Raw genomic sequence first — 72089 nt, 5'->3', positions numbered from 1 at the left:
GGTTGCCACTAAGCTTCTCCTTTGTCCTTCGAATGAGGTCATGATGAACACTTGCAGACCTGTTGAGCAGTGCACCTCTCCATACAACAAGCATTAATGAGGAATGTGACCTCCTGCCACTTCCTCTGCTGCTGATTGGAAGTACCAGTGCTGCTAGCCGAGGGGTAGAGGTCCACATGGTGTTTTTGTGCACACTCCATGAGGATTTCCAGCTCCTCATTGGTTAAGTGCTTCTTCCACGGTGGCCCCTTTTCCTTCACCTGTGCCTCATCAAGGGGTGGTGCCTCTTCCTGCTCTGCACGGTGTCCCCTATTGGCCTCTTGGCCCTAGTGGCACTTGTTGGTGCCAGGCCACCTGTAAGCCTCTGACCATATCCTGACCCTTGTGTAGACTCGTCTGTAGGCTGAGAAAAACCACATCCAACTCCTGGGGATGGGGCACATGTGTCCTGACCACATCCCTGTCCTCTCCCTTTGAGAGCATTCTGACTCATGGTGCAGGCAGACAGAAAAGCACTCCCCAAATAAATAACACCCCAGAACATTACGGCTCTGTATTGGACAGTGTAGATGCTGCAAGGCACCAAGGCACACCACAAAAGAAAACATGGTATGTGATGCTTAGAGGGCTCCGTAAGTCACCCAGAAAAATAAAATGCAGTACACAATGTGTTTGGTCACCGCCAACCCATAAAATGGGTATGCAATGCATAGAGGACTCGGTAAGGCACCCCACAAAAAAATAGTGTGGTACACAATGTGTGTGGTCACCCTCAACCCAAGAAATATGTTTGTGATGCTTTATCGGCACCCCCAACCAATAAAATGCAGACCACGACACAAAACGTGAAGACAACAGCTTGCGAAGTACCCCAAATGCGTGTCAATGATAGTAAATCCTCCATCTCTGTACCTTCTCATGCACAACTGGTAATGCGTATCACACCTCTTAAATCTCCCTATCACTGCTGGGTGCTGCATAGGCCTGCTGTGAGCAGTGCATAGCACTTAAATTATGCACTAAGGCCCCTTACTCTGTTATCTGCTGCCTCAGATGCGACACAGACCTTCCTCCTGCCTCCATGCCATTATGTTTGCCTCTTCTTGCCCTGGATTTCCTCCAAACCTCACCATCTGCTGCTGCCTGGTAGTGTGTGATTGCCTGCTGCCCACCAGCACTGCCTTGGAGTGCCATCTGTTCACCCATTGCCTGTTCTTCTGTGTTGGCCCTATGACCACCTCATCTGGCATTCTGGGACTTCCACCTCTCTATACCACTACCACAGCTCTGCAGCACATTGACAGGACCAAGCTATCCCACACCTGCCTTGGGGATTGGCATGTCTACTCCATCCTCCACCTCTCAATCGAGAGGATCCCCCATGGCAGTGAGGCAGAGTTCTGACAACTTCACCTCCACCAAAGTTGACATCCTAATGGATCAAGACCTGACAAATTTTGATTTCCTCTTCAGCCCAGAAATGCAGCTCTAGACACACGGATGTCATCAGATCTGGGAACGCATCCCTGCTGCCATCAACACAGAAGGGGGCGGTGTACATTCTGTGAAGACCATTAGCAAGCACTGGGAGGACCTAAAGCACTGGAGCCATGATAAGGTGAAGGCAGACCTTGAGGCAGGTGCCACTGTGGAGGTGCACCATGCCGCCTGCCATCAGAGGTCAGCCCTTCATCTCTGGGTCCTTGAGAGGTTCTACTCAGTTCTCCACAACTAGATCCTTGACTGCAACCACGTCTGGAAGCTCCGGTGAGAACCCAATGGGTGCACTGTTCTACAGTGTATCTGTGTCGTTCATGGGTATGCACGATTGAAGGTACTCCCTTCTGCACACAGCATGAGTGCTGCACTGATCTATACCAGCATGCAACCTCCTGCTAATGTTGGGTGTATGTGATGGCAGGCATCTGTTAAGTGGACAAATGTAGGTATGTGCACTGTGAGTTCTTGGTGAGTTGGTGCACTCATTTGCAAGCAATGTGTGTTGGCGACAATAAGTGCTCTGACAGGAACAGATGGCAGATTACAATGTTGAGGGCATGAGAGGGACATGTGAGCATGATACCTCTCTGCGTTGAACATTTGTATGTGAAAATTGCATCATCCACACTCAGCAGCTGAGACTGACATGTGTATGGATATCTTGTGCATTGACTTCTCAAGGATGGGAGTGTGATCTGTCAGGCCACTACATGGAGAGCCAGAGATAACAGGTAATCATGCAATTTGTTTGGGCCGTGAGCAACAGTATAGGTGCATGTACCTCAGCAATGTGTGTCTGTACGTTGTGCATGCTTACAGGTCCAACTGTCAGGGGTGCATGTTTCTGCGTGTAATTGGGTGTACAGTGGCCAAGCAAATGTGAGTCCTCTCCACCCGTTCATATGGCAATGCTGTGTGTAATCAAATCGCGACATTCTTGTGTGTTCCTGCATAGAACAGGGTGGCCTGACAGCTATGGTGTTCCCAGCAGTGCATCATGCATGCCTGGGGGAAGCCCCCAGTCCAGCTCTGCTCCTGTGCATTCAGTGTTTGCCACTCTACCAACTGACTCACTTCCCACCCTTCTACCCCTGTGTATTACCTACCAGGATCACAAGAGTGGGTGTGTGGTCTTTCCCAGGAGGCCAGGACCATGGGCATTGTGATTCTTTGTACTGCCCGGTCATCTGATGGTGGACCTTGGGAATGCATGCTAGGTCCAAAAGGCTGGCTGGCACTGGAGGTATGGATGAGCCACAATCTGGAATGCAGTCCTGGTGTGTCCATGAGGAGGCATAACTCTTGTGTCCAGACCTCCTCCTCTGTCATCTAGGGTACACAGTTTACAAGTAAGCAAAGTAGCCTTTCTCTGGCCCACTGTTGACAGTGTGTAAGGGTCCTGTCTGCCCTCCACTTGGAACTCGCTGACCAAACCAGGATGGACAAAGGCAATGCACCATGCAATGTGCCCACAGAGCTGTGCTTTCTGGGTGTGCTCTTCTGAGTGTGGGAGTACATTTGTAGCCCAGCAGGGTGCCTGGCCATCAAATGACCCTCAATGACTTGCACCGCAACAGCAGGGCAGGGTGACTGTCTGGCTCCCTGCATTCCACAGGTTAATAATGCACACTTGATTAACCTCGGTTTGGGCTGCTTGTCTGAACATAGCCGTTGAGACAGGCATTTACATGCCACCTGCATCGGAATGGTGTTTACTCAAGAGCATACCTCTTCTGGGAGTGACTGCCTTGCATGGATGTCTCCCCCTTCCAAGCAGTGCAGTGGCAGAGCAGGCCAGCAGTTCCCCATTCCTCATGTGAGAGTACAAGGATAGCTGGCTGACCAGAGGGCCTGGCCAACACACAGTGGGTGGGGGCCCATGTCAGCTATGCCCCCAGTTTCACGGGTGCCAGTGCACCCTTCCCCACAAGAGTGGTGTGTCCATGGGCAGCAGCTGCACTCTTCCAGCAAGATTGCTGGCTGGGCCCAGGCTTTTCCTCAAACCCTTCAAGCTGGGATTTTGGTGCATGCATGACCAACAGAGCCCACCATCCTGCAGCATTGGGCCATCCACTAACACTGAGGTCATATGGACAGGCCTGACGGTGTGATTCTCATCCCAGGCCAGCCACCAATGTTCCTGTCACCTGGCTATGTACTCACATCAGAGATGGCAGACTGCTACATTAGGGCATGTTAGTTGAGTGGATCATTGTTACATGTCCATATGTCCCTCAGTCACAATGGGTGATGTAGGAATTGCACAGTGCATAGTGCCATTTCTTCATCCGACAGCAGGCAGGAGGTATGAGGCACGAGGCATGTGACATTACGTGGCCATCTTCCCATCACGGCTCTGGGGTCAAAAGTCATTTTGATGAGGCTCAACCCACTAGCAGACCCCAGCACAGTGTTGGTGGATGAAGGCTACTGCCTGGATGTTGGTTTTATGGATATCACAGCCTCATAACCACACCTCCATCTGTTCCTTCGGCCTGTACATTCTGCCAGGCCCAATTGCCCATGCGGCCGTGCCAGGCCCTTCAGATGGCCTGAGTTATAGCTGGCCTGGCTGTGTCCCACATTTGTCTGCATCCGTGATCCATGGACCTCACTTTGCACATGCATTGTAGTCTGTGGTTGGTGTCTACTTGTGTGACGGACATGTGGCATGATAGCTTGTGCTGCTCCTCCATCCTTGTACTGGGCACCAGAGAAAGTGTGTGACTACAGGCCAAATGCTGTGGGAGTGGCTGAGCAAGGCCAGTAGTTGAAGGTGCAGGCTGGACACGTCCCCAGTAGGTGTCCCAGGAAGCTGCTAGTGATGCCCCATAAGGCACTTGGGGACCCCAGCCCTCTCAGTAGGGCACTGCTCTAGACTGTCAATGACATGGCCCCACTATGGAGGCCATGACTGTCAAGTTTCCCTGTTCCATGCGTTACTCCTCATGGCCATCCTGTGTGTAGCATTCCCAACGCTACATGATAATGGTGTTGGTGAGACATGGGCCTGGGTGCATTTCCAGTGGCCCTGGCTGTGAGTTGCACTTTGTTTGCTTTGGCATTTGTATTGTGCCATATCATGATTTTTTGCAATGTGTTTGTGTCGACATATACATGTGCTAGATTGAGATGTGAGTGTTTCATGACTGCAACTCATCGTTGTCCCTACACTTGTACGTCAGTATTTATGCTGATTGCATGGGGGTGTGTGTGTGGGTGTGTGTGTAGCAGTTGTTGGTTGACCTGTGCTGACTTGATGGTACTGTTCATGTTGTGAATGCCACACATTCAGTATCACTGTTGACTGATGTCAATGTTCTTTGTCCACTTTTCCAAAGTTGCTGCAGCTGGCGAAGAGAAAGATGGAAGAGGCAGTGCTGTGGAGTGGAGAAACAAGGACATGGACTCAAGAACAAGGGGCAACCCCAGTCGCTCACATTTTACACCTCCTCTTCTGAGAGGAAAGTGGTTCTGGGAGCACCACTACCATTCGGCAAGGCTGATGAGGGTAAGTCACAGTAGGGGATTGTGATGGGTACAGCAGCTGTAGGACAGGGTGCTGCCACACAGGGACCATCAAGGACAGGGGACTTTCTGGAGTCATATGGGTTGATGTTGGTGGAGGTGGAGCACTAGGCAATTGCAGCACAGCTCACAGGGTCAGGTGGGGGCATCGAGGATGGTATTCAGGCTCCACCCCTTGCCCAGAGACATGAGGATTTGCAGTCCACTGTGGAGAGTTCTGCACAACCTCCTGTCCCTGGTCTACCTGCTGTGGCAGTGACTGCCTTCCTGGATGCTTCCACCCAGACCGAGGACCTCATTTAGGCTGAGGTGGTCATCCCAGATGGTTTGTAGCCCTTGTTGACTGGTCTCGTGAGGTGGACCTCAACTGTTTGTGATGCTGTTAGAGTTTCTTATGAGGAGCTTCAGCTGCATCACAAGCAGATGAGCTGTTTCTGTCCAGCTGGTAACTGCTTTTCTCTTGGGTGGTCTCTGTGGCCTGTCCCATACAATGTCCTCCTCCTCCTCCACTTCTTCCTCTGTGCCCCAGTCCTCCAGTGGTGAACCTTCTGTGCTACATACCACCACATCGCTCTGTGTACCAGTCCCACCACCACTGCTCAATATGGTTGAGCCTTTATCCCTGCATGTGGTAGAAGTCCCAAGAACCTCACATTAGGTGGTCACTGTGCCTGCCCAGGTACCAACACAGGAACAAGCAGTGGAGGTACAGCTGGCACTTCAGGGATGTGCAGGTGCCATACACCCGAGCAAATGTGATTTGGTCGCAGGGCATACATGTGCAGGTTGTACACTGCCCGACAGCAGCAGATGCTGACTGTGAGGAGACAGATTTTTTCAGGCATTTCCACCCAGAGGAGGCGATTGACACAGGTGAGACAGGAGGAACACAGGGGAGCTCTACAGGTCATGACGACTGTGTTTGGTCACTACTGGATGCAGCTGGTTGTAGAGAGACAGCTGGTGAGGGAGGCAGTGGTGATGGTGGGTGGGGAGGTGGGCTGCCATCCTGAAGGATGCTTGCAGCTCAGCAGAGGAGTTGGAGAGGCACATAGTGGCCACCATGCAACCCCTCCAGGCAAGAACGGATGCCTGCCTACAGGCAGAAAATATAGATTGTGACTCAGCCCTGGTCAAGACCTTATTGGACATTGGAGACATGTAGCCTGCTGCTGTTGAATATAGTTACATAGGATTAGGTTTCAGTTTGGATTGTGTTTGTGTTTCTATGTGGAAAGTTTTACCCTTCCCATCCTTTTCTTGTAATTAGTTCATTTCAACACAAGTTTTGATTCTGTTATCTTCACACTTCTTGCAGTTTCGTGGCTGTGTGCACATTTACCTTTTTCATGTTCTCTCAATGCATATGTTCTGTGTCAGTCATGTGCATTGTTGCCTCACTGTGTGTGTGTCATAATGTTACTGTGATTTTTGCTGGGGGACATATGTGCATGTATTTGACATGTAGGAGTTGGGCCACCAGACAGCTGGAGGGGGCACTGGGTGATTATCAGATTCCATTACGTGTGCAGGAGCCCTGCATGTTTGGTGTCAATGTGTTGGTGTAGTGAAGTGTTTTGTTGTGTGTCTAATGGTGTACGTACGGGTATGGTTGTGCTGATATGTGAGATGTCTCATGATGGTGTTTGTGGTCTATCATGGGGGATGGATACTCACTTGTTCATGTGTATTGCCACATGTTCAACATGGTTTCATTCTGTGTTGTATCTGGTGTCATCTAATTCACCTCTACACATTCTACACCGGAGTTAGAGTTTATTGTATGTTGAGTTCCTTTCTGGTCCACTGATTTTTAGGTGTTCCTTTGGCACTTCCTTGGCAATGTGTATGTATCCACACTTCATTCAATGCTGTACCTATTTGTCATTGTGGGTGTTGAGGTAGGATGTGGCCTTACTGTGGATGAGTGGGCTAAACTCATCAGCTGTGCACTCAATTGTTGATTGCTGTGCCCCTCCCAAGGTAGTGCCACCCATCCGCCTATCTGCTCTCATATCCTCCACCTCTGCCAGTGGAATGCAGCTGTGTCCCATTATTGATTCTTCAGTCAAGCTGAACACATTATCAGTCTCTATGACTCAAACACTCTCTGAGAACCTTCAAATCACCCAAACACAAGCCTGTTCTACTTGGATCGCTAGAAGGTACTTAGCAACCCCTACCTACCTGCCTACCTATACATACACGCATTGTAAATCAGTTGTACAAATGTATGACTCCTCATAATTTGGTCCTCCGAGGTCAGTTTAAGCGAATTGAGGCCATTGCAATGGTACAAAGGCACTATACAAATACCACATTGCATTAACTTGCATTTGGTTTCTCACGTGTGTATGGTGTTGTCAAAGTGTATCTTGTGCAACAGTATGGTGTCCATTTGACATGCAGCTGCATACGGTCAACCAACAAGTCATGGGAGAAGCTACAGTCATGGATTCAACTGCAGCACTACCAGTTATTCATGTAGGAGGAGGATATGTAGCAGGTGTAACTCCATGGTGAAGACAGGCTGGTGAGTCAAGGTAGGTTGTTGCTACAATTGGATTAGTTGGAGAACAGACTAGAAGGGGCTGCCTAGTGTAGTTGTCGGAGGAGAGTGGGGGGTGGAGGACAGCAAACTAGCAGGGGCTGCCTGGTGTAGCAGGTGAAGGTCAGTGGGGGTGGCAGGGAGGTGCAAAGACTCGAGGGGGCTGCCTGGCAGTGTGCAGAGGTCAGTTGGGGGGAGGGAGGTGTGAGGATTTGAGTGGTCTGCCTGTAGTAGGGGCCTGATTTGTGGATGGGAGGAGAGCAAACAGGGGCTGCTGGGGTAGTGGGCAGAGGTAAGTGGTGGGTGGGAAGTGTTATAACTTGAGGGGGCTGCCCAGGTCATGGGTGGAGGTGAGTGCAGGTGATGGGAGAACTTGAGCAGGCTGCCTGGTGTAGTGGACATAGGTGAGTGGGGTGGTGGGGGTGGTCACAGCTTGGGATGGCCACCTGGGGTAGTGTGCCGAGGACAGTGGGGAGTGGGCGAGAGGAGGGAAAACCTGCAGGGGCTGCTTCAGGTAGTGGGTGTAGGTGAGTGGGGGTGGTGGAATGTGTGAGGACTTGAGGGAGCTGCCAGGGGTAGTGGGAAGAGGTGAGTGGGGGTGGTGGGAGGAGGCCAAACTAGCAGGGGCTGCCTGGTTTAGTGGGTATAGGTGAGTGTGGGTGGTTGGAGGTGTAAGGACTTGAGGGGGCTGCCTGGGGTAATGTGAAGAAGTCAGTTGAGTGTGGGTGGGAGGGCAAACTAGCAGGGACTGCCTGGGGAAGTGGGTGGAGGGCAAACTAGTAGGGGCTGCCTGGTGTAGTGGGCGGAGGTCAGTGGGGTGGGTGGAAGGTGCAAGTGTTTGAGGGGGCTGCCAGGAGTAGTATAAAGAGGTCTGTGGGATGTTGGTGGACGGTGTGATGACTTGAATTGGCTGCCTTGTATAGTGGGCAGAGTTCACTGACTGTGGTTGGAAGGTGAAAGGACTTCAGAGGGCTGCCTGGGGTAGTGGGCCGAGGTGAGTGGGGGTGTTGAGAGGAGCGCAAACTAACAGGTGCTGCCCAGATAGTGGGAGTAGGTGAATGGGGGTGGTAGGAAGTGTGACAACTTGAAGGGGCAGTCTGGGATAGTGGGTGCAGGAGAGTGGGGGTGGTGGGACATGTGAGGACTTGAGCGGGCTGCCTGGGATAGTGGGCTAAAGTGAGTGGGAGTGGTGGGAGGAGGAAAACTAGAAGGGGCGGCCCGGGGAAGTGGGCATCGGTAAATGGGTGTGGTGGGAGGTTGGAGGACTTGAGTGGCTGCCTAGGGTAGTGGGCAAAGGAGAGTGGTGGAGGTGTGAGGACTTGAATGCCAGCCTGAGGTAGTGAGCAAAAGTAGGTTGGTGTAGTTGGAGATGTGAGGATTTGAGGTGGCTTCCCGTGATAATGGGTGGAGTTGAGTGGGGCTGGTGGGAAGTGTGTGGACTTGAGGGGGCTACCTGGGGTAGTTGCCTGGGGTGAGCGGGGATGGTTACAGGAGGGAAAACTAGCAGGGGCTGCCCGGGGTAGTGGGCGTAGGTGAGTGGGGGTGGTGGGAGGTGCAAGGACTTGAGGGGACTGCTTGGCGTAGTGGGCTGAGGTAAGTGGGTGTGGTGGCAGGTGTGAGGACTTGAGGGGGCAGAGTGGGGTAGTGGATGGAGGTGAATAGGGGTTTCGGGAGGTGTGAATACTAGAAGGGGCTTCCACAGGTAGTGGATGGAGGTGAGTGGGAGTGGTTGGATCTGTGTCAACTTCAGGGGGCTGCCTGGGGTAGTGGCCCAGGGTGATAAGGGGTGGTGGGAGGATGACAAACTAGCAGGGGCTGCCGAGGGAATAGGTCAGTTGGGGTGGTAGGAGGTGTACTTGAGGGTGCTGCCTTGGGTAGTAGGTGGAGGTGAGTGGGTGTGGTGGGAGGTGTGATGACTATAGGGGGATCCCCAGGGTAGTCAGCAGATGTGAGTGGGGATGGTGAGAGGAAGGAAAACTGCCAGAGGCTGTCTGGGGCAGTGGGCCGAGCACACACACACAGTACCAGTCCACTCCTGGTTTTGGGCCTTCATAGGCAATTTGTTCAGATGTTGTCTGTGGTCATTGGCTGGTAATGGACACCTGTCTTTTTATGCACTTTGAAATTATACAGTGTCCCTATTGTGTCCCGATGGGATCTGCTGTAGGGGGCCTTTCACAAGTGTGTCATTAAAACCTACAGTTTGCGATGCCTTTTTGAAGTTGATTCTCAAACTTAGGTGGACTCTCCACTGTGTACCTAAAACGCATTACTGTTGCTGTTCTTAAATGTGGTAAACTAGGGTTTTTCTCCCCTCGCAGGGTTCTCAAACTTAGGTGGACTCTCCACTGTGTACCTAAAACACATTACTGTTGCTGTTCTTAAATGTGGTAAACTTGTGCTTGCCGCTCTCTTCCTGTCTGCAGGCTCTCACATCGTCTGTCTTCCCCCCCACTCCCTCCTACTCTATGGTGCTCTCTATCTCGCCTATCTTCTCTAACTGCTTCTCTATTGACTATCCTGCTCTCCTCACTAAATCCGGTAGGAAAAAGTTTGAAAAGGACATCCTGGTCTCCAACCCAGGCCTCCCTATCGCTGACACCTACACTAGTGCCTGCTCTAAGGAAACTCTCACTGACATGCTCTTTTTTGTGCCTTCACCTGACCTGTGGACCCTTCATATGGTCTCTGTGCTCTCTCCTTTTTCCTCTTCTCCCATTAATGGTGGCACCCGCTGGGATGTCCTCTTGGCCCCCTTCCACTCTTCTAAGGCCATCATTAATGTCTACGCTAATGGGACCGTCTTGGTCCAAGGCCCTCAGGCCAACCTTCACCTCTTTGATAGACGCTTCCCTCGCCTCATCAACTTCCTCTCCTCTCCTGCTGTCCCCCCTCCTCTGTCCTCGGCTACCTTGCCTCTACCCTCCCTCCCTGCCCCCTCTCTTGCTCCTTCTTTACCTCCTTCTTCTACACCTCCGCAGGGCGTACCTCTGATCTGTACCCCTCCCCGGAAGTCCTTCAAGGATGTCAACCTTCTCCACATTGCCACTCTTAACTCTCGCTCTGCCATCAAGCATTCCTCTGATATCTGTCACCTTCTTGAGGAAGTGGACCTTGATGTCCTCGGTCTCACTGAGACATGGTTCACAGCCAGCTCTGTCACCAGCTTTGACACACTCCTACCTGACGGTTACAAGATCCTCTCCGTGCCCAGGCCCAACCGTGCAGGGGGGGGTGTTGCCCTTATCTTCCCTGAGTGGATTCCTGCCACTGTCACTCCTACGCAGACCTACTCCTCTTTTGAATGTCTTGTCTGCCGACTCTCTCTCTCTCCTAGCCATTCCCTTACCGTGGCTACTATCTATCGGCCACCTGGTCAAATTTCCTCCTTCCTCTCCGAGTGGGCTGACCTCTCCTCCTCACTCCTGTCCACTACCACTCAACTCCTCCTTCTTGGTGACTTCAACATCCACCTAGATGCCTCCTGTCCCCCCACTGGACTCTTTCGTGACCTCTGCGACTCTCTCTCACTCTCTATTCTCCCATCTGGGCCTACTCATTCTGCGGGGCACACTCTTGATGCTCTGATCTCTTCTGACCTTCACCTCTCAGTCCCTCTCTCCACTCCTTTCTCCTGGAGTGATCACTTTCTCCTATCCTCCCACCTCACCCTCCCTACCCCACAGGCCAAGCCACCCTCATCATTGTCACCCACCTTCTCGGTCATCCGACCCATGAAGCGGGTGTCAGTTGAGGCTTTCGCTGCCACCTTCTCCCCCCCTCCCCCTTCGGCTGACTCCCACCCTGACACAGCCCTCTCCTTGCTCCACTCTGCTATTTCTGATACTCTTGATATCCTTGCCCCTGTCATGAGTATCCGCCTGAAGCCCAAAGCCAAATGTAACTCCTGGTATGATTCGGATCTCGTCACCCTAAAACGCAAGTGCAGGGTGGCAGAGAGGAAATGGCGTGCTTCTTGTTCATCCTCTGACAAACTGGCCTGCCGCCTGCTTCAAAGGCAATACCGTCTCTCCGTTCTCACCAAGAAGAGAGCCCTTATCCAAGCCCGCATCTCTGCGGCATCTAACAATTCGTCCGAACTCTTTAAAATCTGCAAGGAGCTTGCCACCCCTGCTGCAGTCTCTACCTCTCCTGTCCCCTCCCAGGCCCTCTGTACTGCACTGGCCTCTCACTTCATCTCTAAAACTCAGGACATCCTGTCCTCACTCTCCTCCTATCACCTCCCTCCCTCGCTTCCCTGCTCTTCCTCCGGCCCTTCTGCAGCCACCCCTCCTCCCTCCTTCTCTGCCTTTCCCCTTTTCTCTGCTGACGAAGTTTCCAGACAAGTCCGATCTATGAAAGTCTTGTCTAAACAGGTTCACCCCTGTTCCTCCAAAACTATCAAGGACCACATCGACTCCCTGGCTCCTGCCCTGGCTGACTTTTGCAACCTCTCCTTCGCCTCTGGAGTCTTCCCATCCCCCCTCAAGCACTCCCTTGTGCACCCTCTTCTTAAGAAACCCTCTGCCGACCCCTCCTGCCCGGCTAACTATCGCCCAATCTCCATCACTCCCTTCCTGGGCAAGCTCCTGGAGAAACTGGCCATCTCCCAGCTTAACCTCCATGCTGAAGCTGTTGGTAGTCTTCATGACCACCAATCCGGCTTCAGAGCGGCCAGAAGCACGGAAACTGCCCTCCTGAACATCCGTGATGACCTGCTCTTGAACCTCGACTCCAACACTCCGTGTGTTCTCATTCTGCTCGATCTCTCTTCTGCCTTTGACACTGTCAACCATGCCATCCTGCTCAACCGTCTCCGCGATAACCTGGGTATCACTGGTCAGTCTCTGGCGTGGCTGACCTCTTTCCTTTCCAAACGACCCTCCCAGGTCCAACTTGGGTCCTTCCTCTCTGACATCTTTTTCTCCACCTGTGGTGTTCCCCAGGGATCTAATCTTTCTCCCTGGCTTTTCAACCAGTATCTGGCACTTCTTGCCCACCGCATCGCCGCCCTCTGCCCCAACTTGCAGTGCTATGCGGACGATACCCAGCTCATTTTCAGGCTACCCTCGGCCTCCTCCTCTCCTGCCCTCATCTCTGACTGTCTGTCTGCTATCCAGGAATGGTGTGCTGCCAACGACCTCCGCCTTAATGCTAGTAAGACTGAGATTCTACTCATCGGCACACCCACTCCCTCCTTCCCTGCAGCTCTCTGGCCAGCCTCTCTTGGGCCTCTTCCTGCTCCTACCTGCAAGGCAAAAAACCTCGGTGTCATCTTTGACTCCACACTCTCCTTCTCTCCTCATATATCTGACGTCTCTAAGAAGTCACACTATCAGCTGCTCCTCCTTAGAGGTATTCTTCCCTTCCTCTCCTTCCCCCAGAAGCTCACTGTCTCCCGAGCCCTGGTTCTCTCGAAGCTGGACTACTGTAACAGTCTCTATCTTAATCTGCCTGCCTCCACTCTCCTCCCTCTGCAACTCATCCAGAACAGAACTGCGAGACTTGTCCTTGGCCTCAAGCCCAGGGACCGTATCTCTCCAGGACTGAAATCTCTACACTGGCTCCCAGTGGCTGCGAGGATTACGTTCAAAACCCTCTGCATTGTCCACAAGGCCTTCTGGGGCCTGGGGCCTAAATACCTGCAACTCTCTCTTCCTAAATATCTTCCTTCCCGAGTCCTTCGCTCATCCTTCTCCAACTCCCTCAGGGTCAGCCGCTTCTCGAAGCAACGAGCTGGGGGTAGATCTCTCTCCGCGGCAGGAGCCTCCCTCTGGAACAGCCTTCCTGCCTCCCTGAAACTTGAGGAGAACCATCTCCGGTTCCGAAAGCACCTCAAAACCTTCCTCTTTGCTTCTGCTTTCTCTCTCCCTCTCCCCTGCTAAATTCTTCACTAAATTCTGCACTGAATCTGAAACTCGGCCACTCTCACCGACCTCGGTCCTGGGCACAGCCACTCTCCACTTGCACTGCCTCCCATGCAACCCCTGCACTGCGGGACTGTCTCTGTATCCCTACAGCCCCCCCTTCCCAGCACTTGTCTGCACTTACCATGCACTTGCCACCAGCTGGCCCTATTTATTTATTTATTTATCTATTTATTTCTATTCTACTTACCTTGTACGGCACTTTTCCCTTCCCCCTACCCCTGCACTTGCGCGGTCTGAATGACACCTGGCCTAGTAGGATCGTTGTCTGTCCTCCCCCTGTTCCCCCCTCCCTGCCTCGACGCGCCTTGAAACACTTGTGTATAGGCGCGTTACAAATGCCATATCATATCATATCATATCATATTGCATCTGGCTGCGGGTGATTTTATGGAAGGTCTGTACAGATTGCAATTGGGGCCGTGGGTTCCTTTGTCAGCAGTGTCTTTGTGTGGACGTTTTATAGTGCAAATGTAGCAAGAGCACTGAGAATATCCAGATGGACATGTGAACTAGAGGATCACAGTGTGTGTCAGTGAACACTCTATAACCACGGTGAACCAGTGACAAGATATGATCCTTTAAAGCATTGTCTTCAACAGAGATGGAGCAACTCTGATGTCTCAAGGGCAGTGTGTCCCTTTCAGGTCAGAGGAAAGAAAACAGTTTAAGCAAAAACCCTGCAAAAAATCCCTGGTGGTCCAGTGGGCACCCACCCCCAGATGAACAACCACAACAAAAAAAGGGATTTTTTAAAATGCTTTTATTTTTTCTTTGCGCCTTCCCTAGTGTGCCCATCTGTACCCAGCGTGGTAAAAACGTATTGCCCCATGATTTAGGGGCAGGCAGGGGAGGGGGAGGGCGCTTATATACTAAGCACCACCCCCCCAACCCCCACTTCAAAAAAGGATCTCTGGTGGTCTAGCAGCATTTCTGGGTGTGGGTTGAGTGATCGTGCCCTGAAAAGCTTCAAGGAAGGTGTTGTTGGAAAGGGGAGAGTCTCCACTTTCCAACGACACCTACTTCGATCAAGACCGCATAGAAATGCTGGAGATCAAGGGAGGAACATACCTTCTATTGTACCGCATTACGCACACTGATGTTAAACTACAAGAAATACAACACCCGCGCCGTGAGGAGGAACCTCCTCCTAACATAGCCCGGAGTTGGATTTCACTCTCGTTTGTGCAATCGCTGCAAAGCAGCGATCACACAAACATTTGCTGCTAAAAAGGATGAGGTATCTCATCCTCCGCACTGCAAACGTAGTGCTGAGGATGAGATACCTTGTCTTTAGCACTTAAGGGGTTAAAGGTCCCCTATATCTCATGTTGTTTAAACCACGAGTACATGTAATGTCTTATAGTTTGTAAGATATTCCCTAAATTAGAACCAGATATGTGTTCCTTCTTATGTTCACTGAATTCTAGTGTCAAGGAGATAAAAAGTTAAATTGGAAACAGGTTGGGATGAGTTCTTTGTAAAAGGCACCACATCCAGTGATTATTCATTTCCAGATGTATGTTTATGTACCATCTATTAATTTATAGTACTTCATATATTATTCAATGATGTTTTTAAGTACACTAATCATCGAATTCTGATGCTGTACATTTTGAAGACCAGGTACTAACATTGGGCCTCGCTATAAGTTGGGCGGTATTCCGGCACTAAATACGCCAAATGTAATTAGCGTTACTGCTGGGACCTGCAGCGCTATTAGTGCTGCATCACAGCCTGGCGGTGACCATCTTTCAGAACTGAATCCAACACAAATCACTTCCTGCAGACATCCGAACCTGAAAGTCACTAGCAACATGTCTGAGGAGTGGACCTGAGGTAAGGCTGCAGAAAACCGGATCCGTAAACTCAAATTTAGTGAGGAAGAGCTGGTTGTACTCACAGATTAGGTCGTAGGACACTGTGAGGAGCGTATCGGAGCAGGCAGCGCAAATCCTCAGGCCAGCGGAAATCCACCATCTGGCTGGCAATAAGCCAGATGGTAACTGCGGTAGGCAGTGTCCCTGTGACGCAGAGGAGCTCTGCAAGAGGTGGAATGACCTAAGAGTCAGGCAGCGGGGACTCCTCTCCTAACACCGGCAGGAGGCCAAGGCAATAGGAGGCGGTACTACTGAGCCCCTAGCCTTGACACAATGGGAGGAGAAGTGAAGCAGTATCCTCAACATGGAGGGTATTGAGGAATTCGGTGGAGAGGGTGCCAACAGCCAGGAAGCAGAGGTGAGTCATCCCCCCAATCCACACAGCAAATGACCATGCATAAATGTCAGCCTAACACACAATGATGTAGTGGACACGGACACATACCAGCAAACCCAGCAGCTGGGCTAGCCAATCAGGGGGAAGTGATGAAAGTGCCACAGCAGCCACCCTCCACTGCAGCCTCGGGGTAGGGCGCCAAGTGCACCCCTGAGTGGTTCTGCAGAGTGATGGTGTGGCAAGCAACCAATCCAAGTGCAATGCACCCCACACCCCTGCTGATGCACCCCATTGGCCTGCCCCATGCTGGCATGGCAGACAAGTCCCATGGAAGTACATGACCCCCTGCACCAACATGGGTGCAGCCAGCCAAACTCAAATCAAGACAGCGCACCACTGCTGGCTGCATCCCATAGAGCCATGGAAGTGCCACCATACCCACTCCCAAAAGGTGTGTGTCACCAGGGGAGGGTATTTGGGGGCATGAATACATTCGACCATCCCATGTGCTGCTATTGCTAAGGCTGTGTCTGTATGTCAGCACCAGACCATGAGAGCATGCCACAATAGGTGTGACCCTGCAGAATCACATGCATGCATGGAATAACCATTCCCACAATGCTGTGGCCGCATGCAAATGTCCCCTGAGCAACTATCCCCATCTGGCCAAATGGTCGGGGTGTCACTCTTTACAATAGCATATGTGAGTTGTATACCAACCCATGTGAACACACCATACCTGACAACAATTCATTTGTCCCCTACAGGCACTCAGGCAACTCCAGAAGAATCTGAGGAAGATGAGTGGGAAGGCCCATTGGGAACTGGTGCCTCCAGGCCCTCAAGATCCACTACCACCCTTGAAGGACAGCTACATGCAACACCAGAGCACAAGTCCCACCATGCCACACCTGGACCCGGCAAGTCAAAGCCTGCCAGAGGCAGTGCAGGCCCTTTGCCAACCCCACGAACCATCAGGACTACCTCCACACCTACTGCCCCCACACAGGTAGCTTCAGTGGCTGACACCAAGGACACAACTGCTGGCACCCGGGAGGAATCCAGCCAAGTGCCACAGGGTGATGTAGGGACACACAGTCTTGGGAGCATTCCCCGGCTTCAGAATGTCCAGACACCCGAGCCTGAAATGGGCAACCCCTCATATGGCCCACTAAGCTTCAGCCCGGACCCTCTGTGGAGCCCCCAACACATTCACCACCCACCACCAAGTCACTCCATCCTCCAGAGGCTGAACAATATGAAGAGGCAGCAACGTGAGAAGGGGGCAATTGAGAACACACACTCACTACACCTCCAGGCCATACGTGACTGTATGCACGGAGCCACCCACAAAATCATTAGGTCAATGGAGTGAAACTGGGCACAGGCAGCTGCAAGTACTGTCACACTGGTAGTCTATGGCCAGTGAGTCAGGGAGCTGACTGAGGTGATATCAGCATTTGCTGAGTCCATGCAACTGAGTCTTGAACTCACTTTGCAGCACATCCAGGGGCCAGGGTCCATACCCTCAAGTTCAGCCACACCGACTGAGTAGTCACAGCCCAGCACACCAATGTGCGGGTCTGAGCATCATTTGGGCCTGAATTGACTTGGGGCAGCTCTGAGGGAGAACAGGCCACACAAGTTACTGTGACACACTTGTTGCCCACAGTGGGAATGTTGGGGTGGTGGTGGTGGTGGGTTGCGGAGGAGGATAGTGTGTTCAGGTGTTGGTGAGGGATGGGGGTAGTGTGTTGGGGTGTTGGTGTGGGGAGGTGGGATAGTGTGTTGGGGTAGTGGTGGGGAGAGGTGGGAGGGGACATAATGTGTTGGAGTGTTGGAGTGTTGGTGCGGGGAGGTGGAGGGAGGATTGTCTTTTGGGGTGTTGATGGAGTCAGGGTAGAGAGTGTGTTGGGTTGGTGGTGGGAGAGGTTGGAGGAGGGATAGTATTTTGCTGTGTTGGTGGGGGTAGAAAAGAGGGGGCAGTGTGTTGGGGTGTTGGTGGGGGAGGGGGATATTTAGTGCACTTAAATACATTAAAATAGTACAACTTCATCAATGCAAGGGCATTTCTCGATGCGTCATTGTGTTTATTCATTTATGTGAGTGTCACACAGTAGTGCATGGTGTGTGCCATGTGAATTTCTTAGAGAAACGTGTCAATCAGTCCCTGGCGAGCAAGTCGGTCATCCCTGATGATGTCAGTGGCAATGCGTGCAGACACCTCTGCCACAGGCACTGTGTCCTTATCCTCTGGGGGTAGCATGTACACATCAGGGGTTAGAAGGACATTTCTCTAGAGACAGATATTGTGCAGCATGGCACACACAAGCACAATTCTACCCACTTTTTTTGGTGTATACATTAGGGTACCTCCTGTATGGTCCAGTCAGCGGAAAGAAGCCTTCAGGAGGCCAAAGGCAAGCTCTTTCCACACACGGGTCCTGCTGTGAGCATAGTTGTAGGCAAAATTATGTGGTGTGTGTGGATCACACACAGGTGTCATGAGCCAGGACAGCTGCAGGTATCTGGAATCACGTGCATGGAGAGAGGCAGAGCCATTAGTCACAGTGTATTCTGTGGGGGTGGCCATTCAGGGCATCAGGGGAATGGACATCATGTGCATGCACATGGGGCTTCATTGTGTGGCATGTCTTTTCAATGTTTGTGCATGTTGTATCACTAGCATTTTGCATTGTATTTTCTTAAAATTCACCTTGTTCCCTTGCAGCTGATGTTACATCATGTGTCCGCCTGTGCCATGTAAAGCTGACATGGTGGCTGTCTTTCGACAATGTATTGCTCTGGTGCATGTGGCCTAATGGGTTTCCTATTGGCCCACCATAGGTTTCCAGTGTCAGCGGGTCTGCATTTCAGGCAGAGTGTACATGGGTATTCGGCTGTGGTAATGGCAGGGTTATTGTTGTGTGATGTGATATGACACTTTGTGTGACATTGATTTAGGATAACACATGTTGCATTGTCGTACCTGTAGTCATGTGTGTGTTGGGAGCTGCTACTGTTTGTGTGCATTAGATTATCCATCCAGGTATGTCCGACATATACATGGTCTGTGGGTTGTACTGTGACATTGGTGCAGGATGTTAGCAGGTCTGACTTGTACAGTCACTTGTCATGGCATGATTTGTGGTGTTTTGCACATGCCCCCCATGTGGTTGGATGCATTGCAGCGCCTGTGTGCTGACAGTTTTACTCACCCACTATCCACATCTGTTTTCCTCTGTTCCTCTCCATGTAACCAGACATTTTACTGTTCCGTAGGACTATGGCATCATGGGTGGAACCAGGGTAGCGGGCACAACGGTAGAGGTTGGGATCACAGGTCACTTGCACGTTCAATGAGTGGTAGTGCTTCCTGTTGTGGTACACTGCATCGTGGGCCTGGGGGACCACCAACGCCACATGGGTAAAGTCCAAGGCTGCAATTTCATTTGGCATTTGTGCAACGGCATAGAACTGTGCCTTCATGGCGTGCACCTGTGCTGGGGTGGTGGGCAGTGAGATGTGCCCTGAGACATGATGCAGGAGAGCATGCAGCACGTGGACTAAGACTGCACTTAATGTGGGCTGATCCATGTCGTGCATCATGGCCATGGATTGCCTGAAAGTGCTGGTTTCTCGGAATTGTAGGACAGACACTAGCTTTAGCGGTGGGGGCACAGCTGTCTGGTTGTTGATACTGCTCTCTATGTCGCCCTGCATTATGGTGAGGGGTACAGGTTGACCAACTGACTGTCAGTGTGGGTCCATAGTGAGGGCCTGACCCTGGTCATTGGTACACACCTTGCTTGACTTCTCCTCCTCCCCAGTGCATCCTTTGCCCTGGGCTTTTTGTTCTGCCTCCGCACTTCCAGGTGCAGCATGAGCAGCTGCATGTCTGATCTCACAATGGCTAGTGGCAGCATGGTGTTGGAAATTGTGTTTGGGGAAGGCCTGTGCCTTATCTAGCCCTCTTGAGTGGATTGGGATCACCTGTGGCTTACTTTCTGCCACCTGTATGCTTTTTTTCTACCTTGAGGTTGGAGCTAATTGTGCTGTGTTTGCGAAGGTATTAGCACCGTATTCCAGCGCTAATTCTGCCGTGCAGTGACTTGTGATGCAGTGGTGATTGCACTTCTCGGTGTCACCACAGATTCTGCCGGCTGTAATAGCACCAGCTGTAATTGTGATGGCTATAATAGCACCGGCTGTTTTACAGTCAGCGGTTTTTGTGTCGGCTCATGATCCGGCAGAGGAGTTTTGGTGATGCTAATTCCGTTAAAGCCCCTTTTAAGACTTTCCACCGGGGTCGTGGTCAGGCCAATTGTGGGATTATTTTATCATTCGATGTTGCACTTTACATACTATTGGTTTTCCTAATGTGTGTTTTATTCATTTTGTGGTTTATACATTTGATCAAGCTATGAAGGAGCTTGCCACTGAAAGTTGTTCTTTCTGCTCTTCAGACTACGAATATGATAGATACATGTGTAGAGTATATGAGAAAATAAATGATGTGATTGCAGTGAGAGGTTTATGACCTTTTCCACTTCATGCTGTCATAAATAAATAAGAAATAACACACTATGGCTTTCTGAAATGTGCAAGATTTAATGTAGCAGTGGGCTTGTATTGATTGTGTTGGCTTACCTGCATCTTCTGTATATCAGCTGCAACAAACAGTAGGCTGGTATTAAAAATACAGCTTTGAAATTGTCTTCTAAATATAAAACAGAGAGCAATTGCATTACCAATTATGGCTTTCGCATAATCTATTAACTTCCTGCGGTTGTGAATATGCCCTTGCCGAATAGCTGTTGCAATTCTTCAAGTTGTGTAGTTCCGATCGTAAAGCAGAGCAAGTCGTTTTTATGTAGGTAATAAATAGCACAGATGAATATATTTTTTTCCTCCTATTGATCTGCGAGATGAAAAATCCCAGCTGTCATTCTCTTTAAATTGTATCCACCTTAGTAACTTATGAACACTTGATTGTGTGTGAATCATGTACCTTTGAAGGCCATGCCCTGGTTCCGTTTTTAAACCCAGTGTCTCACGTTTACCAGACTATGAAGAAAATGTGGAGGATCTATTGTCCACTTTAAATGGAAGGGAGGCTTTAATCTTATAATTCATACATTACAATAGTTTAAATATTAAAGACATTTCGACATCCATGAGTGTGATGAAGTATTCCTTTGAATTGAGGTCGTATTATCAGTGGTTTGTGGTATACGTTCTCAAAAAGCACTGTACGTCGACATTCCTCAAAGGAAACTCACCGGCAGAGTCATTACGGAGTGTGCCTTCACCTTAATCATGTGATTTTGTTTTTCAAAATGTATTACACAATGAAAAAATATGATTGGCACATGATATAATTGATGTGCTCAGCACATAATTATGCATGCAGGTTTTGTTTTTGTTCCGGAATTTAGATAATTTCTTATGAAAGATGATGACTAGATAAATGTGTGTCTTTTCCTTCCCATAAACCTTTCTCTATTAACATACTTGTGGTACGGTCTGCTATAGTCTTGTGTATGTTTTATTCTTTCAAAACTGCCTAAAATTTAAAAATCACAAAATCGACAATCTCCTGAAATCGCCTATATTGATAGCATAAGGCTGGACCCGGCCCCATCCCTATGCAGTGCGAATAGGTGGGGTTGGTCAAATTGCACTATCATCAGAACATCCCCGACTGGTATGCCGACCTTGTGTCCTAACTTCGTATTTTTTGAAAAGTCCCAAAATCGGCAATGCCCCGAAATCACCTATACTGATAGTTCAGAGCAAGACCCCGCCCCGTACAGGGCGAATAGGTGCGGTTCTTCAGATTTCACTAGTGTCAGTACACCCCAGACTGGTATGCCGACCTCAGGTAAAAAAAAGTTCAGCCCACCAAATGTTGAAGGGCTGGAGCCAGCAATCTCAAAATCGGCAATCTCCCAAAATTGCTTATTCTGATAGCACACGGCGGGACCCTGCCCTGTGCAGGGTGAATGGGTGGTATGCTGACCTTGTGTCCTAACTCCCTATTTTTGGAAAAGTTGCAAAATCGGCAATGCCCCAAAATCACCTATACTGATGGCTCAGGGCCAGACCTCACCATTTACAGGGAGAATGGTTGGGTTGGTGAAATTTTACTATCGCCAGAACACCCCAGACTGGTATGCCAAACTTGGGCCAAAGTTTCAGCCCACCTACTGTTATAGGCCTGGAGCCAATTCCGAACATACAAGACACTTTCACAAATATATATATATATATATATATATATATGGAGAATGAATGATAATAATAATAATAATAATAATAATAATAATAATATATCCAAACAGATAGAAATAGTTTCATTTTTTTCATTGTAATGAAACTGTTTTCTTTTTAATTACATTATATCTTAGAACAATTGTCTTTCAATTAAACACAACTACTTACACTGGTAGCTGTATATTTTATTCTCCACCCACAGTGGTTCCACTTATTTCTCCGTGCCCATTCCCTTAATTTGTTAATGCCCTTTATTTGTCTTGATTTCAGCAGTGTTTAAAAAAATAAAACTCGTAATTGTATTGGTGTTGTGTAAGCATACATATAAGTAAGTCATTGCAAGGGGAGAATAAGGAGAAGTGGAGAAGTGGGATGTCAAAAATGGCCCACTAAGTGAAAGATTACAAAGGAGTGCAGATGATCAATTGCTGGTGAAACACATTAAATATTGCGTAGGAGTTTTCCAAATCTTTAAGAGAAGAGCCTGCTTTAATTTATCAAAGTATTTTCTTTCAAGCCTTAACAACTCCATAATGGCAGCCATACTCTTCTGATAAACCATGTATTTTTGACAGATTAATTCACCTCTTGCGTTTCACAAGCACACTGAAATGCAGTCAACCAATCAATAATGTAATTGTTTTCATCATATTTATTCAGCAGATCCTTAGGAAATCTTGGATGATAGGAGAATCCAGAACCATTCGCAGGCCCTCTGGAGGAGCCTGAAGACTTTTGATGTCTCCCCGACCGTAGCTGGAATGATCTGTCCTTCTCTTTCTCAACTCCATCAAGCTCCATCCTGGCAATGTGACTCCTTTCTCTTTCTCTTTGAGCCTCAGCTCCTCATTCTTAAAATTAACTTTACTTTTTGCTTCATATGTTGTGGTGGAGGCTATAGAGGCTGCGTATTCACGGGTGGCATCAGTGGTAGCAGCAGGACAATTGCTGCTGTCAGACACTGCCCCAACATCTTCTAAACCATTAACCACAGGAAGATTTTCATTTTCTAGGTTCCTGATGATTTATCAACTTGTACACAGGATTAGCTTTAAACCAGAGGTAGGTAAAGCATTTTCTGTACACAACCTTTTATTTTGAAATACTCTACAGTGTGCATAGGAAGTGTAGAGCTAGTGTATGTCTCCATACTGAGGTACAGGTTTTACAACTTTTTTGCAAGCATTTCACTTTTAAAGCCTAGTGTGCTGTGCAATAGACATTACAGTATCACTCCAGTGAATCTACACTGAGTGAAAAAGACTGTATCCCACCGCTGTCAATGATTTGTTAAGATGGATTCCTAAAGTCAGCCCTTGAGGCCATCCTAGGTGTGATGAACAGGGACAACACTTAGAGTTTACCCAAAACCGAAGTATGGTATTGTGGATGAGCAGTCAAGGGTGCAGTCTCAGGAAAATTGTGAGAGTGGTCTAGGGCTAAAGAGAGTCAGAATGGGGCAACATCTCATCATTCAAGTTAGTCAATCCAAAAAAATACAGTCATTTAATATGCCTTTAAAACCACACTAGGAGCTGAAAATCACAGGTATGCCTTGCAATCAAGAACCATATAGCATACATATATAAATTCAGTGAAAAAACTTTGTTAAAGGGACGTTATGGTTAAGTTGCTCTGCTAAAAACCTTTCAAATTCAGTGAAAAATCTTTGTTAAAGGGACGTTATGGTTAAGTTGCGCTGATAAAAACCTATCAAATTCAGTGAAAAAACTTTGTCAAGGGGACGTTATGGTGAAATTCGCCTTTTATGGTAAGCTAAGCAACCATAACTCGCACCACCACCGTGCATTGCTAAGACTAACACCCAGGACATCAAAGATGACATCACAAATGTCATTGATGACATCACTGATGACATCACATGTCTGGCTCACTCTTTTTTCTTTTGCTGACATATCTAGGCCACATGGTTTTCTTCAGTAACAGTCAGAAACTAAAAATGTTATTTTATTTGTAGACGTATCCTTCAAGTAGGTTCTTACAGTAATTCCCTTAGAGTCCGGTCACATCATATGAAACATATACATACGGGAAGACACAAGCTTGAAAGACAGCAATCCTTTTTGTGCATAAAGATAATCAATAGACTTATGAGCACTTTCTGATAGTTCTGTTTTTTTTTTATGGCTGTACTTTCCCTGTATATGGTCATATTTGTATACATTGTACTCACGCTACTTTCCTTAGGGTCCAATCACATCAGGTGATACATATACCTAGGGTAAATAGCAGCTTTGAAACAGAGCAATCATTTATTTGCATGAAAATAATCAGTTAAATTATGAATTGTTTCTGCTACTACTTGTGCTTTTTTGCTAACTTCACTTTCCCTGTATATACCCATATTGGTATGTGTTCTTGTGTCTTTGTGTTTTGTCTATAGTAATGCAATTATGTAATACATGTGTTTTATTAGCTACTTATTACATATTTCACAGTACACAAACATCTATTAAGAAAACAATTATCATTCCATTATTCAACATATTAACATTACGAATATTATACCTTCATCTTGTACACTGCACACAATGTTATGTTTCTGTATGAGTTGCTTAGTATACTAGATAGAACCCCATAATGGAATGCTATTTATATCAATGCATTGTTCAATGCACTAATTAGGGTATGATATTTATTGCAATGATCCTTGACACTTGTTTCACAACATTATAATAAGAATCCCTTGTACAAATATTTCATGAAAAGTACATACATATGTGATGTCATCGGTGATGTCATCAATGACATTTGTGATGTCATCTTTGATGTCCTGGGTGTTAGTCTAAGCAGAGCACGGTGGTGGCGCGAGTTATGGTTGCTTAGTTTACCATAACTGGCGAATTTCAAGAGTTTTTCGGTTTTACTTGGAACCATAACGTCCCTTTGACAAAGTTTTTTCACTGAATTTCATAGTTTTTTATCAGCGCAACTTAACCATAACGTCCCTTTAACAAAGTTTTTTCACTGAATTTGAAAGGTTTTTAGCAGCGCAACTTCACCATAACGTCCCTTTAATGAAGTTTTTTAACTGAATTTCATAGGTTTTAGTAGTGCAACTTAACCATAACGTCCACTTAACAAAGTTTTTTCACTGAATTTCATAGGTTTTTAGTAGTGCAACTTAACAATAATGACTTTGACTTTATATACATGTCATATGGAACTGACTGAATATCTTCTACTGTACTTGATGTCGAAGAACAGTACCACTACCTAAAAACTCTGGGGGGGTATGTTTGATTGTTATATCACAACATAGGAACATTTAACAAATTCAAAAAGGAGCACACAAACACATTTACAGGCCGATTCATGGAATTAATGTGCGCCGAAAATTCGCGCGCAGAGGTGCCAAAACGTGTGATTCGCAGTAAAAGTGCAAAAATCACAGTGCAACTGTGAAAATTGCAGGGAAACCAGCGCACCTCGATTCATGGAAGTCTGTGCGTGAGAAAAATATTGGATGTGCGCTGAAAAAGCGCGTGGCGCACGCCGGCGCACAGGTCATCCAACGGCGTGCGCCACTGCCGCTGCGAAATCGCACATAGCGCGGCGCACATTACAAAAGTAGGCGGAATGCGGGGCGTAACACTCGGAATGGGGAACAACGCGTGAAAATATGGGCGTCACGGGGGAAGTACAGGAGGCAAGTGCACAGAACGCCCACACGCTCGCCTACAACTCGTATTCATGGAATCGAATAGGGCAAACCAGCGCATTGGCAAAGACGTGCACAGGGTGTTAGGGAGAATTCTCTGTTTAGGCTGAATTTCCTAACCTAGTGAGAACCCCAGCAGCTTTGCTGGATTTCTGGAGTTTGTTTTTTCCATCCTGCCAAGAGTGAGACTCTTTTCCTCCCACTCTTGGACATGAATGTGTGTAATTCCTTTGAATGTCAATGTGTTCTATGGGCTATGGGGTCTTTTACTCCATAGGGTCTCATATGTTTTTCTATGTGTGTTACACCGCACCCTACGTGCTGTAACACTGGGGCGTCCTAGCGGACACCCACCATAGACTCCATACCCGGGGACTGACTACTGTCTCCCCGGGCATGTAAAGTCACCATTGGCTTTACTAGACCTAAATTTACTAACAGAACTAGTACAAGCCATCTTATTGTGGACGTACTAGTAGGGGTAATTCGATTACTCCTGGATCTGTTACTCGAGGGGGCACTGTCCCGTCCCCCCTCGTCGAGTTTTGGCTGGTGGCAGTGGAAACTACTTGTTATGTTCGACCCCGAACATAACCCTATGGGATTCGTCCCATTGATGGAGATTGATACTTTTCCTCGTTAATCTCTAACGTACCACCGGTCTACTTATCTTAAATAAGTTTATCGGATGGTATTTTCTGCCAGAACTCGGTTTGTAAAATGGCGTCTGTGTTCGTCTCTGTGACTCCTAAACCAAAGGTTGAGCCCTTTGTTCCACTTTTGGCGGGCCTCTGGACAGAGACCCTCCAGAGTGGTGCCATTCTGTCTGGGTTACCACAGGGGTGTGGGAGGGGGTTTAGGCACCCTAGACCGAGTTGCCTTGCCAACTCCGGTCGCACTCTGGTGTGATTGGCCCAAGTGGTGAGCCTCGCCGCTCACCACTTAGCGTGTGTTGATTGACAGCTAGGCTGAATGAATGGGGGTTTTCTGCATAAAAGCAGGGCTTTTGGGACTGGATCTTCAGAAGTCGCCACAGGACCTAAGAATCCGACGAGGGTAACGCTGAGTCGACCTGCACGACGACACTCTGCTGTAACAGCGCCACGATGCCCCAGGGCAGTTCTGTGCGCTTTATAAATGCAAATAAATAAAGACACTCCCGGTGGAGCCCTGCGTAACCGACTCACCACTTCCCGACGACAGAGGAGATCTCCCTGCCGGAGAGTCTCTTCCCCTGACTGGTGGGAACAACCAGTCCTCTTTTTCCTTTTTCTTCGCCTCAGGACGCAGTGGTTGAATTGCCCGTGCAGAGCACCTCGGCAACCGGATAGCCACTACCCCTGTACCGCGACCAAAAGGTGGTGCCTTGTGACGGAGCACTCCGCGGCTGGTCTCTTCCCTGGTGGTGCACCGGACTTCACTTTTCTTCGACGACAAGATCATCTCTACTCTTGGCAAAGACCTGACGTGCATCCACCAACAGGAACAACTGCCCCCGCCGGAGCTGTCTCTCCACAAACAAGGTACCGTGTCCGCCTGGCTTCCCTTTCTGCCGGATCGAGTGAGGTGTCTTAATCCTCGCCTTTCCATTGGGTCGCCTCCAAGCTTTCTTTAACGTGTGGTTCTGAACTGGTTCCAAACTTTCCAATAACAATTTGCTATACGGGCTCGAACGCATTTCTACAAAGAGACTTTTTGGGACAAATCGCCTTGCCTCTCTCCGAGTGGGCCTGGCCTCTGAGCTTTATGATCTATTGTGGTTCTTGTCTTCTTGCCTTGCATTTTTTTCCCGTAAAGTATTGAACTGTGTTGACTTCGTAACCTGCCTATTTTTCTCTCCCATCCTAACTGATATTAGAGTGCCATCTAGGTTGAGGTATACACCTCTGTCTGAAAATAAGTGATACCGGTAGAACCTAGACTTGTCGAAATATTGTTAGGGGGATTGATTGTTTCTTCTTCGTAGAGTAATTGTGATTGAAGTGTTTGCCGTGATTGTGCCATAGTGTTTTCCATAGATGTTCCAATATAAATAAATACCTTAATATCTTTACACTGAGCCCCTTTGCGTGTTTGCTTGTCTTACTGTGAAGAATTGCCCTATATTGTATACTCCACATAATGCTTAACTCTCTTGAGGGAAGTCTGACTGCTCAGCCACAGCTACCAAGTGAATCTGTGTGGTACAGACTGCTACCAAGTGGGTTTACTGTCAAACACCTGTAGTCCTAAATATTTTGCAGTGGTCCCAGAGGGAACTGCACAGGTTTCCGCCTAACACAGGGCCAAACAAGTATGCCACAAGAAAGCAGGCGGTAGCGTCCCTGCGCCTGAAATAAATGTGCGCCAAAATGTGCGCTAACAAAAAGCACCCATATACAGCTATGATGAATGATCCATACAGTGGCCCTCTAGGACAAATGAGGTGAAAAAGGGGTACCGACAAACACGGACACCCGCTGTGTGAAAAATAGCATGTGCATGTATTACGGGGTTCACAGGAAGTTCCACACGCGATTGGCCTGGGCACGTGTATCCCGGGGTGCGCGGGAAGTTTCACATGCGAATTTGCAGGGTACGTGTATTTCGGTGTGCGCGTGAAGTTCCACATGCAATTTCAGCAGGGTACGTGTACTCCGGGTGCGCGGCAAATTTCACACGCGAATCGAGCAGCCTACGTGTATTTCGGGGGTGCCGGGGAGTCCCACATGTGAATTGGCCCTGTGGGTCCTCCCAGCTGTTCCCTCTACACCCTCCACGGCCCCTGCAGGCGGCCCACACCACAGGGGACTACCCTGCACCCCTGCACATGTCCCGCAGGCAGCCCATCCACCATGGCCATGCCCCCCAGCCAACCCACATGTCACCTTGCACTACTGCCCACCAACGCATGTCTCCCAGCACACCCACCCCCCAGCATCCAGGGGTACCCTCCACCAGGCCCCCACTCATGTCTCCCAGCACCCCCACCCCCCTGCATCCAGGGGCACCCTCCACCAGGCCCCCACTCCTGTCTCCCTGCACCCCCACCCCCCTGCATCCAGGGGCACCCTCCACCAGGCCCCCACTCCTGTCCCCCTGCACTCCGACCCCCCTGATTCCAGGGGCACCCTCCACCAGGCCCCCACTCCTGTCTCCCTGCACCCCCACCCCCCTGCATCCAGGGGCACCCTCCACCAGGCCCCCACTCATGTCCCCCTGCACCCACACCCCCCTGCATCCAGGGGCAACCTCCACCAGGCCCCCACTCCTGTCTCCCTGCACCTCCAACCCCCAGCCGTGCGATTTGCCTGGGTACGTTTTTCCAGGGGTGAGCGGGTAGTCTCACACGAGATTCCATCAGGGTACGTGTATTATGGGTCTGCGTGAACTTCCACACGCGATACCAGCAGGGTACGTGTATTCCAGGGGTGTGCGGGTAGTCTCACACACGATTCCATCAGCCTACATGTATTTCGGGGGTGCCAGGGAGTCCCACACATGAATTGGCCGTGTGGGTCCTCCCAGCTGTTCCCTCTACACCCTCCATGGCCCCTGCAGGCGGCCCACACCACAGGGGACTACCCTGCACCCCTGCACATGTCCCACAGGCAGCCCATCCACCATGGCCATGCCCCCCAGCCAACCCACATGTCACCTTGCACTACTGCCCACCAACGCATGTCTCCCAGCACCCCCACCCCCCAGCATCCAGGGGCACCCTCCACCAGGCCCCCACTCATGTCTCCTAGCACCCCCACCCCCCTGCATCCAGGGGCACCCTCCACCAGGCCACCACTCATGTCCCCCTGCACCCCCACCCCCCTGCACCCAGGGGCACCCTCCACCAGGCCCCCACTCTAGGCCCCCTGCACCCGCACCCCCTGCATCCAGGGGCACCCTCCACCAGGCCCACACTCATGTCCCCCTGCATTCCCACCCCCCTGCATCCAGGGGCACCCTCCACCAGGCCCCAACTCCTGTCTCCCTGCACCCCTACCCCCCTGCAGCCAGGGGTACCCTTCACCAGGCCCCCACTCCTGTCCCCCTGCACCCCCACCTCCCTGCATCCAGGGGTACCCTCCACCAGGCCCCCACTCATGTCCCCCTGCACCCCCACCCCCCAGCACTGTAGGGCACCCTCCACCAGGCCCCCACTCCTGTCCCCCTGCACCCCCACCCCCCTGCATCCAGGGGCACCCTCCACCAGGCCCCCACTCATGTCCCCCTGCACCCCCACCCCCCTGCATCCAGGGGCACCCTCCACCAGGCCCACACTCATGTCCCCCTGCACCCCCACCCCCCTGCATCCAGGGGCACCCTCCACCAGGCCCCATCTCCTGTCTCCCTGCACCCCTACCCCCCTGCAGCCAGGGGTACCCTCCACCAGGCCCCCACTCCTGTCCCCCTACACCCCCACCTCCCTGCATCCAGGGGCACCCTCCACCAGGCCCCCACTCATGTCCCCCTGCACCCCCACCCCCCAGCACTGTAGGGCACCCTCCACCAGGCCCCCACTCCTGTCTCCCTGCACCCCACCCCCCAGCCGTGCGATTTGGCTGGGCACGTGTATTCCAGGGGTGCGCGGGTAGTCTCACACGCGATTCCATCATGGTACGTGTATTATGGGTCCGCATGAACATCCACACACGATACCAGCAGGGTCCGTGTATTTCGGGGTGCGCGGGAAGTTCCACACACGAATTTGCAGGGTATGTGTATTTCGGTGAGCGCGTGAAGTTCCACACGCGATTGGGCCTGTGAGAGTGTGGTACGTGTATTCCAGGAGTGGGTGGGAATATTTACTCGCGACTGGGCCTGGGAGAGCGTTTTACGTGTATTCCTGGGGTGGGCGGGAAGATTTACACGGTCACCTACAACGCGCCAAAAAATAAAAGGTCCAATCCTGAAACACGTACGCCAGCATGAAGCAGGCGCACGTCCGGCGCAGCATAAAAGAGTGCGCAAACAACAAACAAGCTCAGACGCCAGGATGAATATACCGTTCCTAGCAGCAGTGGCCGTGGGATACCACAGGAGGAGGAGAAGGATAGTCAGGCCCAGAATCTTCACACCCAGAACCAGCCTATTTGGTATGCCTGCTGACCAGGTGTATGGGAGGTACAGGTTTCCACCACACATAATACTCGACCTGTTCAGTGAGTGGGAGGATGACCTCACATCACCCACACTGTGCTCCCAAGCACTCAGCCCCCTGGAGAAGGTCCTCAATGTACTGCACTTCTTGGCTACCAGATCATTTCAGCGGACAAGTGCCATAGTGGGGGGGTGTCCAAGGCCATGCAGTCACAGTGCCTACACCAGGTGTTGGCCATCATCACTGCACACCCATCAGTCCGCAGGCACATATACCTGCCCAGTACAACTGCAGAAAGGCAGGCTGTCAGCCAGGATTTCTACAGGGTGGCACAATTCCCCAAAGTGCTAGGTGCCATTGATTGCACCCATGTGGCTCTATGTCCCCCCAAGGCATCAGAGCACATCTATAGAAACCGCAAGCACTGGCATTCCATCAACGTCCAGGTAGTATGTGATGCCAAGGGAATCATCACCTCAGTATATGCCAACTATCCAGGGTCCACCCACGACAGCTTCATTTACAGGATGTCACCCCTAAACCGGGACATGGAAGCTGGGCGGCATGGCAATGCATGGCTACTTGGTGAGTAGAAATGCCACAGCACACGCATGCATGACAGATACAGAGTAATGCCAATACCCCACTAATGATCCCCATCACCACCTCCCCAGGGGACAGTGCCTACCCTCTGAGCACACACATGATGATGCCAATTGAGAACCCCATCACGCCTCCCGAGGTAAGATACAACACAGCCCATATTGCAACACGGGGCATAGTGGAGCACACATTCGGAGTGCTCAAGTCACGCTTTCGCTCCCTTGACCGTTCTGGTGGGCAGCTGTTATACGCTCCCCCAGTACTGTGCAGGATCATAGTGGCAGCATGTGTCCTGCACAATGTTGCAACACGCAGGGGCCTGGCTGTGGACATGGTGGTGCCCCCACATCCCCAACCACATGCATGCCCGCTGCGCATGGGAGGGGAAAGGGCACGGGGTGAGGCAGCCCGTACGCAGCTGGTGGCTAATCACTTCACATAGAAAGCACACCTCTGTGGAGTGCTCACAGCTCTGGCACATACCATCTGACAATTATGATGAATTAAGGGACAGTCCACTGTCAGAACCATAGCGGCCTGAGATTGTTCATCTGGAAGTGTCACAATGTGTGCATCCCTACCTACACAAACACCACCAATGCAGTGTCATCAAAAGACACACTTCCATGCAGCAAAAATGAATACCCACTTGCAAAATACAACATGAGAACAGTGCCATGTCACCCAACCACTCCCCAGCACGACCACACAACACACCATGGCATGTCATGCAATGTGAGAGCAAACAAATTAATCCCCACAACATGCCCCAAGTGTCATCAACTACAGTGTCCCTAATGGAAACTGGCCACACATGAAATGCTCACAGTAATGCAGGACCAATAACACACATTACCAAATACTTACCAATAATACCAATTGTTAGGGAGAATTCTCTGTTTAGGCTGAATTTCCTAACCTAGTGAGTCCCCCAGCAGCTTTGCTGGATTTCTGGAGTTTGTTTTTTTCCATCCTGCCAAGAGTGGGACTCTTTTCTCCCGCTCTTGGACATGTATGTGTGTAATTCCTTTGAATGTCAATGTGTTCTATGGGCTATAGGGTCTTTTACTCCATAGGGTCTCATATGTTTTTCTATGTGTGTTACACCGCACCCTACGTGCCGTAGCACTGGGGCGTCCTAGCGGACACCCACCATAGACTCCATACCCGGGGACTGACTACTGTCTCCCCGGGCATGTAAAGTCACCATTGGCTTTACTAGACCTAAATTTACTAACAGAACTAGTACAAACCATCTTATTGTGGACGTACTAGTAGGGGTAATTCGATTACTCCTGGATCTGTTACTCGAGGGGGCACTGTCCCGTCCCCCCTCGTCGAGTTTTGGCTGGTGGCAGTGGAAACTACTTGTTATGTTCGACCCCGAACATAACCCTATGGGATTCGTCCCATTGTTGGAGATTGATACTTTTCCTTGTTAATCTCTAACGTACCACCGGTCTACTTATCGTAAATAAGTTTATCGGATGGTATTTTCTGCCAGAACTCGGTTTTTAAAATGGCGTCTGTGTTCGTCTCTGTGACTCCTAAACCAAAGGCTGAGCCCTTTGTTCCACTTTTGGCGGGCTCTGTACAGAGACCCTCCAAAGTGGTGCCATTCTGTCTGGGTTACCACAGGGGTGCGGGAGGGGGTTTAGGCACCCTGGACCGAGTTGCCTTGCCAACTCCGGTCGCACTCTGGAGTGATTGGCCCAAGTGGTGAGCCTCCCCGCTCACCACTTAGCATGTGTTGATTGACAGCTAGGCTGAATGAATGGGGGTTTTCTGCATAAAAGCAGGGCTGTTGGGACTGGATCTTGAGAAGTCGCCACAGGACCTAAGAATCCGACGAGGGTAACGCTGAGCCGACCTGCACGATGACACCTCCGGTGGAGCCCTACGGAACCGACTCACCACTTCCCGACGACAGAGAGATCTCCCTGCCGGAGAGTCTCTTCCCCTGACTGGTGGGAACAACCAGTCCCCTTTGCTTTTTATTCGCCTCAGGACGCAGTGGTCGAATTGCCCGTGCAGAGCACCTCGGCAACCGGATAGCCACTACCCCTGTACCGCGACCAAAAGGTGGTGCCTTGTGACGGAGCACTCCGCGGCTGGTCTCTTCCCTGGTGGTGCACCGGACTTCACTTTTCTTCGACGACGAGAACATCTCTACTCTTGGCAAAGACCCGACGTGCATCCACCACCAGGAACAACTGCCCCCGCCGGAGCTACCCTCCACAACAAGGTACCGTGTCCGCCTGGCTTCCCTTTCGATCGGTTCGAGTGAGGTGTCTTAATCCTCTCCTTTCCATTGGGTCGCCTTCAAGCTTTCTCACGTATTGTTCTGAACTGGTTCAATCTGCCGATAACAATTTGCCACAAAGACTCAAACGCATTTCCACTAGAGACTTTTGGGACATATCGACTTGCCTCTCTCCGAGTGGGCCTGGCCTCTGAACTTTATGATCTATTGTGATTCTTGCCTTCTTGCCTTGCATTTTTCCCGTGAAGTATTGAACTGTGTGCTTTCATAACCTGCCTATTTTTCTCTCCCGTCCTAACTAATATTAGAGTGCCATCTAGGTTGAGGCATACACCTCTGTCTGTAAATAAGTGGTGCCGGTAAAACCTAGACTTGTCGAAATATTGCTAGGGGGATTGATCGTTTCTTCTTCGTAGAGTAATTGTGTTTGATTTGTTTGCAGTGATAGTGCCATAGTGTTTTCGATAGATGTTTCGTTATAAATAAATACCTTAATATCTTTACACTAAGCCTCGTTGCGTGTTTGCTTGCCTTACTGTGAAGAATTGCCCTATCTTGTATACTCCATATACTGCTTAACTCTTCTTGAGAGAAGTCTGACTGCTCAGTCACAGCTACCAACAGTGAATCTGTGTGGTGCAGACTGCTACCAAGTGGGTTTACTGCCAAACACCTGTAGTCCTAAATCTTTTGCAGTGGTCCCAGAGGGAACTGCACAGGTTTCCGCCTAACACCAATCACCTACACAACCTCCAACCTACCATAAACATGACAGTACGGACTTAAAAAATTGGTAGCCTCACTACCTGATAATGCCAGCACTTCGAACACTTCCAACTATACAGTGTTAGCGCCACGCAAGAGTGTAGACCAAAGTAGACCGCCCTGTGAAGACATGAGAAATGGACCTGCAAATTAGGAGGATGAGATGGATGCAGAGGCACATATCAATACACCATGCAGTATACAATACAACCACAATATGCACTAGGAATGTATACACAGTAGTGACTACAGACTGCCCACACATCATATGGGAGTCCAACGTCACTGTGTAAGTCAATGTCACTTGGGCACACCCTTTGCAAGCCCATGGAAACGGGAAGCAGGAGGGGTGTGTGTCACACAAACCCAAGCATCTGACCCAAATTCAGGACAAGCCTGCATGTGCCCAGCCACAATACAGCGTATGCCCACAGGAGCCACACAAGGCAACACACTGTCAAAAAAATCAAGATTCAAAAATCAAAAAAGAAAAAAAAAATTCAAAAATCAAAAATGGCCATGAATGGGCCCGGAAAGGTGGGGGAGGCCACCCAGGAGGTCCGAGGACAGGGTGCACACCAAAACCCACCTGTGTGGATCTTACGAAAAAAAAAAACACCTCCATGGGCTCATGGCCTGCACGGCTACCCTATTGTGGGAGAATTGCTGCTGTCACCCTCCTCACCCTCTGCAGCTGCATCAGGAGGTGGTGGCACTATGAGAGGCAGCCCACACAAAGCCCTAGTCTGGTCCTCCATGGCAGCAAGCATGCGGGTGTGGAAGGTCTGGTTCTGGAGGATAATTGTGCGTAGGTCCCCATGCAACAACTCACGGGATGCCCGGACATCCGCCCTAGTTGCCTGCATCTCAGCTGAGGGCGTACGTGTGAGCCGCTCCAGCTGCTGTTCTGTCCTCGTGTTAGCTGAAGCCTCAAGCTCAACCAGAGTTGCCCTGAGCTGACGGAGTTCCACCCTCGGGGCTTTCCTGTGGCCCTGGGACTCAATAGAAATGCCTTCCCGCAGAGTCTCCAGTGCCGCCAGGCTGTCCCTGTTGGACGCCAACATGTCCTCCCTGTGTGACTGGCTAATGGAGTCTGTTGCCTGCTGTAGTTGTTCAATTAGCCTTTCTTGGGGGACAATGGAAGTGGCCACCCTATCCATGGCCTGAGCCACCATCTCAGTTGATGCTGCCTGTTGGTTTGCCATACCGTATATGGATTGCTCCCATGCGGTATTGCCAGGTGGCGTACGGCCACCGCGTCGGCGGACACCACACCTGTCTGGGGCAGGGAGAACTGCACCTTGCTGTGCCGGCACTGCCTGAGGCTGCAGGACTGCATTCCCTCTCTGATCTGCTGGCCCAGGAACAGGATCAGATGTAGCGGAGTGTGACCCTGCATCCGTAACCACCAAAGGCGGACCTACCAACACTGACATCCCCATTGAGGGTTCTACCCCTGGTGCAGGTGGGTTGGACAGTACAGAATCCCTCCCAGAAACACTTACCTGCGACGGCACATAGGTCTCATCATCCGAATCGACACCTGAATAGAGCTCGGGGGAGGTGCACCCAGAGACACCCCTTGAGATGACGGCCTGCAGCAAGTGTGGGTTCTCACCCACCACCACACCACGTCCCTCACTGGTGCCCGGTCGAGGCCTGAGACTCCTCCTGGGTCTACACCATCTCCACAACCCCAGCAGTATCAAGTGCGTCATCCCCTGCAAAGACATGAAAGAAAAGAAATGGGAACAGGCATTAGCAACATGGAACACAATTAGGGCTGAGAAGCAACAGAAACAGTACTTCATTGACACATGTACCACATGACTATAACCCTCCCATGCATGCACTGTCACTGCGTATGAAGGGGAGGCAAATGGCACACACTGATGACACCAAGGTGGAAGACCAACACATTTGCTGCATGCTGCCTAGCAGTGCCATCACACATTGGCCTGTGATTGGCATGTCCAATACACATACATGGTACATGCCATCATACAGATGGCATGTACCCTAACCATGTCACACATGTGACAATAGGACTGAGAAATGCCTAGTGAAAGTGGTGGAATACAGACAATCAGCCTGAATGAACACAGAATAACATGCGACTATGTTGTGGCAAGATGACAATTTAAGGGCAACTGGTGTGAGTTTGGGCTGAATGTCTACTGTTGCCAGAAGGGATACTGCAACACCCAAATCCTGGTGCGCAGAATGTATTGGATGAAGCACATGGGTGACCCAAACCACTGAGGCACACACCCCCTCAAGTGGCACTCAATCAGAAGCACTCACACACACACCATGCACATGGATGACACACACATGCATGTGCACTCACCGGACAATGCCTTGTAATCTGGCAGGTCTCCCACGCCTTGGATCTGTTCCTCCGTGATGTAGGTCCCAGCAACATACTCATGTGGAGTGAGTTCTATGTCCTCTGCCGAGACCCACCTCCAGTCACTAGAGTTGTGGCATGACTTGAGGCCAGCTTTTTCTTTGACCTGCGCTTAAGGTCATTCCAGCGCTTGTAGCAATCATTAGCTGTGCGCCTCACGAATCCAAAGGCACTTATGAGTACCGCAATGGTCTGCCAGTGTGCCTGACGTTGTGCAGGTGTGGTCTTGCATCCTGCAGTAATCACCATTTCGTTGTCATGTGCGTACACATACTCCACAAGTGCATCAAGTTCGACCTGATTGAAGCTGGGCTTCCTTGGTGGGCCGGACTGTGTAGCCGTGTCTGGGGCATCAGCCTGTACTGGACGAGCACTCTTCCTCTTCCGCTTGGAAGGTGGTGGTGATACACCGCTATCACCGTAGTGTCCTACGCCTCTCTGGACACTAGGGGCAGGAGCCCTGGTGGACTGTGGACTAGGAGTGTGGGAATGAACACTCACCATGGGACTTGGTGCAGGCATTAGCTGAAGTGTGATGTAGTCAGGGGGAACGTCAGCAGGATGGACTAGGACCGACACTGTCCTGGCTGGGACACTCAGAGCTGGGGTGGATGGAGCCGCAGCTGCCCCTGCAGCTTCCCCACCCTGCCTACTCGGGGCAGCAGATGACATAGCTGCCCCTGATCCACGTGGGCTGGTTACACCAACGTGCACCGCCACACTTGGCCTAGACCTGCTGACCTGAAAGTCAGCCTGGGAGTCACCCTGTGCCAGGTCTGGTGCCACAATGGGCTGGTCCAACAAGGGCTGAGCAGGGATAGTGTCAGCCACGTTACCCTCAACCAGGGGGGGGCATGGGTGTCCCTGACTGGTCACCCTCACATGGGGGGCTAGGGGCACCCTGCAAGTCCTGGCCACGTCCCCTACCGTATCCACCACGGCCACCTCTTGTGGCTCGCCCACCTTTGCCACCCTTACTGCGTGCTCGCCTCCCAACCATGGCACTGATGTTGTTGTGTGTATGGGAGTTGCAGTAAACTATTGTCCTGGGCAATTGGGGGTCAAAGGGGTAGGGTACTAGATGGAATTCGTACCCTAGTGCTCTAGCAAGGCTGTATGTGACCCCTGGGGCAAGATGACAGGTCACGCAACTCACAGGCACCCCGAAAAAGGGAGATAATGTGCACGCAACCCCTCCTAGACCATGTGCGCGGAAAAAAAAACCTGCACTACGCCGTGGCACCCAGAAACACAAAAATGAACGTATACGTGTCACACGCAGCCTAGACTGACCTCTGAAGGGGTAGGCAACACACGGGGCAAGCACAGATGTCAAATACGTGCGCGACTCACCATCTGCCAGGAAAAATCGCATGAAAAATATGCGCGCGTGAGCGTTGGCAACACCCCCACCAAAAGAAGAATTGTACGCTGTCTGAGGAGACAGGACAACAGGAGAAGTGAACGCTGTTTGAGGAAACAGGCCCAGGAAAAAGACAAGAAGACAAAAAGCTGCCAGAGGTAACAGGGAGTACGAACTTGGAACGCCGTGAAGTAAATCGCGTGTGAACCGACAAGAAGTACAGATTCCGCCCACTCGCTCTCCACGAAAAGCACGTACAAGGAAATGGTGTTCTACACGTACCTTTTAAACATGCCCACACGTCCAGCGTCACTTCCGCGTGTATGCGCTGAGGCCCCATCCTCCAATTACACGAGCTGACACTTTGACGTGCAGTCATTGGACGTGTAACATGCACCCGTGTACAGGGAAATGCCCGCGCACGCACGTCACAGACGCGCATAGGCACTGGTGGCCTTTGGTCCAATGAATTCGCGTACGTGTGCTGACGCGCTTATGCGCTAAGGCCCTTTCCTCGAATTACACGCAGACGTGCTGGATTTTCACGTGCCAAATCAAACCGTATCAAGCTGGCCACCCGTAAGCACACGGAAGACCACGCTCCTGCCCAGAAGGCCGAATTACTGCCCCCCAGAGCCCCGAGCACGCTCCCACCTGCCATCTGCTGCTGCCTGATTGCCTGCTGCCCATGTGCCCTGCCATTTGGTGCCTGCACATCAGCCAGGGGTGCTGTTGCTGTGACCACCCCTGCTGGAACCGAAGACTCCCGACTGGGATTCCATCGCTCCACAGCCCAGCCACAGGACCCAGTTGCCCACCCACTCCTGCCTCTGGGGTTGTCATGTCGGGCACTGCAACATCTGGCACCACTGACAATCCCCGGCCAGAGAGGCAGAGGGGTACCAGCTTCACTGCCACTGAAGTTGGTGTCCTGGTGGAGCAAGTCCTGGGGCAGTATGATGCCCTCTTCGGAAGTTTGTGCGCCGACAAGGAAGGTCGGACTCGGATCTGGACGGACATCGTGACTGCCATTAACGCGGAGGGGGTGGCAGTCTGACTATTCGATCATGTCAATGAGCGCTGGGAGGACTTCAGGTCCAGGACCCTCAACAAGGCCCGGTGCCTCTTGAAGGCAGCGGATACTAAGGGGCACCGGGGCCACTTGTCGGACGATCAGATGAGGGTCCTGGAACGCATATCCCTAGCGCTCCACGTCCAGGTCCTTGAGAGGCAGACCCGTCTGGAGTCGAGCGGTAAGTGCACATGCATCATGATTGTAAGCTGTGCGTGTGGTGATGTGCCAGTAGTGTGCAGGTTGCACATGTGTTTGTATGGGGCCAAGTATGGTTGGGGGTGTACAGGGCCGTGAGGCTAACACATGCGAGGGCTGTCATGTGTGAGACATGGATGGTGCTTGTGTGTGTAGGCTTGCATGCCAAATGCAGTTGTGTGGGCACTCATGTTTGGATGAATGTGTATGTAAGAAGGCATGTTCGTGATGTCACACATGGATGTTGTTTTCAGCTGTATGTATCAGCACTGTGTACATGTGCATGTGTGTGTATTTGACAAGGGTACAACAGTGATGCAACATGGATGCATGTGACAGCTGGATGTGGAAGCCTGATTGGCAGATGTGACATGGATGCCGATCTGAACACTGCGACAGTTGGCAGAGGTGTACACATGCATGCAAGTGTGTTGGTGTGTGTACATGTGTAGTGCACTCCCTGTGTTGCATGTGATGTCTGGCTCACCTTTGCCTGCTCATGCTGTTGTATGTGTATGGATGGTGCTGGCAGTTGCAATATGGCTTTGGTATGGCTCATGTGTGCAAGTTGAAATGACATGTGTGTTGGCGATTGTGATGCCATGTCAGAGGTTTGCCAATGCCACTCATGTACAACTGTCATGTGTGTAGGTGTCCATTGTACAGTGCCCTGATGCCTGTGTTTTATTTCTCCCTGTCTGCAGCATCAACTGATGAAGAGGGTGGAGAAGGTGCTGTGGAGCACAGCGGCGGGGATCGCACCACCAGCCGGAGACGCAAGGCCCGGCTCCCCTCCCAGGTTGTGATCTCGTCGGGGAGTGAGGAGTCCGGTGCCGCATCCCAGGCCGAAGCTGCCGGGGGGAGGTCCAAGAGGCGGAGGTCGGAGTTGGACTCCTCGGTAGCAGAAGGGGCAGCTGGGACCCCACAGGGCCCAATGGGGGAAGATGGCACAGAGTCATCCAGGTTGGTGGGGGGTTTGGTGGAGGAGGAGGCCGTGCAAGCAACAGAGACGGGGTCTGGAGGTGGGGATTCCACTGGTGCTAGTGGTGCAGTGCAGGCCTAGGGACAGGAGGCAGCACAGGCCGCCGCGTAGGTGCCTGTGTGCAATCCTGTCCCTGATCCTGTCACTGCATCATCTTTCACCAGCAGGGATGCCTCGTCCAGTCCCATTTTCAGGCAGGGGATGAGCTCACAACTGGCCTTCCTCTGCCTGCGGACGTGGCTATCCGGGTCCGGGTTTAGCCTGTCCTGACTGGTGTGGCGTTGCGTCAACGGGCCATGCGAGGTGACCTGCAGTCTTTTTATGAGGAGACTGCACGTCATCTCGAATGGCTCGTTGACCGCGTCGGCCTACTGGGACAGGTCACCCAGGCTGGATTCCTCCGTTTGATGGGGCTTGCTCAGACCCCCTCCTCAACTGAACCCCCTATGCGCCAGTCGTCCTCCGTGCCATCTTCCCACCCATTAGTCACCTGGGTGCCCTGTGGAGCTGCCTCTGACAGTGCGGCCAGGCTGGTGGAGGAGGCATCCCTGCCACAGTCGGGAGTCAGACGTCCAGCAGGGGTGGCCACATCAACGACTGCACCCCAGCCGGTGGAGGATGTGCAGGCAGCAGGAGCCAGGGCACAGACACAGGCACAGCAGCAGCAGCAACGAGGTGTGAGCCATGATGGCTCGGGGCCTTCGACATCGGAGGGGCAGGCATCGGCTGGAGGGCAGGAGGACCCAGGATGGGAAGTGTCTTCCGTGTGGCAGCGGTTGGGCCACGCCATAGATGCAGAGCGGCAGCGGGCGGAAGAGGCACGGCTCAAGATGGTCAGGGCGGAGAACTCCATGTGGAGGGCCCTGAGGCGGGCCGAGTGCCTCGAGGCAATCCGCAGGGAGTTAGAGGTGAACATGTCAACGGCCCTGCGGACCCTCGGGCCATGGAGGAGGACCGCCTCCGGGACATTGAGCAGGAGTTCGATGATGCCCTGGCCCGGAACATCCCGAAGTGAGCCGTCGGACTGGCCTGCTGCCCTTGTAAATAGTTCTGTAGTTAGTGTTAGGTTACACACAGTGCTGGGGGGTGGGGGTGCTGGGAGACATGAGTGGGGGCCTGGTGGAGGGTGGCCTACAGTGCTGGGGGGTGGGGGTGCAGGGAGACATGAGTTGAACATGAGTGGGGGCCTGGTGGAGGGTGCCCCACAGTGCTGGGGGGTGGGGGTACTGGGAGACATGAGTGGGGGCCTGGTGGAGGGTGGCCCACAGTGCTGGGGGTGGGGGTGCAGGGGGACATGAGTTGGACATGAGTGGGGGCCTGGTGGAGGGTGCCCCACAGTGCTGGGGGGTGGGGGTGCTGGGAGACATGAGTGGGGGCCTGGTGGAGGTTGGCCCACAGTGCTGGGGCGTGGGGGTGCAGGGGGACATGAGTTCACGATGGTCAGGGCGGAGAACTCCATGCGGAGGGCCCTGAGGCGGGCCGAGTGCCTCGAGGCAATCCGCAGGGAGTTAGAGGTGAACATGTCGACGGCCCTGCGGACCCTCGGGCCATGGAGGAGGACCGCCTCCGGGACATTGAGCAGGAGTTCGATGATGCCCTGGCCCGGAACATCCCGAAGTGAGCCGTCGGACTGGCCTGCTGCCCTTGTATATAGTTCTGTAGTTAGTGTTAGGTTTCCTTTGGTTTTGCATTTTTTTTGGACCTTTTGGACAATGGGCCACATTTTTGTATATAGTTTTTTTTATTAGGTAGTGTTATTAGATAGGTTTCATTTCTTCTGTTGGGATCATGGACCCTGGATTGTTTATCTGTATATAGTTGACTGTTGGATTTTCTATTTTTTTTATAATTTACCCATGGAGCAATGGTTTTCGATTTTAATTTTCCATTGGATTTACTTTTGTGAACTGTGACTTTGGACACCTTTCCTTTGGATTATGATTAGTGGTTTTACATTATTTTACGGACATGCTGCTTTCTTTTTTTTAATTCCCATTTTCGTTTGTTTATTTTTGATTCAATTTATGTTGCTTTTAATACATATTTTTTCTTCAAACTTCAATGTGTAGAATCATCTTATTGGTTTCATGCATATCATGATATGGGTTTTGACATTCACTGACACCCATTGTGTGTAATGAGGGACATGTGTTAATTTACAAACTTGCCATTGGGATTGTATCATGTAATTGCCATTTCTAAGTGGGTGGATGCAATACTCGGGTGGGTGTTTGGCATTTGGAGGCTGCCCATAAGGCCCGGGGATCTAGATTGTGATGACATGTTGGCTGGGGGACATGTGTGGGGGCCTGGCGGAGGGTGGCCCACAGTGCTGGGGGGTGGGGGTGCTGGGAGACATGAGTTGGACATGAGTGGGAGCCTGGTGGAGGGTGCCCCACAGTGCTGGGGGGTGGGGTTGCAGGGGGACATGAGTGGGGGCCTGGTGGAGGGTGGCCCACAGTGCTGGGGGGTGGGGGTGCAGGGAGACATGAGTTGAACATGAGTGGGGGCCTGGTGGAGGGTGCCCCACAGTGTTGGGGGGTGGGGGTACTGGGAGACATGAGTGGGGGCCTGGTGGAGGGTGGCCCACAGTGCTGGGGGTGGGGGTGCAGGGGGACATGAGTTGGACATGAGTGGGGGCCTGGTGGAGGGTGCCCCACAGTGCTGGGGGGTGGGGGTGCTGGGAGACATGAGTGGGGGCCTGGTGGAGGTTGGCCCACAGTGCTGGGGCGTGGGGGTGCAGGGGGACATGAGTTGGACATGAGTGGGGGCATGGTGGAGGGTGCACCACAGTGCTGGGGGGTGGGGGTGCTGGGAGACATGAGTGGGGGCCTGGTGGAGGGTGGCCTACAGTGCTGGGGGGTGGGGGTGCTGGGAGACATGAGTTGTACATGAGTGGGGGCCTGGTGGAGGGTACCCCACAGTGCTGGGGGGTGGGGGTTCATGGGGACATGAGTTGGACATGTGTGGGGGCCTGGTGGAGGGTGGCCCACAGTGCTGGGGGGTGGGGGTGCTGGGAGACATGAGTTGGACATGAGTGGGGGCCTGGTGGAAGGTGCCCCACAGTGCTGGGGGGTAGCGGTGCAGGGGGACATGAGTGGGGGCCTGGTGGAGGGTGCCGCACAGTGCTGGGGGGTGTGGGTGCAGGGGGACATGAGTGGGGGCCTGGTGGAGGGTGGCCCACAGTGCTGGGGGTGGGGGTGCAGGGAGTCATGAGTTGGACATGAGTGGGGGCCTGGTGGAGGGTGCCCCACAGTGCTTGGGGGTGGGGGTGCTGGGAGACATGAGTGGGGGCCTGGTGGAGGGTGGCCCACGGTGCTGGGGGGTGGGGGTACTGGGAGACATGAGTTGGACATGAGTGGGGGCCTGGTGGAAGGTGCCCCACAGTGCTGGGGGGTGGGGGTGTTGGCCGCCTGCAGGGGCCGTGGAGGGTGAACAGCTGGGAGGACCCACACGGCCGATTCACGTGTAGGACTGCCCGGCACCCCCGGAATACACGTAGGCTGCTGGATTCGCGTGTGGATTTTCCCTTGCACCTTGGAATACACGTACCCTGCTGAAATCACGTGTGAAACTTCATGCGCAACCTGAAATACACGCACCACGGACAATCGCGTGTGGAACTTCACACGCACCCCGAAATACACGTGCCCAGGGCAATCGCGTGTGGAACTTCCATCTTGGAATACACATACCCTGCTGAATTCGCGTGTGGAACTTCACGCGCCCCCCGAAATACACGTGCCCAGGGCAATCGCGTGTGGTACTTCCCACGCAACTTGGAATACAAGTACCCTGCTGAAATCGCGTGTGGAACTTCCCGCGCACCCCGAAATACATGTACCCAGGGCAATCGCGTGTGGAACTTCCCGCGAACCCCGTAATACACGTACCCTGCTGATATTGCGTGTGGAAGTTCACGCGGACCCGTAATACACGTACCCTGATGGATTTGCATGTCAGACTACACGCGCAACCCTGATATACACGTTCACAGGCGAATCGCACTGCTGGGGGATGGGGGTGGTAGAAAGGAGTGGGGGCCTGGTGGAGGGTGCCCCTGGATGCTGGGGGGTGGGGGAGCTGGGAGATATGAGTGTGGGCCTGGTGAAGGGAGCCCCACAGTGCTGGGGGTGGGGGTGCAGGGGGACATGAGTTGGACATGCGTGGGGGCCTGCTGGCAGGTGCCCCACAGTGCTGGTGGGTGAGGGTGCTGGGAGACATGCGTTGTTGATCAGTAGTGCAAGGTGACATGTGGCTTGGCTGGGGGACATGGCCATGGTGGATGGGCTGCCTGCGGGACATGAGCAGGGGTGCAGGGTAGTCCCCTGTGGTGTGGGCTGGCTGCAGGGGCCGTGGAGGGTGTAGAGGGAACACCTGGGAGGACCCACACGGCCAATTCACGTGTAGTGCTCCCCGCGCACCCCTGAAATACACGTGCCCTGATGGAATCGCGTGTGATACTTCCCGCGCATCCCTGAAATACACGTACCCTGATGGAATTGCGTGTGATACTTCCCGCGCACCCCTGAAATACACGTACCCTGCTGATTTTGCGTGTGATACTTCCCGCGCACCCCTGAAATACACCTGCCCTGATGGAATCGCTGTGTTACTTCACGCACACCCCTGATGTACACGTACACAGGACAATCGTGTGTGAAACTTCCCGCGAACCACTGAAATACACGTTCCCCGCTTGGCGTTTGCTGTTTGGCAGCCCTGTGAACTGGTCCAGGGTTAGCGCAGCCCTTTGCGATGAATTGGGAATTTTGATGGCCTTTCCATGCCCGAGGGCGTTCTTGGGGGTGTAACTGGCGCTGCTGCAGGGTCGCTGCGCCACTCTGCGCCACGGCTGGTTTTGGAGGCTGAAATCCATGAATACGCTGTGCGATGAAATGGATTTTATCGCACGCGGCTGGCGCAGTGTATCGCACGGGGACACTGTGCGCCAGCCGCGTGCACCACTTTTGTGCGAAATTCTATGAATTACCCTGTTAATGTACTAATACATAAGAAATGTAACCCATATATACAACACACTAACCATTCATTTAAATGCACTGTGTTCTAAAATGGAATATACCACAAGAAGATAAATTGGCTTCCAACATAATTACCTCACAAACACGACAGAACTGAGAATAAGAGCAGACTCACTGAGTACATAGGGCATATTTTAGCTGAAATAGTAAGTGTACTTAATTTTATTCATATATTTATAAACTTTCTGTATTAGATAAAAAAATATATTATCTTTCTTTTTTTTCTCTCACAGAAATGTCTAGTACTCTGGAATGGCTAGAGGAGCATTTCCCACATGAAGAAATGTCACAAGATAGTGAAACTAATGGTAAACACTTTATAATATAAACCATTTAATTATTATTATTTTGTATACATTTAACATATATATATATATTTTTTTGTACAGAGCATACCAAAATAGAAAATACTTCAGAAAAACCTGTTATGGATAACACTTTTCACAGTATAGAAGAAAAAATGGATTTATTGTTGACTAATTTTAATAATTTGAAAACTTTTGTGGAAGATCATTTTAAACCAAAAACCTCGTACCATTGCCCCACATGTACTTGTCCCTCCTCACCATATCCCAGTCAATTATCTACAAACCCTCTCCATAACCCACAACGTTTTGATGAGACTTCCATCCCTTCTTCACCTAATAACAATCATGTTGAAACCCCTAATTCTCCTGTTTTTGTTTCTGTTTCTGCCTCACCTTCTCTGTCATAAATTATTAATATATGTTAAATAAAGTTTCATTTTTATATTGTGTTGTAAATAGTTTTTTTTAAAAAATTTTTTAAAACAATGTAGGTGTCCGCGGACAGTGCAGGTGTTCTGAAATGTTCGTAAATAAATGAAAATGGAGGTGTCCTGAAGAACACTATACCTGTTCGTACTGTTCACTAGCAAGATTAAACTATTCTAAGAACACACGCGGTGTCCTGAAATGTTTGTAAAAAAAAATAATTAAAGTGTCCTAAAGAACACTATATCTGTCCGTAGTATTCGCTATCAAGTTTAATCTGTTCTAAGAACACAGTTGGTGTCCTGAAATGTTCGTACGTAAATGAAAATGGAGGTGTCCTGAAAAACACTATACCTGTTCGTAGTGTTCGCTAGCAAGTTCAAACTGTTCTAAGAACACATGCAGTGTCCTGAATTGTTCGTAATTAAACCAAAATGGAGGTGTCTTAAAGAACACTATACCTGTCCGTACTGTTCGCTAGCAAGTTGAAACTGTTCTAAGAACACAATTGGTGTCCTGAAATGTTCGTACATAAACAAAATTGGACGTGTCCTGAAGAACACGATATCTGTCCTTACTGTTCGCTAGCAAGTTTAAACTGTTCTAAGAACACACGCAGTGTCCTGAAATGTTTTTTTCACGTGTGACGCAATTTTAATTAGTTCAGGACCTGAACAGTGTCCGTAGAACATCAACGCGCATGCGCTAGCCAATCTCCATGCATTTGGTGTCCTGCGGACATGCGCTTCCTTCGCGGACTTGTTCGCAAATGGATCATATGACCGCGCCCACGCTGATTCCGTGTTCTGAATGCGGACACTGTTCGTGTCCCCGAACAAATTAAAAGTACATTTTCAATTAATCCATAATATTTTTCAATAAAATCTCACCATGGCACAAGTCCCACATAGTAATCCTGAGTTTCTACATACCTTTTGAAACTTTTAGAACTTTTTTTTGTGTTCGATCTGTCCGCGGACAGCGTGCATGTCCGTGGACTGCGCACAAGCACCCCTATAAAAGACCACACCCTAGAGCTTATTCTCATTGAGTTTCTGGCTATTCTTCAGAACACAGCGATTTTTGCTGCCACCTGAAGATTACACCATCATCGAGATGGCAACCCTGGCTGCTGAACTGCCACCTGGTGCTGCACCTGCTGCAGCACCACCCCCAACCCCTCCACCACCACCACCTCCTGAATGGGGGAACAGGAGTGAGGATGCAGAGGATGAAGAAGAGGATGATGAGAATGAGGTAGAGGAAATCCCTACTACCCGCACTAGGCGTGAGTCTTGGGTGTGGCGGTTATTTACCATTCATGGGAATGTTCCTAAGGCTCGTGCGAACCGTGTTACCTGCAATGAGTGCAAAATGATACTCAGTCGCGGGAAGCACGGTAAGTACAGCTTTGGGACCACTACTATGAAGCGACACCTGAGGTCATTTCACTCTGGGGCTATTCGCAGGGTTGTACCTTGTGAAGAAGGTAGCAGGTTGATTTCCTCTACTTCATCCTCTGTTTCTGATCCTGTCACCACAAGGGGCACCTCTGTGGGACAGCGTCTTCCTCAAGCTGCCTCACAGGCCATAGAGAATGCTGATGATCCTTACCTTTCAAGGGTCACAGTTGTATGTATGTACTGTGACACAGTACTCTGCAGGGGGGAGCGACTTCATAGTGATTTTGAGACTATCATCTCAGAGCACAAGAAGATCTGCTCACTACCCAAATAAAACCCACTCTACATCTTCCTCTCTCAGCTTGCCCTATCTTATCCCTGTGGTTGGTGTCCCCCCTTTACCTTGCTTTCCCCTCCTCTCCTAGTGTGTCGTGTATAAAAAAACAAAAAAAATAAAAAATATCAAAAAAACAAAAAAATAAGGCTCTTTTCAGAGCCGCCTTTCACAGTTAAAAAATAGAAGTGAAAATAAATGAAGCAGGGCCCTTTGTATTTTTTAGAAGTCCGCGGACAGTTTGTGAACATTTAAAAAATTGGGTTGCTACCCTATCACAAACATTGCAATTTTCTCTGGGAGGAAGTGGTGGCTCTGAAAAGAGCCTTTGGGAGGTGTTTGTAAGTCAAAAATTATAAATGCTTAACACCTACTTCAAAATGGATGTTGTAATTCCAAAAAAGGTCGCAATGCATTTTGTACATTTCTCAGAAAAATCTGATTGCCACCATAAGTAAGATGGACTCCATCTTTGCGAAAAATGTTTGTACGACGAAACAGAATATTTTCATTGTGAAAAGAAGACATGCCAAAATCTTTTAGAAAGGCACAAACAGCTTTATTAACATTGCGCCTTGCTTTTTCCATTTGTGGACCAAATGAAGAAGAACGAAGCCACATTTGTCTCTCCGCAATCCGTGAAAATATCACTTGAGAATTAGGAAACATGTCCATAACCTTCCCAAGTCCTTCTTTCATAGCAAATTGCAAAAAAATTCCAGTCACATGTCCCCTGACATATCGTAACATGAACAGCCCTTCTACCATTTCCACTTCACTCTCTCTGCCATTCCCTCATTGGATGTAGCTAAGAAGTCACATGACCATGCACCGATCACATTCAAGACCTCTACATCTAACTGCATCATCATAGATCAGCACTGCAAATGTACTGTGAATCCCTCTGAGTACAAGTGTCATATCATTGGCAAACACCATCTACCAGAAATACTGTACAAGTCTCCAAGATTTCTACTTGCAGCTCCATGCATATCCATATGCATGAACACAAACTTCAGGTATGCATATTTCCTGTACAGTAGATGAACACATTTTCAAACAGACTTTTAGCTTGTGTAATCGGTAAAATGATTTTACTGTATTTTTTTCAATTTCCTAAAATCAACTATCATTTATAAACCTTTATACTATTTACTTTCTTTATACACACACACTCAAATCATGTTAAACTAACATTTTTAAATGAAATATATAGACTACATATATTCAAATAAAATTGCATGCAAGCACAATCTATGTTTAAATCTTTAAAAAAAATACTTATACAATTTCATATTTTTTTGTTTTTATTTATTTATTTACTTAACTACTTTAATTTAGACATGACATTGAGGCGCTATTACCTAGAACAGCTTAGTTACAGAAATAGTGGTATTCACTGGTATATTATAAATTTCACAAGACATAGTAAAGACATTTTTTTTGCTACAGTTAGTCATTCAATACAATTTGTTCATTAAGAACATATCATATGTACTGAACTGATGCAATGTATCTTATGTAAATAAATTAGTTTAATGGTTTTAAAGAAGGCACTGAGGATTTCCATTAAAAAAATCAATATCTAAATTAAAAACAGCGCGATATACAAACAAAGTTACTAATTTGAAGCTTTTACAATTGCAGTGAAGACCAGTCTCCTGAAAAGAAGCAGCCAAATTCGAAGAATAAAGAAGAACTAAAAAGTTACCTGTTAATTTTAAAAAAAAGTAAGTAGAATATCACCATAATATTTGTATTATTACTCAAACATACTATAAAGTTAATACAAGCTATTTCTGTGCCTAAAAATAGAGATTGTGTACCATTTTCTCCAAAAATCTCCATGTCTTAAACAGCGATTCACAGCCAGAATGGCCCACAAATTCCTATTTTTGGACACACAAATTACCCAACTGAACCGCTACAATTTTCATATTATAGAACAAACAACTGTTTTAATTGTATACATTAAATTTACTATTTGTACTTTTCCACACCACTAGCTTACTTTTTTTTGTCATCTGAACCCCAGTTTAGTAACACATAAATCCAAGAATACCTATCCCTACTAGTTGTAGTTCCCAATGCACAATCACACACCATTACATACATCTTTATCACCTTACTCAAACACTCATGCACACAGCACACATACATTGCAGAACACCCCAACCCATACCTTCTTTATTTTTTTCAACGGACCCTAAAGAATGCCTACCAAAGGTCAAGTCCGTAGAAAGCAACGCAAAAGTAGAGAAAATGAAAATAAAAGTGTCCAACATAAGCATCCATCTCTATCAGAATTTGTAAAAAAAAAGTTGAAACAAAACAGCTATTACACTCATTTAGTGAAACACAAGAAGTTTCAAGTACAAAAACTTTGCCTCTTCTATCAAAATGTAAAACGAACCAAAAAACAATTAACAGAAAATCAGCTATCACTACAGATAAAACTATTTCTTTAAATTTTAATATAGTGCAAAGTAAGCATACCAAAAAAAGTATTTTAGCCAAAATGTACCATCACAAAGTCCTTCAAAATCTTATAAAACAGGAGAAAAATCAGGTTGAATGCTTAAAACCTATCGTAGGAAATTAATCTTAGAAGCGTTGATGGACAGTGCAATTCTTCTCAAAAGAAAGTTATTTATTTTACTGTTAAACAAAATGAAACCACTAACAAAACTAATAACTAAATTACAAAAAAGACTTCTCAATAAGCGAAATGTGAACAGAAAGAACTTCTTAAGTATCTGCGGAGGTGAATGGAATCACACTACGAGCACAGAACCATATTTTAATGAAGAAGCGTACAAACAAAAGCAAACAAATACAATTGCCATACATAGCAGTGGTCGAGGTTATGAAAAAGTGATTAATACCATAATGGAACAAGAAGTACTCCTTCCAAAAATATGCCCTGAAAACTTAGAATTACCCCTCCATTCAACTGAATCAGAACATCTAGTGTACAAATGGCCATGCACGTCAATGTGTAACATTCCCAAACAATGTTTCAAATCTTTACACCAATTCCTCAATAAATATGTAAAAAGCAAAGACAAAATCAAAACTAAATTACTGCAAAATATGGATACCTGTCCAGTACGCAAGTACACAGGACTACAAGGACATTCATTGGCCTGCATTCCAGGACCTACTTGTAAAACCACTTTCCATGATATCAAAAGGATATCAACACATCATTCAACCATAAGAAATCTAGTCTATAAACTGTACTATGCTAAAAGTCCTGCTTTAGTACTAGCAAAGTTGAATAACATCCTTCTACATGGTACAGCGAAAGAAATACTTGAAGAAATTCACTATATCCAGAAAAAATATTTTGGAAGTGAAAGCCATTTACAGAATGAAATAGCTTTAAACCAATTAAGCAACAATTCTACACATGGCAACCTTTTGCTAAACACATACAAAAAAGAAATACTACAATTTAAAAGTACATCAGCTGAAGTACCAAACCATGTATGTGTATGTTGCCGTAGAACTTTTTATAAAAGTAACACAAAAACTGTAGACCTATCATACAAAATAGAAGACAATGAAGATTCTAAATGGTTTGAATTAGCTCTCTACCTTGTAGCAGAAAACAAATATGAAATAACTGAGCCCTTAATGCTTTGCAGGCACTGCACTACAAAACTTGACAACAACCAAACTCCTTCACGTGCTATCACAAATAATTTGGAATTATACCCAGTACCAAAACCCCTACAACAACTTAATTTATATGACAGTATCATAATTCACACAGTACACCCATTTCAAGCAATAATACGCCTTCAACCAAAACAGCAAAATTACCTCCCTCTGAATTGGTAAAAGGCATTCGTGGAAAAGTAGTTTATTTACTATTAGATCTAAAAGAAAATGTGTATACTCTAGGAGTGCAACGTCCAATGCAGCAATATTTAATTATCTTAGTAAATGGAGTACCTACAAAAGACAAAAAAATATGGCAAAAGCTGGTAGATTTATATAAAGTTAGACAAGCCTTCCAATATCTTAAAGAGAATAATGAATATTACAAAGAAATTAATATTGAAGAAAACTTGAAAGATACAACTGAAATAATTCAAGAAACACAAGAAGCTGGTCAATTTGAGCTACTAGATCCTGCTACAATATCAAATACTTTAGAACATTACACAATTCATCCTTTGCACTCTAATGACACTGTAGAAGATGTACTGGAAACGTACCAAATGCGTCAAACAAAAGGATCGTCAATCAGCATATGGGAAAAAAGTATAGAAACACGTGCTTTTCCTCTACTCTTTCCTACTGGCAAAGGAGGAAGGTATGATGATAGGCCTATTCAAATATCAGCTTCAGAATACCGCTCATTACGGATGTATTCTGAAGATCCCAGATTTAGACAAAATGTGGAATACATATTCCACCTACTCTTTGAAAGTGAACTAGCAACTTTATGTTACGCAGTTGCACACATATTAAAATCAGGATCACACTTTCAAAATATGACAGCTACACAATTATTAGAAAAGGTGCAACAAAAGGATGAGGTTTTACAATCAAATATTACAAATATGGTTGGTACTAAAGAGTACTGGTTTCAACGTCATGGAGATGTACGTTGTATGATCAGAAACCTTGGCCCACCCATTTGGTTTGTTACATTAAGTTGTGCAGAATATGCATGGGAAGATTTATATGATTTCCTACGCATATCAAATAAAAACAAAACAAACATAGATATACTTACACCTGGAGAACTTTGTTCTTTGGATCCTGTTAATGTTTTACGATATTTTCACCATCGCTTCATTGCTATGCTACATTTTATTTGTAATAAAACTGTTCCTCCCCTTGGAGAAGTGCAACACTTTTTTTGGAGAAAAGAATACCAAGCCAGAGGAGCACCACATATCCACATGCTTTTATGGATTAAAGATGCTCCTAAATTTGGTCAAGACAGTGATGCCACTGTTTTACAGTTTATTGTAAAATGTGTCACTTGTGAAATTCCATCAGAAGCCACAAATATTGATCTTCATGTACATATTTTACAATTTCAAAGACACAAATGTGGAAAATATTGTCATCGCAAAAACAAAAACAAAGGGAAATACTACACCAAATGCCGATTTGGTTTCCCTAGACCAGTTACAAATACAGGTCAAGTGACCAACCTCATGTCTTCAGTTAGACATAGTGTTAAAGATAAGTCACCTAAAAATACATATTACATAAAAAGAAAAGAAGAAGAAAAATATATCAATGATTATAATACAATCATTGCCTACTTATGGAATGCAAACATAGATGTGCAGTACATTGCAGACAATTCTACTGCAGTTGCACGATATGTCACAGCATACTTAACTAAAGTAGAAAAGACAGAGCTCCAAGACCTCTGGAATGACCTGTCATTAGATAAAACAGTGTCTCAGAAATTATACAGCTTGGGCATAAAAATGCTCACCCATAGAGAATGTGGATCATATGAAGCAGCTGATCGTTTAACTGGTACTGCATTGTATGGTAAATCTGAAAATATAGTATGGCTAAGTGTTGGTCCATCTAAATCTAGAAAAAGAGTTCTAAAATCAAATGAAGATATAGAAACAATAGCCAAACATGATCCCAACAGCCAAGACATTTAAGAAAACAATTTATTGGACACATACTACCCAAACAGAAGTACTACTTTGGAAAACATGTGTCTATACCACATACCCCAAAACTACACATACAAAAATAATATGAAACCTGATGAAAAAAAAAGTAAATATAGAGTGACAAACTGTGAAGGCAGCTTAGTTAAACTCACTAAACCAAATTTAATTAATCATATCAAATTGTCATTAAAGACTCCTCAACGTAAATAGTATATTACATGTCCCTGCTACAACTCTTCAAACCATGGAGAAAAGAAGAACAAATACTAGATAACTATGACTCATATGAGGATGCTTTCAAAGCAAATGAAAGCACTATAACTGATGTAAACTTTACACAGTACAAAACAATGTTGCACAATGAACAGCAACACAAAGAAGAACTCCAAGCCCAACTAGATAAGGACACTCCTGACAGTAGTCAACCTTCTGTAACAGGAAGCCAAGAACCACTGGGAGAACCACTAATAATAAATGAGGCAGAATTAGCTATGATAGAAGTAGAAAACACCATGTGTCAGTATGAAGATAAAGAAGACTTAACTATACTACAATCAAAACTAAACAATGAGCAAAGTAGCATTTTTCAAGAAGTAACAAAACAAATTGCACATGGTGTAAAACATGAAAATAAAGAATGTTCCTGCCAAAATTATTAACCTATACTACTGTACGTCAGTGGTGAAGCTGGTTCTGGCAAAACATTCCTAATCAAAATCATTAGTAAGTTCTTTCAACAATTGACAAACAACAAAATATCAGCTGTTGTCACTGCCCCCACAGGTTTAGCTGCCTACAACATAGGTGGTGTTACATTGCACCGATTACTACTATTACCAGTAGAACAACAGAACAAATTAGACTATTACAAACTTTCTGCAGAAGCTGCAATGGAATTATGCAGAGTATTGAAACAAATGAAAATACTACTAATAAATGAAGTGAGCATGGTCTCCAACCTGATGTTAGCTTTGATTCACCTCAGATTACAAGAAGTACTCAAAACAGACTATGAAGAGCTCTTTGCAGGAAAACACATTATTGTTTTTGGAGATCTGCTTCAATTAACACCAGTAAAAGGTGAGCCTATTTTTAAAACATTAGGACACAAACTCTGCCGTAAAACTGTTGGCAGCATTGGAAATGTCAACCTTTGGCAACATTTCCAATACCGAGAATTAACAGAAAACATGCGGCAATCTGCAGATCTCACTTATGCCAACATTTTAAAAAGTATCAGAGTTGGTATACTTTCTAAAGAAGCAGAAGCAATATTGAAAACCCGGCACATTAATGCACTTTATGGCGATAATGCATGTGCTACGTAATTAGCCCACAAAAATGTCAATTGTATGGCCTTAATGCCAACTCTTGCAAGCTGTTTTAAATTCAATGAAATCATGCTAAGTAAAGAAATGCAACCAATCATGGAAATTAGCGCCAAAGACAAACTAGATGTACATGGTATGACACTACCCATGTGTGACCAAGCCACAACAAGACTAAATAGTTTAGAAAAATCAATCTCAAACACAGCAGGCTTAGAAAAGATATTAAAATTATCCTTAAATTGGAGAGTAATGCTTAAACGTAACCTTGACGTGGACCAAGGACTAGTTAATGGAGCACTGGGTACAGTTGTTGGCTTTCAAACATACCCACGTGACAACAAAATTCAGTTTGTCAATATACTCTTTGACAAACTTTCAGAAGTAAAAAGGATAGGACGCTCAACAGCTAGATTCCTTCTCTTCAAAGATAAGTACGTACGCAGAGAACAATTTTCTCTAACTCAGTCACGATTCATAAATCACAAGGTCTTACCCTAGACAAAGCAATGATAGATAATGGTAACACAGTCTTTAAAGAAGGCATGAGCTACATATCACTATCACGCTTATGTACACTTGACCGTCTATTTGTAATCAACTTTGATGCAAGTAAAATAAACGCTGATATTCCTATCATTTTAGAATACAATAGACTTCGCTCACTATACACCCCCCACCTAAACACATATTCTGTTCCACAAAAAGTAAAACATAAAAGAAAAATAAATCAAACAGAAATGCAACAGGATGTCACTGCAAATCCTCCAAAGAGAGTAAAAGAAACTAATACTTCATCAAGTACTACAAGCAAAAAAGAATCAATTAGGGAACGTAAACCAGGTCCTTCTTTAAAGAAGGAAGACAAACTCCAAAAAAAGCAGTTAGATACAGAACTACCTGGACCATTTAAATTCTCAAATATAGTTGGTGTAATTTGCTACGCAAATATAGCAATGAATATTCTATTTCAATTACCACAAATTGTTGACAACATTTACTTACACAGTACAGACCCATTGTGTTTGCAAATGTTAGTACTTCACAGAAATGCAGCAAACAATCCTGACAACATGTATAGTGTTTATGGAATAAGACAACAATTGGACTACTGTGCTGGAATGGTGAAATTCACTATAAACTCACAGGAAGATCCACACGAATTTCTAATGTACTTACTACAAGTACTGGAAAACAAAAACATACCTATAAATGAAATCTTTCAGATTTCATACATGTGGAAACATACATGCACTCTCTGCAACAATGTGACACAAGAAGAAATCCCCAATGAACGCTTCATATATATATCAATACCAAATTGTGAATCCATTCCATTTGAGCGACTTGTACAAAATGCAAACCATGGTAGATTATGCTCTAACTGCAATTCAGATAATCGCTCCACGTTAGTAATACAAACACATAGTAAATACATAATACTAATGCTTCTACGTTACAATGCAGATGGTACCAAAAGCAACGGCAAGCTGACTGGATTCACACATGGTCAAATATCAATTGGTAAGAAAACCTTCACATCAATAGGTATAATCTACCAAGCAGGAGCCACAACCAATTCACGGCACTACACTGCATATATAAAAAAGAAATGTGGATGGTTTCAATGTAATGATAGTACCATTACTCTAAAGCAGAGATTACCAGCAAATCTTACAAATGCTTATTTGATGTTGTTATAACCAAAATTTGATAACTAAACTGTATTTAAACCCTAAGTAAATTTGTGTTAAAAAAATATAAACTGTTAGAATACTCCAAAAGCTATCTAACTGCTCAAAGATTCTACAACTAATCAGATAAATGAATACCACTAAAGTAGACCAAAAAATACACAGTTAGAATACGCCAATTGGTATCTAACTGTCCCAAAATTGCACAATATCCAAATAGATAAATCAATACCACTAAAATATATAAAAAAAATAGACAGTTAGAATACGCCAATTGGTTTCTAACTGCTCCAAAACTTTATAATATCCAAACAAATAAATAATATGTTACAGTTCCAAAAAAATGCAACAAGCCAAAGTATAAAGCATTAGCCAGAAACAACAAGTGAACACTGAAAACAAACAAACAAATAAACCGTAGCATAACAGAAAAAGGTTTTTTTAAACCAACATGGATTTTTTTTCTCCCACAGACCCAATGATTTTAGCAACAAATACAGGTACTGAGCAAATTGCACAGTACTCTGATTTGTAATCTACTAAATATGAGGGTCCAACAAAAAAAAAGTATGTTGATTATACAATGTAATAAGTCATTACAAAAAACTAATACTAACATGCTATTTTCTTTTATCATAGAAATTAACAAGAAATACATGTACTCCGGTTACTAGACCAAATAGTAAGTAAAAAATAATAAGGAGAACCATAGCAGCATATCACATCCATAGTATCTAATACCTTTGTTTCTTATACATTTGTTTTTCACCCAAAGTTATAAGCAAATATGAATGTGATTTGCTGCGGTGGTTGTTGCCAGGGCATAGAGTCTTGGGTGCATGGCCAAATGGCCATGCACCCAAGACTCTATGCCCTGGCAACAACCACCGCAGCATATCACATCCATAGAGTCAAACATTTCAACTATGGTCTATGGAAACTTTTAATGTCCGCGGACATTATGAGTGTTCTTAGAACACTGTCAACTTGCCAGTGAACAATACGGACAGCATTTTCAGGACACCCCCTACGAACATTTCAGAACAACACGATAGTTCTTAGAACACTTTCAACTTGACAACAAACAATACGGACAGTGTCCTCAGAACACCCCCATTTCGTTTATTTGCGAACATTTCAGGACACCATGAGTGTTCTAAGAACACATTCAACTTGCCATCGAACAATACAAACAGCATCTTCAGGACACCCCCTACGAATATTTCAGAACAACGAGAGAGTTCTTAGAACACATTCAACTTGACAAAGAACAATACGGACATCGTCCTCAGGACACCCCCATTTTGTTTATTTGCGAACATTTCAGGACACCGCGAGTGTTCTTAGAACACATTCAACTTGCCAGTGAACAATACGGACAGTGTCCTCAGGACACCCCCATTTTGTTTATTTGCAAACATTTCAGGACACCGCGAGTGTTCTTAGAAGCGTCTTCAGAACACCACCATCTTGTTTATTTGCGAACATTTCAGGACACCGCGAGTGTTCTTAGAACACATTCAACTTGACAGAGAACAATACGGACAGCGTCCTCAGGACACCCCCATTTTGTTTATTTGCGAACATTTCAGGACACCGCGAGAGTTCTTAGAAGACATTCAACTTGCCAGCCACAACCCCCATTCATATTTGCGAACATTTCAGGACACAGCGAGTGTTCGACAACGTCTTCAGAACACCCCCAATTTGTGTATTTGCGAACATTTCAGGACACCGCAAGTGTTCTTAGAACACATTCAACTTGACCGAGAAAAATGCAGGCAGCGTCCTCAGGACACCCCCTACGAACATTCCCCGGACACCGTGAGTGTTCTTAGAAGCGTCTTCAGAACACCACCATCTTGTTTATTTGCGAACATTTCAGGACACCGCGAGTGTTCTTAGAACACATTCAACTTGACAGAGAACAATACGGACAGCGTCCTCAGGACATCCCCATTTTGTTTATTTGCGAAAACATTTCAGGACACCGAGAGTGTTCTTAGAACACATTCAACTTGCCACCCACAACCCCCCATTCATATTTGCGAACATTTCAGGACACAGCGAGTGTTCGACAACGTCTTCAGAACACCCCCATTTTGTGTATTTGTGAACATTTCAGGACACCGCGAGTGTTCTTAGAACACATTCAACTTGACAACGAACAATACGGACATCGTCCTCAGGACACCCCCATTTTGTTTATTTGCGAACATTTCAGGACACCGCGAGTGTTCTTAGGACACATTCAACTTGCCAGTGAACAATACGGACTACGCCCTCAGGACACCCCCTACGAACATTCCAGGACACCGCAAGTGTTCTTAGAAACGTCTTCAGAACACCCCCATTTTGTTTATTTGCGAATATTTCAGGACACCGCGAGTGTTCTTAGAACACATTCAACTTGACAGAGAACAATACGGACAGCGTCCTCAGGACACCCCCTACGAACATTCCCCGGACACCGCAAGCGTTCTTAGAAACGTCTTCAGAACACCCCCATTTTGTTTATTTGCGAACATTTCAGGACACCATGAGTGTTCTTAGAACACATTCAACTTGCCAGTCACAACCCCCATTCATATTTGCAAACATATCAGGACACAGCGAGTGTTCGACAACGTCTTCAGAACACCCCCATTTTGTGTATTTGCGAACATTTCAGGACACCGCAAGTGTTCTTAGAACACATTCAACTTGACAGAGAACAATACAGACAGCGTCCTCAGGACACCCCCTACGAACATTCCCCGGACACCGCCAGTGTTCTTAGAAGCGTCTTCAGAACACCACCATCTTGTTTATTTGCGAACATTTCAGGACACCGCGAGTGTTCTTAGAACACATTCAACTTGACAGAGAACAATACGGACAACGTCCTCAGGACACCCCCATTTTGTTTATTTGCGAACATTTCAGGACACCGCGAGTGTTCTTAGAACACATTCAACTTGCCAGCCACAACCCCCCATTCATATTTGCGAACATTTCAGGACACAGCGAGTGTTCGACAACGTCTTCAGAACACCCCCATTTTGTGTATTTGCGAACATTTCAGGACACCGCAACTGTTCTTAGAACACATTCAACTTGACAGAGAACAATACAGACAGCGTCCTCAGGACACCCCCTACGAACATTCCCCGGACACCGCGAGTGTTCTTAGAAGCGTCTTCAGAACACCACCATCTTGTTTATTTGTGAACATTTCAGGACACCGCGAGTGTTCTTAGAACACATTCAACTTGACAGAGAACAATACGGACAGCGTCCTCAAGACACCCCCATTTTGTTTATTTGCAAACATTTGAGGACACCGCGAGTGTTCTTAGAACACATTCAACTTGCCAGCCACAACCCCCCATTCATATTTGCGAACATTTCAGGACACAGCGAGTGTTCGACAACGTCTTCAGAACACCTCCATTTTGTGTGTTTGCAAACATTTCAGGACACCGCGACTGTTCTTAGAACACATTCAACTTGACAATGAACAATACGGACAGCGTCCTCAGGACACCCCCTACGAACATTCCCCGGACACCGCGAGTGTTCTTAGAAGCGTCTTCAGAACACCACCATCTTGTTTATTTGCGAACATTTCAGGACACCGCAAGTGTTCTTAGAACACATTCAACTTGACAACGAACAATACGGACAGCGTCCTCAGGACACCCATTTTGTTTATTTGCGAACATTTCAGGACAGCGCGATTGTTCTTAGAACAGTTTCAGCTTGCTTGCGAACAAAACGGACACATATTGAGTCCTCAGAACACCCCCATTCAGTTTATTTAGAACATTTCAGAACACCCGGGATGTCCGCAGACAAATCAAACACAACTTTCATCCTATCTCATACACTCCCACCCTCCCCAAACACTCCTACACACCAACACACTCTAGTAAATACAAATTCACCGGACGTCCGCGAATCCAAGATGGCGGGCGCTACCGAAAATCTGACGCGCTTCATGCTCCACGCCGTCCAATCAGCGAACACGTTGCATGTACTCGGACATCATGCAAGCCGATTGGCCAATCAGGACACTGTCCACGGAGCGAACAGGGAAGTGTGTCCGCGGACCGAACACAGATATCACTAATTTTTTTTAACCTACTTTTTGGTCATTTTTTAAAAAACTACTGGACGGATTTTCACCAAATTTGCAAAAGCACGCTTTTGGGACGAAGCCGCTGCTCTTGGTCCAAATTTGGTGAAAATCCGTCCAGCGGTTTGGGCTGTAGAAATGAGCAAAACATTTTTCCCATTCAGTCTATGGAAAAAAAAAAGTTTTGGAACCCCCCTATAACTTTGCCCCCCCCCCCTGGACGAATCCTCACCAAACTTTTCAAAAAAATTTGGAGTGACCCAAATACTTTTTTTGCAAAGTTTGGTGAGGATTGGTCCAGGTAGAGCAAAGTTATAAGACGCCCAAAAAGTGCTCTTCCTATGGAAACACCAATTTAACCATAACTACATGGCCACTACCGTGGCCATGTAACATATATATATATATATATATATATATATATATATATATATATATATATATATATATATATATATATATATATACATCAGATTGCATTCCGTCAAGAGAGCCCTCTTGTCGAAGAAATGAGCCGCACTACACAGGGTGGGAGTGCAACGGGTATGCATACAGGGTTTCTCCTTGAAAAGAGCGGGTTGCAAACCATCCGTATTGCATTGCACAAATGTCCTTTATTTCACAAAATTAATACACGGTTACAAAATGTTAAAATCAAGGGTTAGCAACCCCAGCCCGGCATCATAACAATGGAGCCCAACAACGGGACGACGCGTTTCGCTACTTCCTGATCACATAAATGAGAATGAGTGGGGATCTTTTGTGGACAACATTAATAACAATGTTGTGAATTTGAGATTCACTGAATGTCACAGCTATACTCAAATTGTTTATTTGGATGTTAATGTAAGATTGGACAACCTAGGCATTCATACTTCCCTACACAAAAAACCCACCAACACTGGCCTTCCCCTGCATGCAACGAGTAGCCATCCGCTCTCCTGCAAGAACAGTATCCCTTATGGCGAATTTATTCGCTTTCGGCGCAACTGCACAGACATTCAAGAGTTTGATCGCTGTTGCAAGTTGGCTGCCACTGATTTTCTACGGCAGGGGTACCGAAAAAAGATTATTGAAATGGCTTTCTCCAAAGCACGGTCACTTTCAAGGGAAGTGTTACTACATGGTTCTGCCAGTAGGAGGAAAGATAAGGGTCAGGATGAACCTCGCCTTATTGTTACATTTAACACAGCCTCTTATGATGTTCGTAAGATCGTTGCGAAACATTGGCATATTCTCAGGCTGGACAAAGATCTTGGCCCATTACTCTCCAAGTGTCCCACAGTAACCTACAAACAGGCACCTTCGTTGAAGGATAGACTGGTTTCCAGTTATTTGTCTCCTGTCCAGAAAAATTCCACTAGGACCAATTGGTTACCCACCTTACCCAAGGGTTTTACCAAGTGTCAAAAGTGTAAAGCCTGCCCTCATGCCACTAATTGTAAATCTTTTGTACATCCAATCACGGGTATGGAATTCAGGTTAAAATATTTTATCAATTGTGAGACTCCGTTTGTAGTGTATGTTTTAACATGCCCCTGCCGGAAATGGTACGTGGGATCCACTACATGTGTACTTAAGCTCCGTATTTTACAGCATCTCAGAGCGATTAAGAACTTTGATCCTACGTACCCTATGGCCAAACATTTCAGGCAGGAACACGACAGTGATGTTCATTTGCTTGCATTTTTTGCTGTGGCTCATGTACCAATTGATCCGAGGGGAGGTGATCGCACTCTGAAATTGAGACAACTGGAAACTAGGTTTATCCTGGACTTTGACACTAAGTATCCTAATGGGCATAATGTGGATGAGGAGCTACATACTTTTGTGGGAACGTAATTATTCTGTTTCTTTATGCGCCTACACACACCTCTCCTTTTCTCTTGCTCTGTGTTATGTGATCCTGGTCCCTTGCCGCTATATACTGCTTTTCCCATTTGTTTATTTGGATTTTGGCCCTGGCCTGGAATTGGTTGATTTATTTAATTTGTATTTTTTCAAGTTTTCCAACTTTTTAAATTGTTCAGTTGGTCTATGTTGGCTGTCTTGCCCTTTTCTGATGTTTAGGGGGTTTGAATGTTGGGAGTACACGATTGTATCTGTACTCTGTAATTCTGGGTGTTTTTGACATTGCTTTCTTCATTGTAAATTGCCTTTACTTTTCCCACAAGCTTCAATATTGCATTTTGCACTAACATTTTATGATTACCAACTTTTCTGCCTATCTAATGCTGCTAGAGTCATAAGTTTACAATCTAATGCACTTGCACTTTACATTGCAGCCTGCAACATGTTTTTATCTTAAAGGTCGCACATATTGACTGTCCCCAAACTGTCAACAGAGTGTTCATATTAGACAGCATTTTTTGTCCCAGCTGTGTCTTCTCTATGTATTATTATCATATTGCCTTGGTGAGCTAGACATGCACTCGCATTTTAAATGTATATATTTTTATATATATTTTTTTAGCTATTACATACATATTTTTTCATAAGCTTACATAGGAATGCATTTGCACTCTATGTCACAGCTGTGGACTGCTAATTTTTGCTAATTTTTGCTAATCTGTGCTAATGTTTGCTTTGAGTGAAACTTGTTGACATCTATCTCACTGCATGTCCTTTTACTATATATCTACATTTTTGGTGCTGAATTTTAATGTGCTATTGATTCTACTGTTATTTTTAACCTGTTCTTTCTATGGTTAATGCAGTTTTCTGCTACACTCTAAAATGGCCGCCATGTTATTGCGCCAAATTGTTAGCTTGTGTTGGTAGGCAACATGGAAGAAGGGCCCATTGTTAATATCTACTCTCATTGTTTTCATGTCTCCCTAACGTGATCAAGCGCTCGGAGAAGCGCGAAACGCGTCGTTAAGGACACTGCCCTGGCGTTCTGTTTTGTTTGCTGTGTGTCTTTTGCCTACTATTTTTAACCATCTATTAAACTCGTCTTTTTTGGCACTTGGATTCGAGTTTGCTACTTTGTTTACTGGGACCTGCAGACCTTATGCTTGGAGTGCGGTTTTTTCCTTCCTCCATGTCTTAATGATATATATATATATATATATATATATATATATATATATATATATATATATATATATATATATATATATATACATTCATTTACTTTCATGGATAATATCACTTACTAGTAGTCATCAGATTGGTAATGAAATGCAAGAAAACAGGCATTATCAATACAGCCACAGTTCTCTCTATCTTAAGAAAGCCAGCCCTAAAATGTATGGTGCCTAGTGCCCAAAAGTCACAGGTCTGAGTTACGGTTTCTTCAGAGAAGGTATTTCTGAAAGGATGCAGTGGGCTGTAGTGGTTTTCTAATGTGTTCCAAAAGTGTTCAAAGTTTTTCAAAGCAAAATATATATCTTCCAAAAATAAGGTAAGTACTCCTCTCTATCCTATTTCCAAGGTTAATGCTACAGTAGGATCCTTGGCCCAGGTTCAACAATCAAAGGTCAGACAAGAGGGAGATAGGGGGCAAGGGGCTTTGCACCCGATGCAACCATATAGAGTACAGGGGTGGACAGGACAATGTTTACTTACTGACCTGACTGAATATTCCAGGTGACACTGTGGGTTGTCTGGAATTTTCTGAGGACACAATTCACTGTCTTTTGTTCAGGTGTGAGAGGCCAAAGGGTCACAGGGTGAGGGCTACTTCCAGCATTGGGACAGCTTCCAAGTGGAGCTTCAACATGAAAGAAAATACCTCAACAGGACAGATCCCATTAGAACACCTCGCACAGTGGATAACAAGGGGTTCCAGTGACAGTCACTCCGATCAGCAGGCAACAGTAATCCCTCAGCAACAAAGACAAATGCAGCTCCAGCATGGCCTCCGTTAAAAGATAGAAAGCTGACAATTCAGATTTCCACACAATCTGAGGACCCACCAAGTTCCAATGCTCAACTCATAAGGGCAACTGCTGCAGTGAGGTAGCCCATGAGGGCGCATTAAAATCCACTGGACAATCCAGTGACACTTCTGAAGATTCTGGTACATGGATCCTTGAGCAGCAGATGACACTAGTTTGTTCCACTAGTACATGGGCCAAAGCACATATGAGAGCCTTCTGAGATCAGACAGAGGAGCAAGGCTTCACTCGGCCAATCATTTGAGTTGATGCTGGTCAGATGAAGGAAACTGCTTTTCTTCATGGAAATCTTGGCCCCAAGGTGTATCGGAAGAATGGCAGCAGGAGTCCGCGTTTTTTCTAGATGTTGGCTGGAGGCAGATTTAAGTCCACCAATGGAAAAGATCTGCCACATTCAAAGAGCTTGGGGTTGTCAATCATGGACAAGAACTGGTCTCTACATCTACCCAATAACATAATTTCTTGCACCGGGTATGTGGACATGGACCAGACAGTCCCAGACCCCTCCTCTTGTTCACACACACAAAGGGTCACAAGTCCGCAAACGGAGCAGCTTTCCTCAGCAAGTGCATTACCATGCATGAGATTTCCTGAGAGGGCAAGAACGAGGCCAAACTACAAAATGGCAAAGGGGCAAAATAAAATCTCATGACAAGACCAATTTTATGGGTGCAAGCCACTTTTAATAGCCATTTGCGGTAAATTCGAAAATGACCAATAAAACCTCATACAACTGTAAAAGTATCACTGCTGCCAATAGCTTGTCTTAGGCACGTATAAAAAGTAACCAACGGCCCAAAAGGTAAAAGGCTACAAGGATACACAGTATCCTAGTTGTATTTCATTGTAAGGTGATGTGTGCAATTGTAAAAATACAAGAACTCCAAAATGAGTGACAAAGTCTCTCCCCACTGAGGGACAGAGATGAAGAACAAAACATAAAGAAGGGTATGCTATAGATATCTATGGAAGGAAAGGTACAACAACGAGATTAACAAGTGGAATTGAGAGCCAGTGGCACGAAATCTCTTATGGTTCATTTGAGCATTCATGGTCAACCATACATTTTAACTAAGAGAACCAGTAGAGTAGTGACCCAAAATCCCTGAGCCATCCTGTGAGTGTTGTGTACTAGTTGGTCGATAAGAACTTAAAACAAGAAGCTACCCATGCAGTATCTGAGGTTGTGGAGCTCTGGTAAACTACAGTAGATAATGGTTTCACTCCACAAAAACCCGAGCCTTCATGTCTAACTGTGGATGCATGAGGTGTGGCAACTTTTTGGCTCTAGAACACAGTTAGCACAAGCAGGTCAAAACAATAATTTTGTCTAATTTTTGGTTTTGGCTATTAGGTGTCGCTGAAAGCACTATCTTTAAGCCAAAACTATTGACAGTCAAATAAGAACTTTAATATAAGAGCTTCAAATAGGGACTTTGAATGAGGGTCTCTATTTCTTTTCAATGCAGATGACATATGTGGGTGGATTTGTTTTGTTTGGTTGCCTCCCACCCATTTAATGCCCATCTCTAAGTCAAATCTATATGATTTTCCTGTGATTCCCACCCGCCTCCACATTAAACCACACCCCTTTTTGCACTCTTTAACCTGCATTTGTATTGTGTGCTGAATTTGTCAGCCATTCTGATTCCAAAATGGTGGCCGCCATGTGTTAATGTAGTTATTTGACTTGATTGATGCTTTAAACAATATTTACTTCATCGTTTTTGTTTAATACACTGTAGTGTTGCTCCGACCGCATACACTGACTAGTCATATATTGCCCACCACAACCTTATTTGCCTTTTGGTGAACTCATAACAACTTCTTGCATGCCACTTAATGACTCACGTGCACTGCAGGCGTGTGGGGGTTGGGAGGAGAAACGGATGGTGCTCTCAGGACGTTTATTTATTTCTTTGGGTGTTGGGCTAGTGGGTGTGACGAAGCTTTGATGACGTTGGGGGAGGTAGTGGGTGTGCTGGTGTTTCACTACTGTGGCAGAGGAGAAAGAACCAGCTGGTGTAATTGTAGGCTTGTATGCAGGATGGAGAGAATATAAAGCTAGAATCACCATCGTTTTGCCCAACTATCTTGTCAGGACTTATTGTGTGATCTGTGCACATTTTAAGTCAACTCTCTACAATGTAGTGTTACTCTTGTCATGTGTTTTTTCACACGTTTTAAGCCTGCCACTTGCTTGCCCCCATCCATCCCTGCCCACCACCAGGCTAGGACATGACAAAGGGAAATCCACACATGGTGCTAAAAAGCTTTAGGGAGGACCTGCCAGGCCCATTTGCAAGCACAAGACAACTGCATTTCAAAAGAAGTGCCCCGTAGTACTGGCACAAGTGAGTGTATGGGGGGATTATGACGTGGATCAGGGGCTCTTGGAATTTCCTGCTGGGTGCAAGCACGAGGGGACGTCTGGTGATGCTGCAGCCCATAACTTAAGCCGTTTGTTCGATTTCAAAGGGGCAAAAAAAAAATCTTTAATTTAGTGGTGAGCAGGCAGGTTTAAACTCAGTCCCACAGCCTCATTAGCTCGAAGCTTTGGTTGAGCTCCAAGGGGCCACTTGAATCGGGTCAGCCAGAGCCCTGCCTGGCTTGCCCATTTCTCGTATTGTTTCTTGTGTTCAATAATGCTGAGCAGCAGGCATCACAGCTTGAAAGCTGGTGAAGATGTCTGTTATCAACCACAAAATAGTTGTGAGATGAAAACAGTGAGAAACTTTAAAAAAGAAAAGAAAATCACTGCGGCAGTGCTGTAGCCTGTATGATTCATGTCCTCGTGATGGGATTGTCACTTTCATTTATTAGTGTTGTGGGATAGAAATCATTTAAATACAAAAACTGACTTTAGGTCAGGAAACACTTCATTCATTCTTGGTGACTTGGAGTACGGGCCATAAATAATGTCCTGAAGGGCCACATCTGCTTGTTGTGGTGCACCACTGATTTAGATAATATCATGCACATATGGTATGCCTTGATGCATGTATCTTAGCCGTTTTCAGTGAAGTAATCATGGTGCAAATGTTTGGGGAGGGGCACATGGACACATGTACATAATGTTTCACAAGAGGGGCCTACTTTGGGGCAATTTTGCCCTGACAGGTCTTATGGAGGAGGCGTGCAGAGCTAGAGACATTATGCATTGTTAGTGCACTTTTGAAAAAGGTTGCACTGCTTAGGTTGCTGTAATCCTTCACTAAGGATTATTGGAGCACATTTACTCTGCTGAGACCTTGTATAATTATTAGCAAGGCACTGGATTTATGGAGGAGACCAACCGCGTACGAGTTATTTATCAATGAGCGAGCAAAGCATTGATTCTGGAATCTCAAAGTGCAATCGTCACGGGACTGCTTGGGCTTATCACAGTGCTAGAGCTGTAAAGCACAGACACAATACATTTGAAGGAAGTTAGCATTGGTATTAGTGGTATTAATTGACTATTGATGGTTGCAGGTGCAAAATGGTGCAAGTACCGAGGAACATAAAGGAAGTGCATAACAAACCAAAACTGTTGGCTTTGCCAATGCTTGCTTCAGATTTCCATTGGTTAAAACTACCCCCCTCTCGACTTTATATTTTTTTAAAAAACATTACCATCATGTTCATTTAGTAGTATTTTCTCTGATGTATGTATTTGATATTCTAAATTGCTATTTTATTTTACATGGTTTTTATGTTGAATTTTTCTTTTTTTTTCCTTTTCTTTTTCTGTCATTGATGTCCATTTTTCTTTACTTTGGAGATACATTAAACCTTCCATGCCCATCTCACCATACACAAGCTGAGGACCCTCTGCAAGGATAGGGAACTGCCTTGCAACTCAAATTATAAAGTGAAGGAGTTACAGAAGTGTTGAGAACCAGATAAAGCATCCAGGGAGACTCTGGCTGCTTATAGGCTGACGTATGAGGAGCATATTGGCCATCTTCATAACAGCCCCTCCTATAAGCTGCTGCTGCACATTTGTTCTTGCAAAGGGCACTGAATTATTTATTTTTGTTGTTGTTTTCACTTTTTAGACATTTTCCAATTGCTGTTATTAGTTTTATACAGAACATGACATATTCAATGTATGTTTTGCCATTTACAGCTCTATGAACAGTGTGAGTGGGCGATTATGTACTTAGATCCAGGTCTGTGTATGGGTCTATACTTCAATCTTAATTATGATGTGCAAGGTGTTCTCAGAAATCTTAATAAAAAAAGGCAATACCATATTCCTGCCCTTTTGTTTATTTTGTGTGGGAACGAGTTGTTGACCTGACCAATTGTGGCAGCATTACAGCTGACCTTGCAAGAGTTGTTTTAAAAATGAGGGTTAGATCCTCTAGATTTGTGGTTACCTTTGTTTTTCATGAGAAGCTGGGAATCTGTGTATGTTTATTTGTGTGTATGCATTTCAAATGCTGTTCTTCTACCAGCAACACGTTCAACAGAAAAAGTGTCAGTTATTATTATTATTATTATTATTATTATTATTATTATTATTATTATTATTATTATTATTATTATTTAGCTAGGGGTTTGACATTACAGGAGGACATTATGTAAAGTGCCAGGTGGATGTACATAGACAGGATGATAAGGTGATCATTAGGACATGAAATTAATGATAAGAGGCAGCAGCATTGAACTAGAGAGGGGTGGAATTTTCAAGGAGGAGAGATTGCAATCCAGAGTGATTAAAATGCAATGGCGTTGATAATGTTTCTGGTATCAGTTGGAAGAGCGTTCCTTTTATGGAGGTAAGAAGAAAGAAGCACCGGATGTGAGCTTGGGCCACATCTATTTCTATCCCTTCTCCCCTTTCCATCATCCTTTTCATATATTCTAATAATGTATTACACTTTACATCTCACTTCATTACTGGAAAGATTACAGAATTCTGAAATTTGACATGCATAATTTGCATTATGATTAGTGGTTGATTTTGATTTTGATTTGAGAATTTCTAATGCGCACCAAACAGAATCAACTATATACGGAATGAATTGTTTTCAGAGAATATGCACCACATGCATACTGGCTTGGAGAATTTAGGTGTGGATGTTCAGATCTGCCTTCACTGACATCATTGGGGTTTATATTTTACTGCCACAAAGATTAACGCATTGTGGGCCGTTGGTGGTCTTGAGGGCATGTCACAAATTGGGTTTGGAAGATTAAGAATACATTTCTCAACCTCTGTGTCTTCAGGAGCTCAGGGCTGATCTAATGTTCCATAGAGTTTTAAGATATATAGGCTCATACATGGTTAGGTATATTTTCTCCAGCCATTGTACTAGAATCCTTCTTTTTATGTATGTTTGTTGCCACTTTTGACATTTTGAAAGCTTTTCATGTTGCTTAGCATATTTCTAGAGCATTGGTTTGGAGTATTAAAATTTTCAATTTGGGAAATGCTTGTGAATTGGTTCTGTACCCCTGAATCGCCTTATGTTAGATGTACTGGATATATTTGCTCTCCTGTTTGTGTATACATTCCTTTTTAATGTTGCCCCTTATGAAGTCTGTGTATTAGCTTCTTTATTTATTTTATTTAATTATTTATTTGCATTTGTTGAGCGCACAGGCAGCCCAGAGGGCATCGTGGCGCTTGTTACAGATATGAAAATGACTTGTTGTACATACAGTGAAGTCATTTCTTAGTTGCAGCTTTGCACATTATAGCACCAGTTACTTTATCTTTATCACTTTCCAAACCTCCAAGGTTTAATATAATTTCTTGCATTTCTCACCCATCACCTCTCAGACATATTAACCATTAACTATTGAATGTTTCACTCCCTTTCAACCCTCTTCTTTAGAGCATATTTTGTGTAGTGTAGTCTATATATCATGCTGTACGGGTTTGGGGAGTGTATAATACAGTTATCATTGTACAGGGCAGGGAGATGTAGTCAAGCAGGGCACCAGATGCTCCAACTTGCACCACATATGTGCATATCTGAAACATAAAATACAAAGATGAAGGCCACGTTTTCTCCCCATAAGGATTAATGCATGAATGGCCTCTTTCCTATATGTTCTACAGTCCCTGGCTTGGGTTGCAACAGCCAGTAAATCTCAAATTCTGCGAGACACTTCTCCACACTGCTGGCTTCACAGACCCACTCAATTCACAAGCATTTACGTTTCTTGCAGCACTGTTCTTCTTACTGCTTTGTTGGAGGACTGGACTGGATCTGGTTCTGTCATATAGCCATGTTTTCTTGGGCTTTATTTCCTTCAAGTGTCACTGCTTTGAACCTCAAGCTTCTCCTGCTCTCCAAATGTTCCAGAGTGGGTTGTTCAACTACATGCTTGCCATCACTTCAGTCCATCCACTTTGCATATTTCTGCTTCTCAGGTCAATTGAGACCAAGTCAAAATCTGTAAGAAATGCATTCAAGAATTAATAACTTATGGAAATATTCCAAAATGTCGCCTCCAGAATTCAGACTTCTGAAAATTCAGACTTTTTTTTCCCTTCAATCCGCCTTACACCACATATATATGTAGGGGGGCGTGGGATATAATAAAAGTATGGGGGGCTGTGGGGGCTCTCCATCCGCATATGTATGGATGCTATTTTCACCGTCTGACATCTGGGGGTCGCAGTAATCACATAGATCCCAATTTACAAGTGTCAGATGAAATAATATGAGCTTTGCTACCGTGACAAATCAAAGGGCATTCGTCCCTTCTACCCAAGAGGGAGCCACCCTGTTTGAGGCTAAGGACGTGAGCCTGCTCCACGAGACCCACCATAGGGGTATGGGGAAGTGGGACATCACTGAGAGTGACTCCCCCCAGGGGACAATGACTCTCATTCCCAGTGGCAACTCCCTGTAGCAACCACCGTATCTGCATATATGGGGCTGCCTTGCATAATGAATCCTGTCTCCTACACCTTGGAGAGGCAGAAAAGAGAGAAGCCGCGGAGCCCACAGCTATTAAAAAAAGTGGAGAACACCAGTCTGAAATGCTGAGAACAGAGAATCCATTGCGAGGACGAGGTGAGAAGAACAGTCTGACATGGTGTTGTGACCAAAGCAGTACCATGGTGTGCCAGGCAAAGGCAAGTCCCTGTTTATGCTCATGCTAGAAAGAATACAACCCTCTAGGGAAAACGGCCAAGAGATTGCTTGCAGGGATAACAAGGTTTCATTGTACAAAATACAAAAGGTATCAGCAAAGAACTCTGCTGTTCAAGATCGTTCTGGTTCTTATTAGTTCGAGCAGGGACTTAAAAGGTTGTGGTGTCACTAACATACAGTAAAAACAGGCACCACTGATTGGTGAGACCATATACAAGGGCCTGCTCCATAGGGGTCTGTCAGTTCCCATGTTTTCAGCTGGGCTCATCTCTACTAGGAATGAAGGGCAGCTCTCTTTTAAGTTGCAATATCAAAACTGCTATGATACACTAAGCCTACCATATCACTATGACAT

Source organism: Ambystoma mexicanum, chromosome 6q, assembly GCF_040938575.1.
Source record: "Ambystoma mexicanum isolate Mex_15411 chromosome 6q, UKY_AmexF1_1, whole genome shotgun sequence".
Taxonomy (NCBI): Eukaryota; Metazoa; Chordata; class Amphibia; order Caudata; family Ambystomatidae; genus Ambystoma; species Ambystoma mexicanum.
This window is presented reverse-complemented; position numbering follows the sequence as displayed.